Consider the following 72,089-nt stretch of genomic DNA (forward strand, 5'->3'; position numbering starts at 1 on the left):
TAGTTATTTTCGTCTTTGTCCTATTATTGATCATCAACAATACACAAAAAGGGCAGTGGTAGACACCAAATTTGTCTAAATTTTTAATTGGATATTGGTTTAAAATTCATCGGGTATATTAAGTTCTCGAGTCGAGACCTAATTTCAATGCAATCAAGCCTAAGGTCTAATTTTATTTTTTAGGGCCAAGCTTACTTTTTGATTTTTACTTTTATTGGATTTTTTTGTATATATTAAAATATATTAATATTAAGTATTAATTAATTAAACAAAAAAGGCAAAAAAAGGGGTTGGTGCCTGGATCCCGTGCATGACACCATTGGAACAACCTACCCTTGTGCCTCTGCAAAGCCTTATGGACCTATTGTAGTACCCATTCCCATGCCCTGACACCACCTACCTAGGCAAAAAGTCGTGACTAGAGCTCTATAAATAGAACTTCGTGGCAGCAAATTAGGGGAGATCGGGAGGAAGTCCAGAAACCTTGCCAAAAAAATAAAACACCAAACAAAAAACAAAAAAGAGAAAGGGAAACACCTTATAAAACAGTTATGCTATATTTAAAAAAAAAAACTTTTTGTCAAAAAAAAAAAAAATCAAAACGAACCAAACAAAAAGCCTTAGCTCCTAGAAATGGGGATGACAACACCAAACCAAAAAGACAAGCCAAAAAACTAAAAAAAAAAAAAAAGGTTTGGCCAAAACTTTAAAGATTGATCTAGGTCGTTTGAAAATCTTTTTGGTGAAAATGAGGCTAGATTTGGAAAAAATGAGGTAATATGAGTTTTTAGATAAGTTTTAGGTTTTTCCAATGATTGACATGATGGGTGGCAAAACAGGTGACAGTAAGTGCAGTTATCAGTGAGTAACTTCACCATTTGGCTTTGTTTAAGAGAAATAGAAAAAAAAAATTTTAATAAGGGTTTAAATGAATTAAAAAAAAGTTTTGATTTATGTAAAAAAAAAATTAAAATGACGTCGTTTTAGGTCTTAGGATCTACACGTGGACCCACAACCAAACCTGACCGACCTGACTCCTCATTTAGCCCTAATTGGTTTGACTGAACCGCCCCTAATCTACCCAATCAAATAAGTGTTGATAAGATCTTTAACTAATTTGGTTCAATTTTTTTAATTTGTTTATTTATCATTTTTTAATATTATTTTGGTTATTTTGAATTTTATCATGCTAAAATGTTTAAACTTTGTTAGAAAAAAATTTTGTTGTTTTTGTAATAATAACTAGCAAAAATGAAAACAAAAAAATAGATAAATAAAAATCAATAATGAAATACATAGTTAAAATTTTTGATAATTTTGCTAAAATTAAAATAAATCTTATGAAATAATAATAATAAATATAATAATGCTAACAACAATAAAAATGAAAATGATTTCTAAATTTAAAAATTTTTTAAATATTAAAAAAAGAAAAATACAAAAAATGATTAATAAAACAAAAAATAGTATAAAAATTAGCAAAAATGTAAGAAATGAATTTTTATCCGACGATAAGATTCAAAAGTATTTCAAGTAATGATACCTACTTAAATATCTAAGTAAGAAATTTTTTTTAAATACTATCAATGTATGTGAGTATTTATAAAAAAATTTTAATACCATGAAAATTTTTCTTTTTTGCTATAAAATGATAAAAAAAATTTATCTGATGATGGGATTGAAAAAGTATTCTGAATGGTGATGCTTTACAAAATCTTTAGATGATAAGATTTTTTAAAAAAATATTACCAGTGTATTGAAATATTTATAAAAAATCATTAATATGATAAAAATTTATTTTTTCCTCATTAAAAATAAAAAAAATAAAGTGATAAAATATAAAATTTCTAATAGCAAAATAAAATATGTGTATCAATATATTATTATTTGTATTACATGCACAATATAATTTTTTACGAAAAGTAAATCCGAGCCCCTAAAGATAAAATTTTAAGTATTTCAAAAAGTGATGCTTAAGAAATCTTTATGTGAGAAATAATTCTTCTAATGTTTCCAACATACTAAAATATTTTAAGAATTATTTCAATAAAAATATTCTAATTTATTTTTCTCAAATAAAATTGAACAACATGAAAGTAAAAAATAATCAGTAATAAACAATAATAAAAAAACTAAAACTTCAATAAATAGAAAAAATCAAGGAAATTATTTTTCAACACAAAAAATATAACTGTTTTTGTCAAAATCAATTGATAACATGTATTTTGTTGGTATCGTTTTAAATGGATAATATGTAGGTGCTAATTATTCTTCATGAATAATTGATTCTTGGACCTAAATTATTTCATAGACCTGAAAATTATCTTTTCAATAAATTTTATTAAAATGATATATTTTAATAGGTAATCAATCACACTTAATAAAAAAAGATTGATGACAATTTTATTTTCTTAATTTTGATTCCAAATTTATCAAATGACTCCAAAACCGTTACAATACACACTGCTAGAAAACTGCTTTATGAATGAGTAAATCTGAGATCCTTCCAATAGCTAAGAACATAATAGCACGCGCCATTTCTCTTGCTGATAAAAAATAGAGTCCAAATTACTCTACTTTCTCTAGGGCTTTAAAATGAATGGCTTTATCCAAAACAATATTATTATTTTCTATGTATTAGTTGGGTGCATTTCTCTTTTATCAAAAGTTGTGAACCTTTTTCTTTATGGTGGGGGGGCCTATTGACTATTAACTTTGGATGGGAAAGCAAAAGAAGAATGAATCTCTATTCTAAACTTTTTTTTCCATTTAATTTTGTCATACAAAATTATATCATCGTTGACTTTAATCTTCTAATGTTGGTGGCTTAACCCAACCTTAAAATTTTAATATAGCAAAGGATAATTATTGAAGACCCTTAGAGAAAAAGGGAGGACAATTATTGAATATTTTTTACTGTATTACTTTGTTTTAAGAAGGAGCAATCATCTGTTCATACTTGTAACTGGAGTTTTTATGAACTAATAATGGAAACCAAAAGGAATTTAGTTTTAAAATTTAAATATTTGAAGTAGAATTAGCTTAGTGAAAAGTCCAAGAATAGATGAAGCACACAGTAGAGAAAAAAATGGCTAAAATTTAGGGATGGTAACAGATCATATCAGAGCAAATTTTTACTTACCTCGAACCCGATCCGACTTTATATTCATAAAAATCGAACCCGATCTGACTTAATTTTTTTTTTTTCATATTTGAACATGACCTGATCCGATCCAAAATTGTATAAATCGTACCCGATATGATCCGATTCAAATTTAATAAAATATTATTTTTAAATATAAATATAAAATTAAATAAATATATATAATTAAATAATTATTTAAAAAATAAAATTATATATATATATTAGGTTGAGTCATATCAAGTTTACCTAAATTCTGATCCCAACCTAATCCTGATTTTTTTTAATATTATTTGATCCGAAACTCGATTTAAAAAAAAAAATCTAACCTTATAAGATTAAATTGAGTTAGAACCCATCGAAAACAGGTTGGGTTGCCAACCGTAGCAAAATCTAAAATTTTGATTTGATGTAATGTTTAAGTAAATCACTTTCATACATGAAAAAAAAAAAGATGAACTGTATTTGAATTACTTCATTAACTAAATAATAATTTGATGAAATGGAAAACAAATATATATATATATAATTGTCTCATTCAAAATGAAATTCCAATATTTTGCTCTTCAAACAGCAAAATTGGATTTAATTCTTAAAATAAAAACAAGTATATTTAATATTTGCATTGGTGATTGTTTGTCATAGGCTACAAGACTCTTTATTGCCATTTGGTTTTAAAAGCTCTTTTCTATATAACTTATTTCCCCATATATTTTTCAAGTAACGTGAGAAACCCACGCTTCTTTCTTTTTTTTTTTTAAATCAATAATACATGACCGACATTGAAGCTGACATGAATTTGTCCTCTTTTGTTTGTCAAACCAATCAATAGGAAATTAAAGGAAATTTGAAGGAAATTGACATGAAACATCTTCAGAGTTCAACTAGCGTTAAATTATAAGATTAAAAAAAAATTAAAACATTGACGGATATTGATGTTTAATTTTAAGAGGGTAGAAATAATAAATTTATAATAATAAATTGTTTTTATTACTACTTCATCTTTAGACGAAAATTGCAGTGCTGATTGCTCGTAAAATTCCAGCAATCAATTCATCAGACATGGCATACCCTTTATTGTATATGCCACTCTTCTAACTCTGATGATTTAATTTCAAGATAATAAAGTTGGGAAACCTATTGGCACAACAATACTAAGTATAGAAATGTAACTTTGATGATTTTCATTAGAAATGGACAACTGAGTATATTAAATATAAAGAACAGAGCAATTAATAGGCAACCTAATAGAGCTATTTCAACCAAATAAGTTTCTCTTTACTCATATGTTAATCCTTTTTTTTTTTTTGGAAATATGGTGGTCAATTTTTTTATTTTTATGCTAGTAAAATAAATTATAGTAAGCATATATATTATTTCTAATTTAGAACAATTATTTGAATGGAATGTTATTATTCAGTCACTTTTAAAAAAATCAAATTCAATAAATAAATGTTGTCCGCTTAAAAACTTTGATTGCAATCCATGAGATAATATTTTTACATGATACACATTTGTAATATTGATTTTTTTTCGTGAAATGTATTTATAATTCTAGACATTCAAGTGTTTTAGCTTCTCATTGATGATAAAATGGTTTAGAAAATACATTGAATTTGGTAAGTTTGGGTGGTTTTCCCCTATTTGAGAAGGAAAAATTATTCAAATATATGATTGCTAAATGTATATTAAGGTATAATTAAAAAATACTAATAAATTAAATAATTATCAAATAAATTCTTATCAACTATAATATTTTGATTTTAACTATTTATAATGCTACTTTTTTAAAATATAGAAACTTGGCAAAGAAAATGAAAATAAATTAATATACATATTTCTTGCATTTATTTTCTTCATATGTAGTTGCTGTCTTTTGATTCTATTATGATATTCTATTTGGTTTAATATTTTCATGGTTTTTAGTTCTTTTTCTTTTGTTGTTATTAATTGTTTTAATTCAATGCCTTTTAAGTTATAATGCTCAATTAAATTTTCCTTTACTTTTCAAATCCAATTGCCTTAACTTTCATGATGTTTAGCTTTGTAGATACATTAGTTTTCTACTCATGTCCTTTTTAATATAGGTTATGTTCACCTTTACTTGCTTGCTTTTTAATTTTCTTGTAATTTAACTTTTACACGTTATTTATGTTTCAAGTACTTTTATTTTCTATATTATCTAAATTTATGCAATTTACTTTTCTTACTTTTTACATTTATGTAATTTAAAATTTCATGTAATTTAATTATAGTGTTTATTTAAATTTTCAAACTATTTTATTTTTGTTAGATTTGAATATATCTATAGTGCTAAAAAAGAGAAAAACTTGCATCATATTTTGATCACAACCAATAATAACACATTGCCTATGAATATTTTCCTACAAGCAATAAATTATTTTTAATGCAAAAATCAACATAAAAATATCTGTTAAAAATAAATTAAACATCTAAAATAAAAATTGAGCACAAATGAGTGTAATAAAAGACCCATCCAAAAACAACAATAAAAATAAGTACAAAGTGCAAACACGAGAAGAAAAATATTATTAAAACAATGAATTTAAAGTATAATTAAGCTTGCAAAAAAAGACATTAGGGTAAATAAGCAAACCAACCAAAAATAAATGACAAAAGTTAACAAATCATGCAAAAAAGAACATGACATACAAGTAGCATATTTAAGATAGATAATAGACAACATCATAAGTGCAAAGTAATTAATATAAAACTACAACAAATTGAATGATCGTTAGAGCTTTCGACACAAAAAAGACACATAACAAATAAAAAATATAGAAAACTTAAATATTATAATAATAGATGATCATATTCTTCATTCCTCTAACAACAAAATTTACAGCAACCAAAAATAAAAAATGTAAAACACCGAACCAAGTGAAAAAAAAAATAACAACACTAAAAGCATGCATACCAAGTGAATCTAATACTTTCTTAAAAAATAAAAACTGAATTTGAAACAAGAAAACGGATGGAGAGCATAAAAAGTAAAATAAGAAAAATGTAAAATAAAAAAATAATCTAAATTACAAATAACACAGCAATACCATTACATCATTAACTACAAAGGTTGAAACAGTAAGTAGCTTGACCAAAATGACAAATTACCCAAATAAAAAGCAACCAAACAGAGACCATCCTTAGGCAGAGAACATGTAAGTATGCATGATATACAAACTCTATATTTCTTTGAATAAAAAAAATTAGATTAGCCATTGAAACCCACACTATTAGATGATCACCTTCCAACAACTATTACCTAAACAAAACATGTCACAGAAATTAAATCAATAAGACTTAAAACACTAAAAGCAAAAATCAATATTAAGAGATAATGGGCGATAATGTGAAGGGAAATGTAATTTGAAATATTAAAGACTGGCCTAAAATTAAAGAAAAATAGTTAGAAATTATGAGATAATAAGCAATGAGATGAACGGTAATATAAGTTGGATATAAAAAATCAATCAAAAATAAAAAAAAGCAAGGAATGGAGATGAACAATATGCAAAATTGGAGTTAAAACAACTCAAAAGATTATGGAAGAGGAGAAAAATGATAAGAAAAAAAAAAGAGGCACTAGTGGGAGGAAAAAAAACTGAGTGAAAAAAGTGAGTGAAAAAGAGGGAGAAAGCACCTTATATGAAGAGGAAGACAGAAAAAAAAAGAAAGCCACATAGGCTCTACATGGTATAATCACACCAAAGTCAAAGGCAAAAGTTAAGAATTGCTATATTTATGTAGTGGATGTTTAATAATTAACACGTGTCCTAATGTTGATAACTTAGAAAGCTCATTCAATTGAAGATAAAATTTCTATCAACTTAACAATTTGTTGCTGATCACAAAAAAAAAAAATAAAATTAAATGTCACTATCATTTTCATGATAATAAAAAAGTTACAATTTTTACAACAATATCTAGTGCAAGTTAGTGCACTAATGTACCATAATGCATCATATATTGGAGTTACTATAGTGATCATCACAAAATTTGATAAACAAGTAGCATAACTTCAATATTTAAGTATAAAATAGTATAAAATTTTAAAAAGTATTCGTGATGTGCTAATTATAGTTCGAATAATATTAAAATAGTTGCTGATTGATTTTTGGATTAATTTATACTTTATTAAAGTTAATATTTAAATGTTATGAGTTTAAAAGAATTTATATGCGTAATATCCTTTTTAATGAAGTATAAATAAAAAAAGTTAAAAATATATTAAAATTTTAAAAAATAATAAAATAATTGGACATAAAACTCATTTATTTTAAAATTAATATTTGATATATTAAATATAAATTTTTATTTCACAAAAGATCTTAAAAAACCCACACATATCTCATTTTATTATTTATTATTTATTTATTTTTTAATATATGCTAGCAAATATTATCAACTTCTTAACCTGCTCACAAAATTTAAAAACTCCAATATTAATGAATTTTATAATTTCTTTTTCTTTTAATTTTACAATACAACTTAACCAAGTGCTGAGCCGGATTTTCTGACTCCGGTTCTCGATGAAAGTTTAAGACCCATCCCACAGATTTCTTCTTGTTTAAAAAAAAAAACACCAATTTTTGTTCTTGCCCATAAATAAAAAACCAGAACAATTTAAACCCAGACAGCCACACTGCCGATGCCCTGATTGTTCCCCCAATTCCTATCCTAATCCTATGGCTACAGTTGATAAATACAACGTCGAGTCTGCTGAAATTCTCGCCAACAGTGCCTTGGTTCGCTGTTTCCTTTTGGATTTACGTCTTTCTTTTGCGTTTTTTTCTTTGTTTTTCACTTTTACTTAACTTTTTTTCTTTGTTTTTCTTTGTTCTAGCATTTGCCAATTTCACAGGCCACGCCAATTTATGAGCAACTCTTGTCAATCTTTCCCACCGCTGTAAATTTCTTCTTCTTATTCTTTTTTTTTAAAATTTTTAATTTTAATTTCAAATTTAGTTTAAAGATTATATTGTTTTTATATAGTTATGGTGTGAAAATTTCAGGCAAAATATTGGAGGCAATATGTGGAGGCACAGATGGCAGTAAACAACGATGATGCTACCAAGCAAATATTTAGTCGCTGTTTGTTGAACTGTCTTCAAGTTCCTCTTTGGTAAATTCTTTCACTCGATTGCTTTCATGGATTCTTGAAAATAACGAAAAATTTAGGGTTTGTTTGGTTTTTCTTCTTTTCTTTTTGCCACTTGTTGCTTTCCGCGTTGTTGAAAAAATTTACCAAATAACTCAAATGTAGACACAAATTGAAACGTAATTGCTCCATACCGAAGTAAAATCATATCATGCCATTTGTTGTTCATAAAAATTTAGATTGTTAATTTTTTTATTATTTTGGAATATTATTTTTTTCTTCGAATGCAGAATTTTTATTCTACCACCAGAACGAAAAAGCAGGTGGTAAAAATTAACAACCGAATGTGTGGATTGATCTAAGATAGGAAGTTTTGGTAGCAAATGTTTTGATCCCTTTTGTTCATACAGACAGTTCCTTAAACCCTAAAGATAGAGAGGAATAGCCTTATTAAAGGCTATTCCGAAATTTATCTTTTTATAGGGTTGATTGCGTGCTACAAAGTGGTTGAAAGGTTAAACTGCTTTTTTCCTACCTTATGTTTGTGAATCTTATTTTTAAATGGTATTAGGAAGACTATTTTACTTTTGGGAATATAAAAGAATTTTGGACCCTAAACATTGGAAAGAAAACTAATGGAAGATTAGTATTTGTTGCTCTTTTGCTTGGGATGTAATTGATGAGCATGATTATTCCATTTTTTGTTAGTTTGTCTTTGTGACATTATTATAAGCAAACAGTTACTTTCTTAGGCTGTGGCTTCCCTCTCTCTCTCTCTCTCTCTCTCATTGTTTTGACCTCAATGTGGAAATCTTGAATCACAATTAGCAAAATTAATGGATACTTCATTTTCATCTATGCCTTTCTGAATGGATGAGAGTTTACTTGTTTATATCTCAGAGGATGTCTCTATTTAATTCAAATAAAAACATAATTTTAATTAGTAATTTGTGGTGTGTTTTGATATTAATGTGCCTTTTTTGGTTTTTGGTGCTGTGGAGTTATTTGGATAGAAAGAATGTTAACTTTATTTGATAACTTACGTCATGGTGTTTCTATTGGTTTTATAGGCGCTGTTATATTCGATTCATCAGGAAGGTCAATGACAAGAAAGGTGTAGAGGGTCAGGAAGAGACTAGAAAGGCATTTGATTTTATGCTTAGCTATGTTGGTTTGTTTTCTCTTAAACCTTAAGACTTTTTAATCTTTCGCAATACTTATAGCTTATCTTCTTAGTTTAGAAATTTTAGTAGTAAAAATGGAGTGTGTATGTGTGTATATATATATATATATATATATATATGTTACATATAAAATGCATATCACAATGTTTGAATGGGCAAACTCAAGGATTATAGGATTGCTTTCAAGATATCTTTAGCCAATGACAGATCTTGACTTTTAGCTTTGAGGGGGTCAAAGTAATATATTACAATAATAAATTTTTTTTTAATTTTTTTCTGAAAATATATCAAATCTATTAATGACAGGAAAAAAGATTTTTTAGATGCAATATACAACAACCAAAAAGCCTTATATTCCATAACTCTAGGTTTGGCTGTATAAAAGGCCAAAAAGAAAATCATTTTAAGTCATAATTTTGAATTTTTTAAGCTACGCAACATATAATAACAAAACTTACAAGTATAAGTATGCTAACATATATATATATAAATATATAAACAAAATGAACGTATTAAGTAATTGATCTTATGATTTCTATTTATCACTAGTAACATTCTTTATAGAAATAAAATCATTTTATCTTTTGACAATATTAACATATTATGTTATCATATTTAATTAAAGTAAAAAAGATATTCATGAAAGGTTATATTTTTTAAATAATAAAAAATAAATTTTAGAACAATAGAGTAGATACTATGATGCATTAAGTTTAAACCTTGTAATTTTTTACATTGTATTTTTAAATTATGAAAAATGAAAAGGTACTTAAGCTATTGGTATTAAATATTTTGGCATCTAACAATTTTCAAAGAAAAGGAGCATGTATGATATACCAGGACAAAGGTTATGTTGAAAAAAAAAAACGATCCAAAAACTTGGGTATTTGTCACTTTGATTTTAGTTGTTATAATACTCGTATATCTTAAATCTACATGTTTGTGAAAATATAGTGATGGCAAACCTATACATTTTAAACTAAAATCATTTATGATGAGTAAACCAAGTTAAAGAGTTTTAATTTTAATAACATTTAGGTACAAATAATTTTTGTTACCATATATCCTATAGACAAGAGTCATCACAAATAAAGAATAATGAATTTGAACACAATAAATTTAGGTTCCAGGGGGCCAACTAATTTATTTATAAAAAAATTTCAAAAACATTGAGAAAATAATATATGTATAAAAAAATTTCAAAATTTTTTTGGAGCCTCCAATGAAGATTTTCCTTTTCTTTAGGTAATCTTAGCAAGACAGCTACATTGCATGGTAGGTTTTCACAGTTATTATTTCGTGATTGATTCATATAAATATGATTACTTGAATAAACTTAGTAGGAATTATATTTAATGATAGATAAAGGACTAAAAAAATTTTGTTTGTTTTAAGAGAGACTTTGACTTGAAAAGACTCTTCTAAAAGACTTAATGCTCCTCTCACTCCTTGTTAACATTTTTAAATAATTTTATACCATGTAAATTGATGTTGAAAAATATCCTTGGAATATTTAGTGCGGTTGATTATAATGAAACGGTGAAAGAAAGTTATTGCATCCATTTTAACTATATTTCAATAATCTATTTCAAAAAAGGAATGAATGATATTTCAATAATGTAGGATATAAATCATATATTATATAGCAGCGTATGTTTGATATCAATTATGTCTGATTGTAAATGAGTTGCATTTGATTCAATGACACGTTAATGATAACAATGATTAACAGTTTTTTAACATAAATTTAGATTGTTCTCATATTTGTTAACATTTTTATTTCTTTTATTGCTCCTTGCGTTGTGATAATCTTTAGTGTCTCATCCTTGTTCTTTGACATGGGGTCTCTCATCTATAATTCCTTTTTTTTAACACCTAAAAATAAGCAATAGGTGTTGTGCAGGCCATAGATTTTAAGTGATCCTTGAATTGCAATGGATCAAGTAGAAAAACACTTTTAGTCAACAAATATTTTTCGTATATCATTTTGAATAATAATGAAAAGCACTTCAGTCTACAAAGAAGAAGTGATTTTAGCATTCTGGGATATAATTGGGTTAAAATTTAGGAAGTGTATGGCAAAAGATTTGAGTTTTAACATTATTGAGTTGCTAAACTTGAATCTCTATGCATAGGAAAAAGAAAAAATAATAGGAAAGTATGAAGCACAAGGACAAAACAGAACTTGGAACTCTAAATTGGCACATTAAGGCTATATTTGGATTGAAGGAAGGTGAAGGAAATGAAGGAAAAGGGAAGGAAAGCGAGGGAAATAAGAAAACCTTTCCTTTGTTTGGTTTATCATTTACATTTTAATAAACGAAAGGAAAGGAAATTTGAGCATCGCGCCCTTTCCCTTAAAAGCTCCAATTTTTAATTACCCCAAAATTGGGGGAAAAGGGAAGGAAAGGAAAAGAGTAAAATTTGTTAAATATAAAATGACTTTTATGTCGTTATTATATCTATCATTTTTCAAGAATATTATTATAATATTCAAGTTTAAACATTGATGTTAGCGACTGATGCTACTTTTAAATTTTTTGCAACTAATTTCTCAACAATTTTTTTGTCAATAACTTCGAATTCTATATGTTTTTAATCTATGTTTACGTCTTAATTTTTTTTTCATTTTGTTGTTACTTTACAAATTCTAAATAATAAAAATAAAAAAAATGACAAAACATGTACAATGATAGGAAAATGCTAATTCTTAAATAAATTTATGGTTAGTTTTATCTTAATAATAAATATTTAAGTTTTTAATTTTCTCATTTCTAGATTAATTTTGAAAAAGATATTTTAGTATAAAAATAATTTTAAACATACATTTTTTATGAATTAATTATTAATAGCATTTTCTTTTATTGAAATTATTTTTATTCATTTTCAAAAATTTTTAAAATAGTTAATATCAAGATTATTTACATGATAGAAAAATATTTTATTTTAAAGGGTATAATTGGAGTAATATAATATAATATAATATCTCGTTTCCTTTTCTTTTCACAATTTAACTAAACAAAAGTTATGATCAATCATTTCCTTTCGTTTACTCATTTTAGTTATCCAAACAAGGGAATGAACTATCACTTCCTTTCCTTTAAAAGCCTTTTTTTTTTCCTTTCTTTTACTTTCCATTCCTTTCCTTTACTAAGTTCAATCCAAACATAGGCTAAAGGTATATACATATGTATGTACACCTACAAGGTCCTGAATCATGAAAGCAAAAGAATTTACTAATGTTATCTCTTTAAACTGATGAAAATACTATATAAAGACTTTGGAAACATGGACAAGGATGTAGAATATCACATGGGCATGGTGAAAGTGTGATTCCCAAAGAATTATGGTGAGGAAAGAGTCATAATTAATACACATGCATAATTTCTTGTTTATTATGGAAGTTTGAACCTTTTAAACTAAAATTTTGAACCATATATAAAAATCCTTGACAAAAGTGTTTGTTTCCATAAATGATTAAAAAAAATAATCTCCTTCTATTTTGTAAATGGTTGATAGTCTTCAAATTTGGACTTGAAAAATATCAAACCTTTCCAGCAAAAGCCCACTTGATGAGTTCTCGATTCTAGTAGTCCCATTTAAATTCATTTTTACTTTTATCCTCAGGAACATAGCAATGTGGTACCAACTGTTTCAGAGATTCTAACAACACCTCAACCACTTCACAACATCTTCCATCTCTTCCATTTATCTCCCTTTTCACTTGTAATTTGAGTCTGTTCTGCATGGATCAGAGCAACTTGAGGTTAAATCAAACAAGCATTGAGCTGGCATTTACAGTGATAATGACTCTTTCTTCTCTAGTATCTAACTTTCTTCTCTTGTATCTAACAGTTTGTGGTAAATGATAGCAATATTTTTGTCTCTTTATTTTCTGTATTCACCTTGTCTCTCTCTCTCTCTCTTAAATCCCATGTCTGAATTAATGAAATAATTTTCATTTTTTTGTTGTATTTGGTGGTATTCAAGTTTTTCTGATTGTGTTGGAAGCTGATCCATTTGTGTCAGATTCTTATCAATATCTGTTGTGGATAGAAATTGGATATGCGAAGGGTAGCGCTGGACTGCTTAATGGTTAAAAATGCCATTGACTAGTGTCTAGCTTGGCATTGTGGTAGGATTTGAAAAATGTGGTTAGAAAACTATGTTTGCTTAAACACTAGTTTGGATTTAAAATGGATCCATTTGACGATAAATTTGTAAGCCAAAACAAGCTTTTGGGAGTCAAACATGAGGGAAAACTTAACCTAAAACAAACAACCAAACTCAACAAATTTTGAATTATCTTGACCACTCCTGACTCAAGAAACTTTAAGGGTGTGTTTGATAAACCATTGAAAAATTTCAAACCATTGAAAATTAAAATTTTCCATGGTTTTTTTCAATGCTTTTGATAAATCTTTTATAGAAACCACTTAATGAAAAATTGTCAATGAAAAAGTGTTGAAAATGCTAAATAGCTTTTAGCTACTTAATGTATTAAGTCAATTTTGTTTAAGGAAAAAATGTTATTTAATTGCATTAATCTTATATTCTTTTCTTTTAACTATTTGTTCTTTCCTTTTTAACTTTTACCAACTGAAAATAACTATAAAAGCATACCTCTCTTTTATAAAAAAAATAAATAAAAAATCCACTAAATATTTAATTTTCAATAGCTTATCAAACAACGTTTATATAAAAAATTTCTGCACTCAAAAATTTCAGAACTAAAAATTCAATACTAAATTTTTCAGTAATTAATTTGTTCAGTTTATCAAACAACAAATATGTTAAAATTAATTCATCAGAATGGAAGATGGAGTAAGATTTAACTCTCAATTCAACTTATACCAATTAGATCAGCTCCCATGCAACTGGAATCATCATGCCAAAATCAAACCCTGGTGTCTAAAACTAGCTTCTAGATGGTGTACTTATGCCTGATGGCCAACAGTGAGAAAATAGTGTTGTCTCTCATAGAGACTTATGTTTAGATGTTTGCACTTTTTGCTGAAGTCCAAGTAGAATCTAAAGAGGCTGATTCTATGCAAGTTTTACCATCTGGCCCAACATATGGATAGTGTTTGGTCATCAAGTACATGTTCAATTTCTCATATTAAGTCAAGTGCTATACTAAAAATCCTGTGTTAATCTGAGCAATATATCAAATGATTAAAATCAGATTCTATAGTTATTTCTTGATTGTTTGAAATTTAATGGAAGGCAATTAAATTTCATGCATACTATTTGCTCCATATAGCTAAAACCTTTATGTTTAAACTATCAGAATGGATTAATCTAGTTAATCAAACATTTTAACATGCATTTCCACAAATATGTTTCTGGTAATAGGGATTCTGTTTTCTGATGCTTATGTTATCAGGGGCGGACATAGCATCTGGGCCTGTATGGATGGAGTATATTGCATTTTTAAAGTCACTGCCGGTTGGTGAAGTTCTTTGCCAGATTTTCCATTACCACAAATTGCTATTCACCTTTTTATGTCTGTGTATGTTATTATTTTCCCTAAAAAGAGATGGTTTTCCAGGCTGCAAGCACTCAGGAAGAGTCACAGCGAATGACTTCTGTGCGGAAAGCTTACCAGAAAGCTATTGTTACTCCGACCCATCACATTGAACAGCTATGGAAGGATTATGAGAATTTTGAAAATTCTGTTAGCCGCCAGCTGGTAAAGTTTTGCATGATGGTGAACTTTTTTGTATTTTGGTTGCATATTTGCTAGTTTGGTTCTGGTGCATGCATTCCATGTAAATTTATAGGAATGCTGTACTTATTATCTTATTGAGCAGGCCAAAGGACTTCTGTCTGAATATCAACCAAAATATAACAGTGCAAGGGCTGTATATAGGGAACGGAAGAAATACGTGGATGAAATTGATTGGAATATGCTTGCTGTACCTCCAACTGACTCTTGCAAGGTAATTTCCTGCGAGTTTTCTATCTTTTTTCGGTTTTCAATTTTTTATTGTCTCATTGAAGTTCATTTTTTTGTACATACACATATATTTGGCATGTTTATTTTAGGGTAGTCCTTAGTGTTATAGAACTGCTGTGAAGCAAGTGTTTCTGATGCCAACATCAAGAATTGCAAAAGATAGAGAAAGATGAGAGAATTATGGCTTGTAAAGCGATAACATATTGGATTAAGATTAAGAAAACCAGGATTTCTTGGAAATTTGCTGTTTAAGTTTAATTTTTATTGTTACTCTGTGTGATTTAGGTTAGAGTTTGCAAGAACTCTGGTAATAAGAAGTTTACTATTGAGTGGAAAGTTTAATCCAACATAAGTCTCTAAGTCTCTCTTATATGAAACATAAAAGGTGACAAATGAAAAAAAAAAATAGTAAATTCTAGAGTTCTTGAGTAGAAATTAAAGGTGGTTGCTGATCTATATTTATGTTTTTGAAGTACTGAAATTAAAGAAAGGACAGAAGAAAAATGATAATTCTAGGCTTAAGAGCTAAAGTTCCTTGAATACCTGGAGTTGATTGCTTCATGTAGTCTTTAGCTTAACTTATTACATAGTCTCTGAATTTGTAGACTCCAAGTCTGATAATGGACTCTATGTAAAGAATAAAATGATTTACTGTCAGACAAATCTTGCAACAAATTAAGTCCAGATAACATTAAACTTTTTAAAAGTAAGCCTTTAGCACTAGTGCTCTATTGTCCAGCTAATATTAAACAGACTTCTCAAATTGAACTAAAGCTCAGTAAAAATGAGATCTTTGACTTGCCACCAACTAAGATAAAATTAGTACTTCAGTTCAATTAGTAGAAAGTATGCAATTTCCGAAAAGTTTCTCATCAGTGGACAACTGTAAAATTAAGGCTTGAGCATTTTAGCTCGCCTTTGCACCTGTTTTTAATATTTTTGAAGGCAGTTGCTGGCATGAAAGCATACATATAACGACTGAAGCTGTTGTTCACATGGTTAGACACAAAAGTGCTAAAACAGGCATTTAAAAGTTCTAAATTATGATGCAAAAAGTGAAAGTTTGCAAGGTTACAAAATCTTCTTATATTGAATATCCTAGTAGTCTGTTTTCATTGAAAACATTAGGCTCTGTTTGGTTTGAGAAAATATCTTTTGTTTTTATTTTTTATTTTCATATTTTGGAAAATTGTTTTTGTTTTTTAGAAAATATTGTTGGTGAATGGAAGCAAAAGTTGTTTTATAAAAATGAAAAATAATAAAATATGTTTGATACAATATACATTTAAAAAAAGAATGATTAAAGAAATAAATAAAATATTCAATGATATTAGAATAATTAAACAAGCATAGTTAATATCAATGGCTTTTAATCATAAATATATAATATATTTATTAATTTATAGCTTCAAAAAGTGTTTAAATATAGGTCAACTTATTAACTTGCTAAACACAAACAAAAAGTGATGGATATCTCTTGTTTTCATAATTGAAAACAACCTTTTTGTTTTATTTTCACATTTGAACCAATTTTTATTTTTGTTTTCTAAAAACTTGTTTTCATTTTCAATAACCAATCATGTTTTCACTATTGTTTTTCTTTTTTCAAGAAAATGAAAACAGAAAATGCCTCTGTTTTCTAAAATCAAACAGTACCTTATATTCTTAGTTGTTGCATTTTCTAATATTTTGTTGTGATCTTATAGGAAGAAATGCAATGGATGGCATGGAAGAGGCTTTTAGCCTTTGAGAAGTAAGACATAGAGCATTCCTTCCACCCCCTTCACCCTTTATATGATTGAATTTCAGCTGTTGTAAAGATATATTGACTTGTGCATTACTGCTTTAGATATTTACCACTTTATGATTTATTAAATGAGATATGGGATGTTATTTTAATTCTTGTTTTTGGAGATTGACATTATTTAGTTCTAGTGAGCATAAATATCATTTAAACTGGAAATATGTTGAGCAATTACATGGACTGCCATCAATTTCATGTTTAGAAGGTGGAACACCTATAAGAAGAAAGCTAATATTTTGCTGACTGCTTCTATATTTGTATCATTGCTGTATTTATGAATTGTTATATTCTAGATGTTTGCAACATTAGTTTCCCATATCCTTTGATGTCTTTGTTATAAAATAAATATAGAGGGCAAATTTAGAATCAGATCATAAATATATAAATAACAGAAGGCTTATGGTTTTGTGGGATGAAAGTGCATCTGTTCCTACACTAGAATATTAATATATGCATTCTTAACCTCTTTAATTCAACTGTATTTCAGAGGAAATCCTCAAAGGATAGACAGTGCCTCCTCCAATAAGCGAATTATATTTACTTATGAACAGGTAGCTAAATATTTAATACTTCATTTAATGATTGATATACTTTCTTCTTTCTGCTATGACTTGGGTAGTACTCATTTGCATGTACTTGTGTCTAAACCATCTTTTTCTGGATAGCATCTTCTGCATTAATGTGTTTAAGCCTTATTTGGGAAATCTGTGGAGTTAAACTCTCACTTATCTCCTAGAATCCATTTACTGGTGCTTGTGGTACTTCATTTTTGCTAATTGGTTTTTGCTTTCAAGAAACCTTCTAGAAAGCGAAAGCAACTAGTAAAGAGCAAAATCATGTCCGGTCAAAAGCAAAAATGGCTAAAATATTATACCAATTTAAGTATGACTGTTTCATGTAGAACTAAAAATGCGCCTCACCTTAAGAGGTGTGAGGTGCTTTTCTTGAATAGCATTATGCCTTAGTGTCTAGGCACATGCCTTCACTACACTAGATGGTATCTTAAAAGAGTGGGTCATCAACCAACCAAGAGAGTGGTAATTGGGGGTATTTATATTCTTTATCATTTTCTTATGAAGTCTTCCTGATTTATTGTATGCTGAAAGCCGACAAAGCATTATTCTTGACAAATACATAAATATTTGTTGTCATTTCATGGTTTGCTCCGTTGAGATACTATTGCTGAAAAACTTCTTTTTAAAAGAAATTCTGACATTGTAATGACTAAGGGATGCCAATTTCATGTATGAATAGGTAGAGAGGTGGAAATATTCTCAAATGTTAATAATCTTTAATCTATATAGTAATAATAAGTTTCCTTTCTTAATTTTGTTAGCATTTTCTTTCAAAAAGAAAAAAAATGTTAACACTTATATCCACTAGGGGACCATTGAGTTTGGCTAGTTTGTTCGTAGTGATTATCCCTAGATGCATGGATTTATTAGTACTTTTTTGTCTATATTCTTTTTCTTGCTATATGTTTTGCTTTTCCTCATCCTTTGTGTTTATTAACATACCGTTGGTTGTTGTATTCTCATGTATCCAGTGTCTAATGTATTTATACCATTATCCTGATATATGGTATGACTATGCTTCATGGCATGCAAAAACTGGCTCCATGGATGCTGCAATCAAGGTATTTCAGCGAGCACTGAAGGCTCTTCCTGGTAATTGGTTCTTCTTTGCTCTTTAACTGGAAACTTGTTCAGAATATTCTGGTAACTTATTCTCATCTTGCGATTTTTCTCCTGTGTATCTAGCCTTGTCTGAAGTACTCCTCATGCCCCTTTCTTCTGTCACCTTTTGTAACTTTCCATCTACTTTCTGGTTACTCTATTATCAGATTCAGAAATGCTAAAGTATGCATATGCAGAGCTAGAAGAATCTCGTGGAGCAATCCAAGTATGAAAACTGTTAAATATTTCCACTTAAAGTTGTTGAACCATTGGCTCTTTGCCTTTGATTTGCTTCCCTATTGATGCAGTCTGCAAAGAAATTATATGAAAGCCTTTTGGGGGATGGTGCTGAAACTACAGCACTAGCACATATACAAGTAAGGAAGTTATAGGTTTATATATTGCTTTTATCAATATGCTAATGCTAGGAATAGTATTTTAGGTACAGTGCGAAGAGGTAAATAGACAGTGCTTAAATTGCCTCTTTGTGATTAAACATGCACATGGTCTTTTACATGGTTAAAACTAGGGGACTGATCCTTTTTGCTAGCAAACTTTTGAGGACTATGAACATGGGTTATGTCTCTAAACTAAGGTTAAATTTTTCCAAATTTTGTCTGAAGTGTCTGTAACCGACCAATAAGAAGTGAGTTCTGAAAATATGTTACTCGTCACTCTAAATTTTTCTTGTTTAATGACTGATTTCATATGTTTTCTTGCTGCAGTTTATCCGCTTTCTAAGAAGGAATGAAGGTGTTGAAGCAGCCCGCAAGTATTTCCTAGATGCTCGCAAATCACCTAGTTGCCCATACCATGTTTATGTTGCATATGCATTGATGGCCTTTTGTCTTGACAAGGACCCAAAGGTGCTATTTCTTTCATTTTCTCAAAAATATCTCTAACTTCACTTTTAATGTTACAGCCTATTCTAGTAAGAGCGAATGGGATAAAGGAACACTGTTACTTAAGATGATCATTATCCATTCATTTTTCCTGTACCTTATGTCTCTCATCTCCTTCCACAACCATAATTTGTGGTGGTTTAATGTTAGTAACAATGATTCAACACAGAATTGACTATTGCCAATTAAAAAATGCTTAATAATTTATTCATGAAAAATACCCTCGGAATAACTTTTCTTGTTACTATTCCTCATGCAGGTTGCTCACAATGTTTTTGAAGCCGGATTGAAACATTTTATGCATGAGCCTGTATACATCCTAGAGTATGTTTATTGTTCTGTTATTTATATTCGTACAATAGTGCTTGGATATTTATCTAGGAATTTGTTTCTCTGTGATGTTTTCTTGAAAATTTCTGTCGTTACTTAGTAATAAGCATCCTGTATGTTAGGTTTTAGACTTGATAGTAAAAGTTCAAGATTTCATGGAAGTAAATTTTAAGCTGAGTCAAGTATTAACTTCTTTCCTTTTGTCATGTTTACCCTTGTTGCTTCAACAGCAAACCATACAAGAATTTTACTTTCAATGTAGATCATTTCAAATTCATGTTTGTCTAATTACTGCTTAGTTTCTTTTCGTTGGGGTTGATTGGAGGGAACTTGACATGTTCATTTTTGTTTTTGTTTTTTTCTTTTTTTGAAAAACTTAGATAAGTATTTCTGTAGTTGGTCATTTAATCTTATGAAGATGTGGCAATACAATGTAAATCATCTAAGTCAGAAGAGTAAAATACATGAGCCTGTTGTTTAGAATTCTCAATTTAAGTTTTTAGTCCTACAGAGCAATTGAAACCAAGTTTTTGGTTTTCAAAGAGAAGATTGTTGAGAGGAACAAGAGATAAAAAGAGCATATGCGAGTTCCCCTGCATGTGGCTCAAATGGTGAAGGTGCAGTTCAATTATAAATTCTTTTCTCTAGTTTGCAGTTATGACTTTTAAAATTAAATATATTGGTTTTCTGAAAAAGAATGTTATGTCGTGCATCACCAATTTTTCTGCATTCCACTTTACATTAATGCAATTTGTAGGTGGTACTGATTAGTGTGCCTTGGTTTGAGGTGTTGTGAACATTTGTGCCCCAATTGTTCTTTGGATGTCATTAACACTTGTTCTTAAGTGTGCTAAATGCCTTATTTTTGGATAAGGAATTAATCTGCTATATGATTGTTTTCTTTGCAATTAATGTCGTACAATATGGATAAAGACAGTGTTATAATCTGATATATGCAGATATGCAGATTTTTTGTCATGTTTGAATGATGACAGAAACATCCGGGCATTATTTGAGCGAGCATTAAGCTCACTACCACAAGAAGAATCTATTGAGGTACTATATTTAACTTAATATTGTATGTAAAACTGATAACTTAAAATTTTCCTCCTAAATAGAAATTAAGGTGGAACCACACTGGAAAATGATTAAAATATTTACTTCTATTTTTCTTTTTCTTTTCTTTTAATAATTTGGAGCATACAAGTAGCAGGGACTGCAATTTTCTTCGATAAGTTGAATTAAGTTTGTATATAGTACTAGAAGGATTACAGAAGCATAAAGTTTGCTAAATAGTTTGCTTAAAGTTGAATTTGTAAGTCAATAGGTTGTCAAATACCACACTCAGTAATGATAGGTATATGGTTATCTGATTTAATCCCAGGATGACAACTTTTGATGTTGTTTTCTTCAGTGACACAATGAGGGATAAGGTTTATAAGGGATTTTCTAAGGTTTTAAGGACTAATATTGGGTTGTAATTCTCTATGGATGCTTTTTTGATGAAATGGGTTTACATTTGAGTGCATGAAAATTGAGAAGTAAGATGTCTAAATATGGCCAGCAGCTGAAGGAGGGTTGTAGTTGTTTATCAGGCTAATTGATTGCCAATTGTCGTGGGGTTGACTGTGGGCTAATTAGGCAAATCACAACAGAACAAGTTATGGTTTAATGTGCAGTGAGATTAATCCTAACTTTCCAAGAATGCTTACAATCATGGCCATCCTCTGCCCTTGTCATATAATCTAGGAACTAAAGTTTTACTGTGAAATGAAGGATTCATTGTTCTAAACTTGCAAGCTCAATCTGGATTATAAAAATATTTCATGCTTCAAGCTGCATGCTACAAAGCATTGGGATCGTTTAAATTGAAGTTTGGTATGCACTTTTACTACCAATGATATCTTGGTTGGGAGCATGATCCTTAATGTTGATACGGATGAAAACTCCATATCTACAGAGCATGCGAACCTAACTATTAAAAAAATAAAAAAGAAAATCAGAAAAAAGAGGGCAACATATCTTCACATCTATAAAGATGTTCAAAAGCTTTATAACTAGAACAGCTGGTTGCATACAGGATATATTCTTAAGGGTTAGTGATAGAATTCTGATGGTAACTTAGCTAGCTTGGATATAGAGACATGGTGAAGCTACTTTATAAATGATATTTATGATCCGATAGTAAGACTTCCATACACAACTATGATTGAGTTTTCTTATGCTTCCAAGAAGCAGAAAAAATTAGTGAAGGAAAATATAATACATAAAAATATGTACGTGCAATATTCTTGAAAGCAAAGTTCTCAAAATAAAATTGACCAAAATCTGCTTTTATCTATCAGTGTAAAGTGTTGGTGAATAGGAGGAAGTATCTTTGAAATCATAATAATCACAACATCTATTAAAGAGGTCCAATCTATTTGATTGATGAGAAACAGCATTGTACCTCTCTTTGGTTGAAGGATTACCTCCCTAACATTGTAAATATCTTTGCACCATTACTCATCAAAACCTTTGGTCCTCATTTGCTCTTGCATGTTATATTTAGTTTTTTTTCTGCTTTTTATCTTTAGAAACTAGAAACTATCAGCAAGATGCTCTCTTGTTTATTATCTACTGTTATTATGTGCTTTTAATGAGAGAGCATCTGCTTTCATTCAATTTGAGGGAAATACCTACACAGCCTTTATTTTAACATTTCCTTTGATATTAGGGTATAGGTTCTGTTAAGTGGTGTTGATTTTGGGGTTTTGTTGTCTCCATAAATTCTGGTTGGGCCTCTTCATTGCCTTCTTGTTCACTCAGTCATCAGTTTCTTTTATCTCCCCACGTTCAGTATGCGTGTACAATTAAAGATTCTATTCCTTCTATCCTTATAAGTACTTGCTTTGCTATCTTGGTTTCTATGCCACATAACTATCCTTAGTAGATTTTTTGAATAAAAGCTCCTTTAATTGCAAGTGAAACCAATAGTAATGGTTATTTTAATATATGTAAATATCTACAGCTAACACTTAGGACGAATGCAAGAATAGGTCATTGTTCTAATTTATTCCAAATTTTCTGTAAGTCACTGCAAATAGCCCTTGTTCAAAATATTAATCAAATTTGAGCCTGAACACGGAAATGGAAAGAGATATTAGCTTTCCCAATTGTGAGAGAAAGCATCCACATTGCACTGAAGGCCAGGAGTAATTTACTCCTCGATTTAACTGTTTCCCACTTTAAAGAGAAATGTAACAACTTACTGATGACATAACCAGCAGAAGGTGATATCATCCTGATTAGTTATCTTCTTATTCACATTGTTGACACCTTTAAAAGCTTGTGATACTAGAGCTGAGAAATAGCTGTTAGTTGGAAAGGCTATGTTTTCTTATTTTCAATAAGTTTATCTTTTGAAATGACTAGTTTGTATATTAAATGATGGATTTTGCTTATTGTTTGTTAAGAATGTATTAAATGTATGTGACACTGCCCTCTTTTGCAGGTCTGGAAACGGTTCACCCAATTTGAGAAAACATATGGTGATCTAACTAGCATGTTGAAGGTAGCAATTTTCTATTGGATCATACTTATTACTGTGGAAACTGAATGTATATTGAAAAACTGCTTATTTGAATTATACAAGAATCTTAGGTTTATATACAACTAACTAGGGGTTAAACTAGGAAACTAAATCTTCCTTAATTCTAGGGATACAAATACTTAATTCTAGAGATACAAATATAAATATACAGATTACAATATTACAACCAGCTGTAAATAAGTGTTTTCCCACACTCCCCCTCAAGCTGGTGAATAGGTGTTTTCCATTCCCAGCTTGGAAATAATTCCTTGAAATGTTGCACTACTGAGACCTTTAGTCAACACATCTGCAAGTTAACCCTTGGTTGATACATAAGGTGTACAAATCAACCCACTGTCTAGTTTCTCCTTTATGAAATGCCGGTCTACTTCAATGTGTTTTGTTCTGTCATGTTGTACAGGATTGTGTGCAATGCTTATTGCAGACTTGTTATCACAGTAGAGTCTCATTGGTCCATCCCACTTGATCTTCAAGTCTTCTAAGATAATCTTTAACCATAGTAGTTCACAAATTCCTTGAGCCATTGCTCTGAACTCTGCTTCAGCACTTGATCTTGCCACCACATTCTGTTTTTTACTCCTCCAAGTCACAAGATTACCACCTAAGAAAGTACAGTAGCCTGAGGTAGATCTTCTATCAGTTACTGAACCTGCATAATCAGCATCTGTATATGCTTCTAGAACTAACCCCGAATTTCTTTTGAATAAGATACCTCTCCTAGGATTGGCCTTCAAATAGTGCAATATACGGTAGACAGCCTGTAGGTGCACTTCTTTAGGACTATGCATAAATTGACTTACCGCACTCACAACATATGCTATATCAGGTCTAGTATGTGAGAGATAAATGAGTCTTCCAACTAATCTTTGGTACATCTCTCTATTTACAGCAGCATCTTCATTAGCTTCTCCAATTTTATGATTAGGATCTATAGGGGTATTTGCAGGTTTACATGCAAGCTTCCCAGTTTCCTTCAGAAGATCCATCACATATTTCTGTTGTGAGATAAAAATACCATGCCGTGAGTGAGCTACTTCAATTCCTAGGAAGTACTTCAATCTCCCTAGCTCTTTTATCTCAAATTCTCTAGCCAAACACTGTTTTAGAGATTCTCTCTTTTTCATTATCTCCAGTTACAGTTATATCATCAACATACACTAATAGAACTGTGACTCTCCCTGAATCAGAGTGCTTGATAAACAATGTGTGATCTCCTTGACTCTGTTTATATCCCATTGCTAGCATCACTTTGGCAAATCTCCTGAACCAAGCTCTAGGAGACTGTTTAAGGCCATATAAAGCCTTTTTTAGCCTGCATACTTTGTTTGCTTCTAGATGACCTCCAAATCCCGGTGGAACCTTCATATATATTTCTTCTTCCAAATCACCATGTAGAAAAGCATTCTTTACATCAAATTGTTGAAGCTGCCAATTGTAATTTGCAGTCAATGATAACAAAATCCTAACTGTATTCATCTTGGCAACTGGAGCAAAGGTTTCCTGATAATCCACTCCATAGGTTTGAGTGTAGCCCTTAGCCACTAACCTGGCTTTATACCTTTCAACAGTACCATCTGCCTTGTATTTTACAGTGAAAACCCATTTACACCCCACTGAATTTTTTCCTTTAGGCAACTCTACCAGTTCCCATGACTGATTTTTCTCTAAGGCCTCCATTTCTATTTTCATGGCTTGCCTCCATTTCTCATTGGATAATGCCTCGGATAATGTAGTTGGAACAGAAATAGTGTTTAGGCTCACAAGAAAATTTTTGTGGGATGGTGAGAATTTTTCAAATGACACAAAATTAGATATTGGGTATAGTGGATGTTTGGTACATTCTCTGGTTCCTTTCCTAATGGCAATAGGCAAATCATAATCACTAGTTATAGTTTTAGGAGATTCATGCTCATTTTGAGAAACAGAGTCAAAAACTGTAGTTACCTCATTTCCAGAGTTAGGATCAGGTTCTTGGACTGGCCCTGGTTCAGGATCTGGAACTTTCCTTCTTGAGTACACCTGTAATTCCTTCATAGAATCAAGAACAATATCATCCTTTGTCACATCTTCTGTATTTGGAATTGGTTCAGACTCAAATTCAGTGTTTGACTTGGGCTTAGTAGAAACAGGTTTCGACTCAGAAGAATTAATTGGTGTAAATGTTGAAGAAGGGGGCAAATCAAGCAAAAAGAAGTCTTTATCCTTATCTTCCATGAATGAAGTCTTCCCCTGAAGATAAGGTTGAGTAAAAAATGGTTTATTTTCTTCAAAAGTGACATCTGCAGACACATAGAATTTTTTGGTAAGAGGATGATAGCACTTATATCCTTTTTGAGTTGAAGAATACCCCACAAAAATACACTTAATCGCTCTTAGATCCAACTTTCCCTTGTTATGACTGTGAACATGAACAAATGATGTACAGCCAAATATCCTAGGTGTGAGATTGTTTGTGGTATTGAGGTTGGGATAAAATTGTGAGAGTAGTTCCATAGGAGTTTTAAATCCCAAAACTCTTGAAGGTAACCTATTTATAATGTGTGTGGCAGTGAGAACAGCTTCCCCCCAATAAGATTTAGGTACATTTGCTTGAAAAAGAAAGGCTCGGGTTGTGGCTAGTAAATGACTATTTTTCCTCTCTGCCACTCCATTCTGCTGTGGAGTATTAACACAAGATGACTCATGGATAATCCCTTTTTTTTGAAAATAGGTGGATAGACTCTGGTTGAAGTAGTCTCTTGCATTATCAGACCTAAATCTCTTGATTCTCACTCCAAATTGATTTTGGATCATGTTTTGGAAGCTTAAAAATACACTATTCACATCTGATTTGGATTTAAGTAAAAAAACCCAAGAGACCCTAGTACAATCATCTATGAATGAAACAAACCATCTCGCACCAGAAATATTAGGAATTGTAGAGGGACCCCAAATGTCATTATGAATCAAGTAAAAGGGAGTAGAACTTCTTTTGTTACTGATTGGAAAAGACACACGTCTATGTTTTGTAAATTCACAAATATCACAATGAAAATCTTCAACATTTAATCCTTTGAACAAAGAAGGAAACATGTTTCTCAAGGTTCCAAAAGAAGGATGTCCAAGACGAAAATGATAAAGCCAAATTTTGTCTTTATTGGAAGATTTTTCTGAAAGAAATGACAAAGGTAAACTATTTTTGATACTACTTGTGTTATTTGATGTCTCAAGATAGTATAGTCCATCCTTCTCCTTAGCAAGTCCAATCATTTTTCCCGAACTCTGGTCCTGAAATTCACAATAAGAGGGATAAAAAGTTACTTTGCAATTCATATCTCTGGTAAGTTTTTGTATAGATATCAGATTAATAGACAATCCAGGAACATGAAGAACATTTTTGAGAACAAACGAGGGATTAACTTGAACATCTCCTAATCCTGCCACTGTGGTAAGTGAACCATCAGCAACAACAATTTTCTTATTACTAGGACACAGGTTATATGTACTAAACTTTTGTGAGGAATGTGTCATGTGGTCTGTGGCTCCTGAGTCAATGACCCAAGAACTCGTAATAGGCTTAGCCGAGACATTTAATCCATGAGAACCGGAAGCTTTACCTGAACTAGAAACTTTACCCAAAGAACATACCATAGTAGGTTTTTCAAGGATTTGCAATAAGTTTCTCAGCTTTTCAATCTCTTCCCTGTTGAACTCTCCTTGTTTCTGAGACATCTGTAGTACTCTAGTGATTTTCCCAGTTAACATTTTCTCAAATTGGGTGGTAGTGATATCTTTCTTTGAAAAGGTTCGGCGATGAAGGCCTAAACAGGATTCGGCAATGAAGGCCTAAAAAAGTCAGCAATGAAGGCTGAAAATTTTGCTTCCCAAGAAGAGCCTAAAGCTCTGATACCATGTGGAAACTGAATGTATATTGAAAAACTGCTTATTTGAATTATACAAGAATCTTAGGTTTATATACAACTAACTAGGGGTTAAACTAGGAAACTAAATCTTCCTTAATTCTAGGGATACAAATACTTAATTCTAGAGATACAAATATAAATATACAGATTACAATATTACAATCAGCTGTAAATAAGTGTTTTCCCACAATTACTTTTTATTTTTCCAGCTTAATCTTGAAGCTGTTCCAGATTTCTTAGATCCTTGTTTCAATATGCATGGTAGAGTTCTGGATATTATTTTGAAGCTGCTCTAAATTTCGAGTTTGATTTGAAACTGTAACTATGAAGGGTCTTAAATTCTCAGGAAAACATGGAGAGCCACAGCATTTTATTCTGATCATACTTACATTCTTTGGAAAATACTTGGTAGATCAGTTTTATTGAACAATATCTTCAATATGTGATTTAAATATCAACCCTCAAATCTTCATCTTTGGAAATTGTGTTTCTTGACCCATAAGAGGAGCCATAACTATAGCTGACTTCATTTTAGGTTGAGCAAAGACGGAAAGAAGCTCTCTCTGGAACAAGTGAAGAGGCTGCTTCTGCATTGGAGAGTTCTCTACAAGAAGTTGTATCACGCTACAGTTTCAAGGATCTCTGGCCCTGTTCCTCCAAGGATCTTGACCATTTGTCGCGGCAAGAGGTTACTCCTATCAGAATAAACCATTTCTAATTTGAGATGGATTAATTTTATATTGCATCCCTCATTCATTCGTTTAATCTGTGTAAAGAATCATGTCTAGTTGTGACAATAAAAACATTACTGAAGTTCTCAGTGATGCTTTGACTTCATGCCCTTTTGATTTTTGCATGTTCAATTTTTGTATTTATGGTTAGTAGTATCTCATAAGTCATGACTGTGTAAATTGTTGGATGGAATGGCACTTCTCAAAACAAAGCCTTTCAATAAGAAAATGGAAAAAAATTGTGTTGCATGAGAGATAAAGAGTGATGGCATAATTCACTATATGTTGGAACAGGAATTATGTTTGGTGAGATACGTCACTAATACTGATTTCTGTTAATAGAAAGGATGGTTAAGCAGGACAAGTTATGACAAGTGAATGCAGGAGGGTGTAATTAGGACATTCAGTAAACAGTGGCTTAGGGCTAATATCTGTTGTTACTTGTGTGCAAGGTGGAAAAATTTTGTGAGTATTAAGCCTTCCTAAGAGTTAGGATATAGGATTAATACTAGTAAGAAAACTTTGTATGTTGGACGTTTGATGTTGCCTTGATTTGTGATTAGTAACTTTGCTCTTTAGGTGGGAATTTGATGATAACCTGATTTTGGTTTAGCTTGGAGTTTGTAAGCAGCATTTTGGCATCTAAATTCAGAAAGGGACAAAGATAAAAAAACACATATCTGTCAGGTGTCACACCTGGATTCATATTGCACTTATTTGTTAGGCCTGGATCACACAGGTTTAAAATTTACTAGCTGCTGGATGTTGTCATTTACTTGCCCATGTAATTCAAGGAGAGCTGATGCATGATTATACGTTCTTGAGTTCAAAATGGTGAACTGGCAAACATTACTTGCAGTCACTCTTGAACCACAGATAAAGGCCCAGTACTAGTAAAACACTCAAATACAACTTCAACACTTCTCCTGCTCTTATCCCTGCAACTGAAAAATATTAAACATTGCTAGCGCATAAAAGGGGAGAGAATGACATAAAGGAGCACTTTGAGAGCTGTCTGACCATGTCCTATTTCTTAGTGTTTATGTACAAAAGATAATATTACCGTATTACACCTTGTAACACTCCATTTCAAGCTGGTGCATATACTGCATAGCTTCTAGCTTGTTACAAATATAAGTCACGCTTGAACATCCTAAAGGTTTAATTAACAAGCTTGCTAACTGATCTACATATCTCACTGGTCTTGCGTGAGTTTCAATTTAGAAAGTTCTCTCTCTAATGTTGCAAAACATAGATTAGAAGCAACAGATATGGCTGCTTGGTAGTCACGTAGGAGATTTATAGGCTATGCATGTCTGAATCCAAGCTCCTCTTGCAAGTGTTCTAGCCAAACCAATTCACAAATGGATGAGCTATAGCTATGTAGTCTTATTTAGCAATCAGTCTTGCAACAAAAGTCTGCTTCTTAATCCTCCAAGATGCTAATAGTTAGAGGGGGAGAGAGAGAGACGCATCAAAATTTTGAGGATGGCAGCAGAGTGTTAAAAACTGATATGAGTGTTTAGATTGTTGTGATGGATTGTAGATGTAGATTATAATAAAAGTAAATGCTTAAACAAAAAATGAGAGACCTATGCTAATGACTGATGGGAAATTTGGAAGTTCATTGATGTAATGAAGTTACAAAATGAACTTCCAAATTTCCATGTCAAAATAACTGTGTACCATTTCAAACTTGATAATGGTACATAAATTTGGAAGTTCATAGATCCCTTTTCATATTGTAAGTGACATTATTTTTTATTTTAGTCATAACCTGTGTTTGATAGGGTTGTGTAATGGCATTGTAAAGGTAGATCCATAATTAGGCTCTTTCTAAACTTTTCAGTGAACCAAATGCATTCCTGCCTTTCAACATCTCTAGTCAAATGCAAATATGCTGATATTTCTTGCCCCAGATTATTGAAGTCTGTCTCCATAACATCTACCTGCTTGATGTTTGAAGCTTGACCAACATTTATGGTTCTTGCATAAAACCATAAACTTGGCACCCATGTCTTAGCAATAGATATGACAAAAAATTTAAGATTTCTTTGTGTAATTTCTGACAACTGTATTTATGATGGTGCTTGTAAACGTAAGAACTTGTAGAAGCAAACTACTAAAAAAAGATAGGAACAGGCAATGCTGGTGACCTTCTTCGTTCTGTGTCTTAATGTTTAAATTATTGACATTATATTTGCTAATTTTGAAACTCCATTGATATTCTCTTCAGTGGCTTGCTAAAAACATTGGTAAGAAAGTGGAGAAGTCAGCTCTCTCTAATGGATCTGCAACTATTGGTAAAACTTTTCTATTTGTTCTTGTTCCAGGTTAATATTTTTTTAGCTACTACCCATTTGTCTGAATCTGGTTTTCATTTGTACAGATAAGAGTCCATCAGTACCAACAAGCAATTCAACTTCTTCTCTTAAAGTCCATCATCCAGATACATCTCAAATGGTGATTTATGATCCAAAGCAACATCCTGGTATTGATTCTTGAATCATTATTTTCAGTAACAAGCTTTTATTTCGGTAAAAAATATAGGCCTCAATAATCACGTGATTGTTTTCAATGATGTTCTATTTTCCTGAGCAACTTTAGGGGACCATGGATGGATGGAGGATCTCAAGTGTTGTCATTGTGTTTAATTATAATTATGACTTATTCATATGCAATGGTATTTAGTGGGACTGGACTAGAAACTCTTAAGAATTCCTTTGCTGAGAATTATGTACTCATCTATGCATGAATTTAGGCCTATATTTCAGTAAAAAATATACCTCGTTGCCTCAATAATCATGTGATTGTTTTCAATGGGTTTCTATTTTCCTTTGCAACTTTAAGGTATCATGGATGGATGGAGGATCTGTCCTTGTTGTCTTTGTTTTAATTATAGTCTTGACTTATCCATATACATTGGTTTATAGTGGGATTGGAATATAAACTTATAAGAGTCCTTTCCAGAGAATTATGTAGTCATCTAAGCATGAATATTCATTGTTTGATGTGATTAACAAAATTTACCTATGGACCTCAACAATCTTGTGATTCCTTCCAGTGGGATTCTATTTCCTTCTCAACTTTAGATTATTTTTGTAAGTGACATGCAAACGAAATAAACCAAAACAATTGTTATCAATGTAAGTGACATGGAAAATGATGGCAATTGAAATCATTAGTAGGTTTTGTTTGTCCAGTTGACTTGCTCCATGATGAGGTTATACAAGGCATATTTATAGGCTAAAGAGGCATCGATATTGCAAGTAATAAGGTGATGACAACTCACTCACCCTGTGATAAAGAGGGTTAAGGACTGCCATGGGGTGACAAACTATTAAGTTTGACATTGTCACTGATGGTGTAGGATAGTGCCATGTGCCAATAAGGACTTACCGAATTACTTGTGGCTGTATTCATGTCCTAGTTAACCAAGCAAAAACTTTTCTAGACCTCAGTTTTTTTTTTTTTTTTAAAATCTAAGATCCTGTGACCAATTCTGGGATTTATCCCATCAGATGATCAATCTTTGGTCTACTCTGGTGATTTGAAGCATTATGAGACATGCATGCATATGACTAATTAATAAATTAAACCAAAATCATTCATTGATAGATGGCAAAGCGGTTTTACTCAGTGTCGTAGTTCTCAAATTTGGAATGTTATACCTAGGAATAGGCCTATTAATTTTTCTATAAATACTAATGTCCCTGGAAATGGCAAAGAAACTGAGTATTGAAGAGAAAAGAAATATAAAATATATTGGAATGCTAAATGATAAGGAACAAAATTCAGTACGCTGAAGGGCCTGGTCTTCTGGTCTGGAGTCATTGGAAAATATATATAGAAAAGGTTTTTTTCTCAGTAATTGTTAAAAGATGTAATAGTCAAGTTTGCCACCAGGTATTGGTACTGTTTTGATTATCCTAAAACTGTAAATAATACAATAATAACTGAGCCCTGATTCAGGAATTGTTAGAAGATGTATTAATCTAGTTTGGCTTCAGTCATTACAATCCTTTTGATTGTCCTCAAATTCTAAATGTAATAATAAAGCCTTGATAGATCTTTCCTTAAGTTGAAATTTGGCCAACTAAATCAGCAGACGGAAAAGAACGAAATCTTTTACTACTATTATTCTTTTTGAAGTCTTGACCCCTAAACAGCATATTAGCTTTGTGCCCTTTTCTATTGTTGAAAACTGTTTTACATTTACTGCAATAGAAATGAAGCTGGTTGATCATGTGATGCATACTCCTAGGTGTAAGTCTTAAGGAATTCTAATCATTAAGATTTTGTGGTGTTTCCATTTCCATTCCCTTTTTTATATCATTGCCTTTTAAAACATTGAATTCTATGCTTGTTGAATCATAGTGAAATAGTAAATACTTAACAGACTGAACTTGTTTGAACATAGGAGCTGCAGTTCCTCCAAACACAACAGCTCCTGCAATTCTTGCTGCTTCCAACCTGTCAAATCCCATGGTTATGGTATCAGGTGCTGCTTCCAACCCCTTGTCAAATTCCACAGTTGCCATGGCGGACGGTGGATCTGCCAATGCATTTCATGAAGTACTGAAAGGAACACCACCTGCTTTGCTAGCATTTTTGACAAGCTTGCCTGCTCTTGAGGGTAACCTTTTAAACTCCTACTGCAGTTTTGCATCCTGTAATATCAAATGCTAATTGATATAAACTTATAATCTGTATTCAAATTTGAACTCATAATCTGAATGCAACATATTTACAATGAAATAGAGCAATGCATCTACTTGAATTTGTCAGATTGATTGAGTGGTTTTCACATTGCTACTGTCTATTGATGTCTTTCCTTCAAATAGAATGACATCTTTTAGAAACTGGTTTCTTGTTTTCTTCTTTAGTCATTGTCAAATGAGACATCAGGATCGGTAGAAAGCAACAGAAACTGTAGATTACAACTTGAATTGAAATTAAAACTAGAAAAACCAGGGTTTAAATTTAGGAAAGATGTGATATCTTAATATTATCAACCTATGATCTAAATGGTAAAACTAGGGTTTAAATTCAGGAAAGATGTGATAACTGAATAATATCAACCTATGATCTAAATGGTATTTCTAGGACCTACCTCATGCCACGCTTCAAAGTATATGATGCGTTGGTGGCTATGATGTGCTAAATTTGAGTATGGAGCAAGAGAATGGCATGCAATCAATGCTTGTGCTTTTCCTTTTTAAATGTATGCCAAAAGGAACCAAATTGCATTTGAAAATAAGAAGGAAAACAAACAGGGTACAAATTCACAACCAATGAATCAAACCTTCTCGTAGGAATTAGTTGTTTATATTTTTAAAATTGAATATCAACCAAAAAAACCACAAAAAAGAAAAAGAAAAGATGATGTAGATGGCAAATTATTTTGCTAGAAGATAGATTTTGGACCAGATCTTTAGTTGGTTTCATAAATCATTAAACCGCAAAATTCCTGGCAATTAATACACACCTATGCAAATTGCATTAATATTTTGAAATCATTGGATGTGGTAATGAAATTGTGATTGGAAGGCTTATGGAGGCACCGGATAGGATAGGTGGCAAAGTGGGTTTAGAATGGGAAACAGAAGGAGAGGAGACAGGGCTCCTATTTTGCATTTCAGGAATTTGAACTTGTGTCTTATTATTATTTTTTATCACTATCACCAGTATTCTGCTAACTCAGGATCACAAGTTTCTTTCATTTATTTGAAACACATCATTTTTTAACCTTCAAGTCCTTGCTAAATTGGTCTCCTAAGAAAATTTTTTGTTTTGCCCTCATTGGTCTTTTCTAGTTGCCCTCAGAAATTGACTAGCATTTAACTTTGGAATAATGGTTCATTGTTAATTTTATCCATTTTAATATATTACTTTTATTTTTAATACATTGTGTCTTAAGGCTCATGCCTCGGGGAAAAAGCTACAATAGAATAATAAAAAAGAACCTCTTTGAGAAAGAAAATATAGGAAGAATACTGAATTCAAATGAAATGATAATCTAATGTATAAAAATATCTATTTTGATAAGCATAAAATATACAAATTTCAGGCACCACATAAAGAATTGAATAAAAATTAAATAGAAGTTACAAAACTTTTTAAAAAATTGAAAAGGATGATTGGAAATTGAAGATGACGATAAAAATAAAGTTTCATGCACAGTGGATTTTGTATGCAAACTATAGCAACTGAATTTTTTGTTGTTGTAGTTTCTTCTACAAGTATAAGAAGAGACTGCTCAAATGGCTGTTTGATTAATTGAAAAGGTAAATCCTTAATTTATGGTGTAAAAAATCAACTAGTAACATTGACAGAGTCGAAGAAAATCAAATTAGTAACTAGGTGGGTCTGGCACTAAATGCATTATAGAAATTTTTGTGTGAGAAAGAGTTTATGTATACACACACACACAAAGAGTTCAAAATCCAAGGGGGAGGGAAGCCTTCCTTGTCTCCAAGGCTTTGTCCCTATTTGTGCCTTAAGTTATTTTGAATGCTTCGCTGTACATTTTAGTCCTTTAGGCATGGTGCATAAGAACCACTCACGTAGAACCATAGAAACTAATATAGAGTGATGACATCCCTGCAGTCCCATTTCTCTATATTTGATGCTCTTGCATCAGTTCATATTCACACGCATGATCCTGTAAAAGACATAACTTTAGTCTTCTAGGACACATTTGCATGATTCTAATCACCGGTAGGTGGTAGCAAGAGCATGTAAATACTCCGTAATTCTAATTGGTTGTCCCATCAAAGTGCAGTTGTTTCTCTCCTTGTTTTGTCTTTTTATGGTATTTTTTCTTTTTCTTTTGATTAATGATTTCAGGTCCAACCCCAAATGTAGACATTGTGTTGTCCATTTGTTTGCAAAATGACTTACCAACCGACCAGGCTAAAAAATCAACTACCATCCCATCTCAAAGGACTACAGGTCCTGCTCCTACCACAAGTGATCTTTCTGGTTCAAGCAAGTCCCATCCCATCCCTAGTAGCTCATCTTTCAGACCGCGGGACAGGCAACTTGGAAAAAGAAAGGATCTAGACAGTAAGTTTTATTCCTTATTTGTTGGCATGAATTTTTCTTATCCATATCTTATGTTTTGAGGATAACGGCATATTTTCTTATTTCTGCTTGAGATGAGGGATCAGCCATGGTGGGTTGAAATCAATTTAACTAGGATATGCTCTCACACTTATATGTGCAATTTTTTGTTAGTCTAATGTTGGGCACAGGAACATACCTCATCTTAGTGTTGGTAATGAAGACTTGTGCATAATCAGTGTGTTACTTTTGTGAAACCTCATTTACATGTGGCAAAGCATTTTATCGCTGATTTATGGTTTATGTAGCTCTACAATTATTTCCGAGAGTTTAAACTGTCGAGTTCACGTTGACATGTAACACGCCATTATTGAAAAAAGTAGTTTATTTTCACAAGTTCATCAAAGAGATGATAGTAGGCATTTAAGTATAATCCACAACCACAACCACTTTGGAAATGACCTAAAATTTGAAAAAGTAGCTTATCTCCGCTCAGGGTGAGATTTGGCTTACCTTTGTTTTTTTATTTTACCAGGGCAAGAGGAGGATGAAACGACAACAGTTCAAAGCCAACCACTGCCTAGAGATGTTTTCAGGATACGACAGATTCAGAAAGCCCGAGGAGGATCTGCGTCACAGACTGGATCAGTATCTTATGGAAGTGCTCTTTCTGGGGATCTCTCCGGCAGTACTTGTTAACCCATTCTCAGCTCCTTTGGGAAATGTTTGGATAGCTCAGTAAATGCATTTTCTCCCTACAATTTTCATTTTCTTATTAATCCTATCTCTCTCAGTATAGAATAGGTTAAATTTTGCAGATCATCATGTTATTGCATGAAAATTCGATTTTAGTTTTTATATTATAATTTATCAAAATTGACTTTATTTTTTGAAATTTTAAAGAATTAATTTTCCTTCACTATATGTGTTGACGTATATGGTGATTTGCTGATATGACATTAACATTATAAACGTAGTAGTATCAGAAATTCTTTTAGAGCAGTTGAAGATGTGAAATTTTTTGTTGGCCAGTAGGGATATTTTACTTTATCTTCTCTGTGAAAGTCCTTTGTCACCAGTCCCTCTCTGTCTAGAATTCATTCACCTGTTAAATTCAAAAATTTACAAAGCAAAATTAACATTTAAAAAAAAAATTGCCCCATTCAAAAGTCATTGCCACCATTAAACTTTCATCTTGGAAATATATAGGAACCAAGAACAGCCAAGTGAGGATTTGTCTGTGGTTCATCATTCTGCGCAAACGGCTTCACGTTCATCTGCACATTGAAGTTTGAAATGGTTGGATAAGGGGAAGGTAACCATCAATGTATTAAACTATGAATAAGAATGAATCACTTTGTTAAATTCAAGATTTTAATTTCATATCTGTAATCAGTGTATCCTTTGAATGTATTTTCATAGAAGGATTGAATCCTAAACCTTATGCTTAATCCACCGATCATAGAGATGAAATTCTAAAGCTAATATATACAATGGCGCATAAGATTAAGATATGATAAGATAATATTATAATTAATATTAGATTAAATAATATTATACTATATTTTATTTTATATATGTAAAAATTATGATGATATAATTTATTTATTAGTCAAAATTATTTTTATTTAAAGTTTATACAATTTAAATTATTGATGTAATATTTAATGGTACAATAGGATAAATAAGTTTAATTTCATAGATTAAAAATAATTTTCTTTTACTTTGGAAGGATTAAATTATCTTATGTTAAGAGAATAATTAATCTTTTTTTTTTTTAAATATAAACCAAATATAGTATAAAATAAGTATTATTTTATCTTATTCATTATCCTGTATAACAAACATAACATAAGTACATAATACATAAAATAACAATTATATGTAAATTTTACTGTCAATATATGTATATTTACAGAGACCATAAAAAATTTGAAAAATAGGAAAATTTTAAGAATCATGAAGTCAATAGACCACATTTTCGAAGTTTTTAAACGCTAAGGACACCATGCGCTTTACAATCAATACTAATAAAAATCAAGTTATTCTTTCGATATTTTTAAGTAAATCCATTTACAACACTAAATCGATAAAAGTTCAGTTTGGGGGGATTTTGTATCTTTAAAATTCTAACCGTTGCTAAAGATCTCATATTTTCAAAATTTTCTCATAAACTGATATTTTCTGGTTGCAGAACGTTGGGGAACAATTGAAAAACTTAAATTGGGTACAACTTTCAAAAAAAAAAAATGTTGTATTGGTTTGAATTAACACTATTACTCACTGAGGAAAGTAATGTATAATACACAAATGAATTACCTCTTCTTTTGATTTTAAGCAAAATGAATATTTACTAACAATGTAAAAAAGATCTCAAAAAATAATACATTACTGGAATATCACCTGTGCTACGTCGCAAGAACAACAACTTTTCTAGTTTATTGTGAGGGTCTAATTGATTAACAGGTAGAGAAGTATTAATCAATCAAAACCAAATTAATTAAGTGGTACTTTTATATATTGTTATTGATGCTATTACTATAAAAAGAAATAACAAAATGCTCGGCATATCTAAAAAAGAGTTGTGAAAGAATAAGTGATCGTGGGCCTATAATAAATTTAAATTAAGTTGATATATGAATGAGCTAAGCCTAAAAGGAAATATCAAAAAAAAAAAAAAATCATAAATGGATGAAAATAAAAAATTATTGAAACATAAATATAGTAATCATAATACTACCAATAATTTGAATATATACACAAAAGACCTAACGTGAGTCGGAGAAAGGTGAATTGTAAAAAATCCTTTTGAAAGATGAAGGTCTCATATTTTTCCTCATGTAGACAACGTTATCTCAGTTTTCATTTTTCTTTCTTCAATGTAAGCCTTTATATTTTGATCTTGAAAAGTAGTTAAATAATTTTTATATTATTAAATTCATTGTTGTGAACTTACTACAAATCACTAAACTTAGAGTACTTGTTGCCACTATCAATGAATTCTTGAAATTCAGTTGAATCCTATCAAAGAATAAAGTGAAAAAAAATCAACCTTCATAGCATTTTATTGTTGTTGGACCAAACGTCCTACTACATCTATTATCATTTAAAGAGAAAATGTATCACTTCATTAAAAAAAATATGAATCTTTACTTATTTAAGATTCATCTTTAGAAAATATGAATACATTATAATTGAAAACAATGATATCCTTTGTCATTAAAAAAATCAAGTAGTTTATTCTTTTAGGATCAAAATAACTAATGGTTGATTTCAACCTCTCGATTATAGTATTATTTCTTTTGGTTTTATATGACAAGCCCCACTTTAATCTTTTTTTCCATTGTATATTAATTTGGCAGCAAACAACTATTTTAGTGGTTTATTAATGGCATGTTTTGATTTGTGATTTTTTAAAAATAGTTAAAAATTATGATTTCTTGTCATTAAGAAAAAAATAACATTGTTTGTTTATTCTATTCTTTATTTATAGCATCTGGATACTGCCACACACGAGCCAACATTTTCTCGTGTTGATGAAAAGAGTAATGACATAAGTGATTAATGTCTTGAAAGCAATTTATCCCACAGATAGGCACGGAGTTTGAAAAGAGGAAGCATCATATATATACTACAACATGTATGCTGGTTATATCGGTTTTAGTGTCCAAAAAAGTTGGGTGAATAAAAGTAAAGTTGATGGTAAAACAATTTTATCTCGGAAGTTTTGTTGTTTCAAGAAAAAAGTTGAATGTAAAGCAAGTTGAAAGAAGCCTTGGAATGAATTAAGAGTTGGTTGTAATGCTCAAATGATCATTGGACATCAAGAAAATGGAAAAATCGTGTCACATTTTTTTAAGGACAACATAATCATGAAATAGTGACCCTTTAAAGCAAACACAAACTACCATCGCAAAGGAAGGCATTCGTTGCCCATGCAGTCGAGCTGAACTTGCAAAACGTTCAGGGATTCGACAAAAGTGAATACTTGATTATATAAGTGAGCAAGTTGGCGGCAAGAGTATCTTGGTTTCACACTCAAGGATATTGGTAATTATTTGCAATCAAAGAGAATGAGGGAGATGAGAGACGGAGAGGCCTGTACTCTTATTCATTATCTTGAGACAAAAAAATCAGAAAACCCATCATTTTTTTATAAATTGCTATATGATGTTGAGGATTAGATAACTAATATTTTCTGGGTTGATTGAAAGATGGTGGTAGATTATGCATTATTTGGTGATTTTTTTGGTTTGACACTATTTACAGAATCAACAATGCCAATCGTCCATGTGCACCAGTAATTAAAGTTAATCATCATAAGAAAACTATTATTTTTGGTATAGCATTGCTATATGATAAAATTGCATCTTCTTTTGAATAGTTATTTACAACTTTTCTTGAGGTGATGGGTGGGAAATAGCCAATAACAATATTCACAGATCAAGATGCAATTATGGCAAAAGCAATAGGTAAAGTTTTCCCAGAAACATATTATCTTATATATTTGTGGCATTTGTTCCAAAATGCTCACAAACATCATGGTCATCTTTTTAAAAGGTTAAGTAATTTTGGCTTTGAATTCAAGCACTGCATGTATGATTTTGAATATGAAGAAGATTTTATTCATGCTTGAGACTCATTGCTTGAGAATTAAATATTTCCTGAGAACAAATGGTGTGAGGAAACCTTTAAAGAAAGGAAGAAATGGGCAATGGCTTATGGTAGGCAGACTTTTTTTGCAGGTATTAGAAGCACTCAATTATGTGAAAGTTTTAACAGTCACGTGAAATGTTTTTTTGAGGCTTCAACTCGATATGTTGAAATTTTTTTCCAAGTTTGAAAAGTTGTTGGATGATGTAAGATTCAACGAGTTGGAATCTAGTTACGAGATAAGTCAACTAAAGCTTGCTTTGAAGATGAATGTGCCAATCTTGAGAAATGCTAGAGATATTCATACGTCCAACATCTTTGTTTTGATTAAACAGGAATATGAGAAATCTGTAGGGATTGCAGTTAAACCATGCACTGACAATTCACCCTTGTATGAATACAAGGATGTGCATGAATGGACTTACACAAGAACAGAAGGTTATCTTTAATTTAAAACAAAAGTCAACTTCCTATTGTTGTATGTCTTTTGAGGTTTATGGATATTTTTGTAGTCATGCACTAAAAGTGTTAGATACTTGGAATATAAGGGTAGTCCCTCTTCATTATATATTAAATAGATGGACAAAATGTGCACGTGAAGATTGTGTGTTAGAATACTGTGGAAGGATTATGAAAGAAAATCCTAGACATAATGTTTCAAATCGTTGCAAGGATTTAAGTCGAAATGCAGTTAAACTTGCAAGTAGTGCTGCTGAATCAGATAACGCAGCTATTTTTCTCGCTAGAAAAATTGTCGAATTAAGCCTTGAAGTGGAAAAATTTTTCAGTAAAGCTGAAAAAATTGTAAATTATGCATCTTCTAAATCTATAGCCATGGATACTTTTCAAAGCTTGGGCAATAATGATAATTTTACTAGTGATCATAACAAAAATTCTTCAGATGGTGTCATTACTATATGTAAAACAAAATGTATCAAGAAAAGTCTTACTATAGCTTTTGCCAAAGATGGACATAAAAAAAGTTTCATTAGAAAAGGAAGGAAACCTAGTAGAAAGCTAAAACCTGGCATAAAAGGTGCTTCATTTACCATTCCTTGCTCCTAATGAAGTGAAAATATTTTAAGTGTTTCTCTTATGGTAGATTTAGAGATCACACTTATTTTAATTATTTACTTTACATTTTATGTACTTTTATAATTTTCTAATCTATATATTTAATGCACATCTTCTTTGTAGAATAGGATCTCTATAAATTGCAAGCAAATTCCATACTCCCAAGCATATCTAATCAGTAGCCTTTGATCCATGCCGAATGAATTTTCTTAACCATACTCAATTGTTACAATAGGTTAAATTTTTTGCTCAAAAAAATGTGATTGTCTAATTTTCTTTGTTTTATTTATAGGTTTCTTTCAATTTTATTACAGGCATCTTTGCCTTCTAATCAATTTTAAGGTTGTCTACTTGATAGTTGTATAAACTTAATTTAAGTAATTGAGATTAATTTTCCAGAATAATTTTGTGTATAATTCTTTTGTGAGTTTTATTGTAAGGGTCTTTATATTTGAACTCATTTTGAAAGACTGATTCGAGTGATATCAATTTGAACATGGTGGTCAAGTACTTACTCTAAATTTTTAGTTTGCTTATGGTTTTAACTGTCAACTGCAAATACAGGTCGGCTAACACTTTAAAATGTCAAATATGGGATTTCATTTTTTTGAACTTTCAGCAGCAAGAGCCAATTGCCCAACATATGCAGATGCTAGACATGGAAGTTGTCATGGCTACACCAAGCAATTTTGCTTCAATAGGAGTACAAGTAGGCCATGAAACTGATGAAGCTAAGTGAAGACCAAGGTGAATGAGTTTTTAGAGATTCTTTTCAATTGTTTTAAACTTTTTTTTTGGCTATTTACATTGATTTTGTGATGACCTCTGATTTGTAACTATGTGTTTTCCAAGCATCATGTTTATTACTTAGTATAATTAACTTTTTTTTGGATTTTAGTAAAAAAGGTTCTACTTTCTCTGTATGCTTTCTTGTTCGTTAATAACATGATAAGAGTTATTGAATAATTCAATATCTTAATAACACATTGTTAACAATTTTATAAAAACTCAATTGTATGAATTTAGTTGTTAGCTAAACTTAAAAACGCCTTTAAGCAAGCCTCAATGATGCTACCATGAGAAAATTTATGTTGGTTAATCTTGATCCTTTGTTAATTTTACGTATTTTATATGGTTTCAAAACAGAAGACAAGTCTCAACTCTAAGCATATTAGCAAACATAGTGTGCTGGAAATTCACTTAAGCATTTTATCAAATATAGAGTAAGCAGTGTCTTTAGTACATGGAAATAGATATTTAAAAGGCTAGGAAAAGACTCGCTGCAACACTTACACAATAGTTACAAGCATTTTTCACACAACACTCACAGCACAAGTACAATATTACACATGCTACCCGCATATCTAACTGCTACTTGTCTTTAATTCTCGACAGTGACTCATTTATAAGTTGCAGCTGGCAACATGTTGATTTTAGTTCTCGATTTTACTTTCTCTTACATGTTCATGATAACCAATATTTGCAAAATTGTTCATAGTACCATGATGTTTTATCTTGAAGTTCACCAGAAGTCATCTTGCGACCATGAAAATTTTGTAAATATCATCACAATTGAGAATATTGCGTTTGTGACAAGACACTGGCCTAATTGTCAAACATTCATTATCTCAAGATAATCCATTGCATGTGGTTCTGTTACATAGAGGTCCTTGTGCATATATTCTTTTCGCCGGCTGACTCTGGTGAGGTACCAAGTGCAAAAAGAAATGAACATGTGTTTTTTCAGCAAAGTGAAAAGTGGATTGCATTTCCAATGTTTACCAAGAGCATTTAGATTAGCACCATGATCTTGTTTATTTCTGGTCAGCCACACTGTAATATCTGCTTGAGCAATATGACTCAGGCTTCAGGTTAGTTGTTCTTTTTGTTAATTTTCAATATCAGCAATGTATGGATATAAGAATCTGAAATTTTATCTCCATCTGTTTTTTGTTGTAACAGAAGATCATGCAATGTGTTTATATATACAATTAACTAATCATAATTTAAATGCAGAGCATACATTTATAAATAGAATCTTACATAATTTTTTGTCGTGATTGAATAACTGCAGAGTTATAATGCTTAATTGCTGATGAAATGTTCACGTTACTTATACACTTTGTTGGTTTTATTTTGATATGAACTGTATCCCAATGTTAAGGAACCAGTTGATAATTTGGCTCAAGATAAATTGACATATCATGCTTGAAAAGCCTGCACAAAAAGGTAGGCTTTTAACGATGTTTTTTTTTTTTTTTTTTTTTTTTTTTTTAATGTGGTGAAATATTGACTTGAGATGAGTCTGCATTCATGGAAATGGATGTAACTATATAACTAAATTTAGGCGTTGTTTGTATCATTTAGGAAGTTGAAGCACTCAAGTATGCTGATATTTGGAAATAGTTTTGCATATGAAGATGAATGATATAAAAACATAAATTTCTGCAACAATATTTCACCCAAAGCTCAAACATTGGATTTGGGGTAATGCAGTGCCCCCTGCAATCATCCCAAATCTCGAGCTTGGCCAGGTTTGCACTTGAAACGTTCCTTGAAGAATGAAAGCTAGATATGACAATTTGTGTATTCATGTCTTATAAAATATTAAAATTTATATATTAGTGTCATGTTTTACATGAAAACTTCATATAATAATTCTTATTGACATAAAATCATGAAATACGTTTTTTTAATTTTATTGAATTCATATATAGTTATTATTAAAATTTCAAATTGTGTGACATTTTTTTTTATATTATATTTGTATCGTGTTTTAGATTGTCAAATCTAATTAAAATAAGTGTATAATAATCAGTTTTGGATCAATGTTCTCAATTTATTTATAAATAGGCATTTCAACTTAATCAAATAAAAGGCATGAGAATTTGAAATTTTCCACGATAAGTTGCCATGAGGAATGGGATCTTCGGCATGATCAAGTTCCAGGTCATGGATCAACAAGTAAATTGCATCATTAGTTTGTGATCTTTTTGTACATTTTCTTCGGAACTTTGAATTTTGTTTTTTCATTCACAACCTTTTAAATTTGTTTCAAATTTATCAATTCATCAATGTGTTTCTAAAATTTGGACAAAATTTGCCACGCATGTGCTTAACAAAACATGTATCAAATTTTGTTCATATTTCATTCAAATTTTATTAACGAAACACCAAATGCCAAATTTCATTCATATTTCATCCAAATTTTATCTATCGATGGATGTTCTTCATTAAAATTTTATCTTCATTAAAATTTTATCTAAAAATTGACGGAGTACTTCAAACAAATTCAGAAGATCATAAACCAAAAATCGAGTTTTTTAAAATAACAAATGAGAATGAAACATTATGAAAATATCAAAAACTAATGATTAAATTTACTCTTCAATCAATTTTTTTTATACATAAGAGGTCAAAGTCTAAGAAAAAATGAAGAAGAGAAATTTGCAAGTGTTGAAATTGAACACAAACCTTGCTGTAAACAAGTGGGTGAATCATTTTGGGGCCATGTTCCTATTTATTATCAAATAAGTGAAATTTATGAACCTTATAATTAGGCAAAAGCAATAAACATAGCAATGCACAAGAAAACAAAAAAACAATAGTGAACTATCTCCTATATGGCTTGAAATCATAAATTTGAAACTCAGAACCAAAGGTTATAGACTCCTCATCAAGTTTCTTCTTCAATCTCCTCCATGTCCTCAACATATTAGACTGTATCAAACCTTTGTACAGTGTCTCAAAAGTTACTTTTTGAGGAAGTAAACCCTTCTCTATCATCTCCACAAAGAGCTGGCATGCCTCTCTCCATTTCTGTTTATCACATAAACCATTGATCAACAATGTATATGAATCCAAATCAGGTCCTGCTGTACTCCCTTTGAGATCATTCCAAATTTCTTGGACAATATCGATTCTATCCAACATCATGAACATCCCCAGTAAGATGTTGTATGTATGCAAACTCAACCCACATGATTTATCCTCCTTCATCTTCCTATACAAATTCAAGGCACCATTGATGTCCTTCCTCCCTCTGTACTCCTTGAAGAAACAATTATAAGTTGCAGCTGAAGGACTAACCCTATTACTCACCATCTCACCAAGCAGCTTCTCAGCCTCCTCCAGCCTCCCGCAGGAGCAAAGACACTTGATAGCTGAAGTATAAGTAGCCACACTGGGGCAAATACCTTTCTCCTTCATATACTTCAACTTATCAAGTGTTAACTCAGGCTTATGCGCCCTGCTATAAACATGTAAAACGATTGAAAAGCTGGTTACATCAGGCTCAATCCCTCGTTGGCGCATTTCGTTGAACAATTTCTCGGCATTCCTTATTGTTCTGTCAAACCTCTCATCAGGATGTAAACTTGCTCTTCTACAAATCCCGTTTAGCATCACATTATAAGTGACAACATTGGGTTCCATTCCTCTTTCGATCATCTCCGTTAAAAACCTCTCTGCCTTATCGATTCTGCCAATCTTGCACCACCCACTTATTAGGATTGTATACATTTTTGAATCAACCCGAAACCCAGATTTCCTTTTGTTAAAAATCTCAACAGCCACCTTCACGTAGCCGTATTTACAGAGTGTGTCGAGCAAGAAACAGAAGCAAAACGAACCATTTTGACTAAAGCTGTCAGCGTCATTGTCAGCAGCAACGAAACATCCCATATCATCGTAGGCGCGAATGGCTTGACGGGTTAGGCCTGCAGCGATTAAGCGACGGATCAAAATCATGAAAGTAGAGGAATCGGGAGAAATGTTTAATTGATCCATTTCGAGAATGAGCTGCCAAACGACGTCGAATTGGCGAACTTTGCCGAGTATGTCGATGATGAGGTTGTAGGAGGCGGTGGAGAGGAGGGAAGAGGGAGAAGGAGGGAGGGATTTAGAATAGAGGAAGAAGGAGAGGGCAATTTTGGAAGAGTGTTGGAGACGGAGAAGAGTCTGGTGGAGAAGGAAAGGAGTGAGGGAGATGCCATGGAAGAGTTGGATGGAGGATTCCATGCAGTGGAAAGGGTTGTGCTGGGTGAGGAGGATTTGGGTAAGGTTCTCAGCTTCATTTGAGGGTTCGAGTTTGGGGAGGTTGAGGGAAGGAGATGAGAGGAAACGGAGGGAGGAGAAATGGAGGAGCAACCGTTGGGAATTGGAGGTGGTTGTTAGACTTTGAGTGCATGGTCGAGATAATCTAAACGCCATTTTCGATCCTACCTCACTTCTCAGGCAAACTCCGTCTCTAGTTTTGAAGTTTGGTTTCTGGGGAAAAGAACAAAATAAAAATGGGGAGGGTTTGTTCCAATCCAATTTGACTTGGTTAGCCGCTTATGTAGGAGCAAACTTGGCATGCGGAAAATCTTAAATAAATTTTTTTTAAGTGAAATTTATAAAAAAATTTTTAAGTGAAATTTATAAAATTTTTTATTAAAAATGATTAAATAAAAATAAAATTGATATATTAAAATATCTCTGTTATATAGATTAAATGTATAAAATTAATAAATTTTGATATATATTTTTAGATAAATATTTTTAACAAAAATATTGATAAAATTTTTATTATTAAATACATATTGATCAAATTTAAATTATAAATAATTTTTTAATATTTTTTTACATATTATTGATTTTTACTTTAAACTCTATCAATCTATCAATTTAGATTTTTTTATTAAATTATTTTTTAAAAAATTCACAAACTTCATTTAACTTCATATAAATTTTGCCTTTTAACATATTTAAAGGTACAGTGAGACATCACGTGAGTAAACATGAAAATATTATAGTATAGCCACAATGTTTTTTTGAGGTAAATCAATCAATTTCAATCATCAATGGTGAATGCTACTTCTTTTACTTGTTAATTATTGGTTCGATTTTGATCGCCATGACTTCATCCAATTTTCTTCTCTCCTGTATCAAATCCAACCCATTTTCTACATTTCTTCACTTATATTTTTGTTCAAAACATTTCATTCTCTCCAAATCCAACAATCTCCTTGAATTCTTCATTCATCCATATTATTAAACTTACTAATTTTAACTTCCTGTTAACCGCATTTGGTTTAGCTACATATTACGCCTTTGTTTCTTCTTTTTTTCCTTCTGCTTGTTGCTATTTTCTTCGATTTGCTTTCGATTGTCTATTTTTCTTTGGATTATTTTCTTTATTGATCAATTATTTTCATTTTGCATTAATGTATATATCCGATTTTTTGCTTTGATTATTTCTCTTTTTGTTTTTGCCATTTTTAAATTTTCTTCGATTTCATTTCATTTGTGTTTCTGATTTGCCTGTGTGATTTGTTTCCTTGTTTTTGCTCCCTTTTATATTTCATTTTCATATATTCTCATTAGCATGTTTCATTTGTTATTTTTTCTATTAGGTCTTTCTAATTTATGTTTTTATTCAATTTTTTTGGGTTTTTATGGGTTGAGATCTTTTTTTCGCTTTATTGTCTTTGTTTTTACGAGATTGATTGTGATATATAATACTTTTTGTTAGTCTAAGGTTTGTCAAAGTTGGTGTATTCCATACTTTTTTGTTGGCATACTATCCTTTTTATTGTTCTTTCATAAATTAATCATTTTTTAATTGTTATACTATGGTTAAATGGTTATTGTATCTGATGTTAGGTATCTCATTACTTTCTTAGGTTAGTTTTCTCTTTTTTATTTTTTTTTGTTGGTTTTGCTTGGTTCTTCTAGCTTTTTTTTTTTTTTAAACTTTATTGTTTCATTGTTTGATTTCTTTGATTAGTTTTGTTCTTTATTATGTTTCATTCATTTTTTTGTTGTTATAACGGTTTCGTTTATCTGGTGTTTCCTTTTAGGGTTTTGTTGTCTCATTATTTCACTAAGATGTATTTTTTTATTTTGTTTTATTCTGTATTTTAGTTTCAAACTTTGTTATTCTTTATTTCCTTTGAATTTCACTTTTCTTTTTTTGTGTGATTAAGTAGTTATGGGTCTTCCTATTTATTGTTTGCTTCAGTTATGTTGATGGGTTGCATAATGTAATTGCTCTGTCGAAATTAGCATTGAATGTTTGGTTTGAATATTTATTTTTCCTTATTTATTTGTTATTACTTTTTTTCACCCATGGAAGATTGGCCTTTCTTTTCATTATTCTTATTATTTGAGGTCGTTGTATTGTTTATTTTTAAATATGTTCTTATATTATTGTTCATGTTTGTCATGCTTTTTGGTTTACGTCTTTTTTTTTTATCTTTTTTAAATATTTTTAGGTTTGGGTTATTTTTTTCTTGAAGAAAAAAACGGTATTTTTAGGATTTTTTATAATTATGTTAAATTTATGTTCTTTTGTATATACATCTTATTGTTTGAGATTTTGTTTATGTTTGTTGTTAGTCGTTCTTACTTGGGTTATGATTGTTTTGTGAATTTAGATGATTGTGTTCTTATTATTATAAGATTGTTTCTTCTTTTTTTTTTTTTTGTAGATTTGATCGTTTTAGATATCATTGAATTGCAAAAATATTATTGCAGAGGCATTGGATATTATTCTCATCTATTTTTACTTTACGTTTTTTTTTTTGTAAAACGTATTTAAAAGTCGTTTTGGTAGATGTATTGAACTTTTTTGTTTTCGTTGTTTATTATTTCTTATGATTTCTCACATCCATTGTATATTTTTGATCGTATATTTGAGGATGTTAGCAATTTATTCTTATCAATGGTTTACATTTTCTGTATTGTTTTCCTTTTTAGATTTCACATGGTATGATTATGAGAGTATGCTCACATGAAGGATTTTATGATTTTTGCATTATTTAAATTAGTTTGTGCATTACTTCAAATGAAAAATCCTAAATGATGTATTTATCAAGATATTATTTATGAAATATTGTACTTTAGTTGATGTGGATTATTTTGTGCTTTAAGTCATGCCTTTTTTTTTTTTTTTGGTTCCATTTTGCTTTTTGCTATTTTGCTTACCTATAGTCATACTGGTGTTATTTTTTGGAGATTTATGTTTATAAAATTGTTATGTAATCTTTTTTTTTTCATTTTTTTATGGAAATTAGAGATTTAAATTGCAGTCATACTCACGTTTTCGATTACATTATGTTTATCACAGTTACAAACATAATGGAGATCATCGTAGTCATTACGATCATCATTTTTTTTTTAATTTACACAACTTGATACAAAATGTAATAATTATAATTATAATTATAAAAATTCTTATTTTATAATTTTTAAAGTGGTTTATGATCTTTTATTTACTTAGAAAAAGTTATTCATAATTTTTTTGAGATTATATAAAGTATTTATATTTGATTTAATAACAAATCTTTACTTAAGAAAAATTTATATTTAATATTAATTTCAGACAAACCAAATATATATTAATAAAGTAAAACATATCAAATGTCAAGTATTCATATATAATAATTTTACAAACTTAAAAAACATAATTATAATAGATTATAAAATGCATGATTTGTTAAGTAATTTATTTTTTAGCATATTAATTGATTTAATATTTTTATCATAAATTACTTTTAATTTATTCTACAATAAACAACATTTTCAATTACTATTTAATTACACAAAAAATAATAAGAACAATCTAATACTAAAAAAATTAACAACACAAAAAAAAATCATTACTAAAATTCAAATATAAAATCATAAATTAATAAATTTTCCTCTAAATAAAAAATCCCTATTAGCCAAAAATTTTTAAAAATCCTTAAAAAAATAAAAAGCTAAATCCACAAGCCCCTTATACATGCATCTTCACCATTAACTATTCTCTTTTTATTTCCCCTAATTTTCCCCCAATCTCTAACCCATTCACGATTTCCCTTTCATTTTTTTCTCCAAGCTACCTTTCATCCCAAATCCCATAAACCCAAATCTCGATTTCTACATTCCTACACACCCATAATTGCAATTCCCACCCACATTCCCTTTATTTGTCTTTTGTCACTCATCTCTCAGGAGTTTCAATTTCAAGCACAGACTTTCACTAGCAGAACCCAATTTCATTTAACCAAAAATCATAACAAGCTTTCAAAATTTTCAACAAAAAAAGCAATTTAAATGTTGAATTGCTTGTGCATGATATTTTGTAAGGATGAAATTATGGATTAAGTCTTTGCCAACCTAGGGTTCTTTTCTATTTGAAGGTTTTAGCTCGAATGATTTTTTTTTTTTTTGCTTTTTGCATAGAATGTTTGAACGAAAAATGGAGTAACAGTTGATAGCGGACCAATATTACTACTATTCATCAATTTGCCATATTTCATGATCATTACCTATCACTACTATCATAATTCAAATTCACATCTACTTTTTAATTAATAGTGGTGGCGGACGATGGCGTTATCGTGAAATAACAGCCACTACACCATTACTCCACTGCTATTTGAATCTCTAATGGCGATTGTTGTCTTGATGAATGTGAATTGATAAAAAGATTATCATTATAAATATATTTTATTGTTCAATTATCCATGTTGTTTGTTTTTTTTTATTATTTTAAATTTTATAAGAACTCAGCATCGTTAAAATCTTAGAATTTATGATGCATGTAACTATATTTTAGGTATTACTACAGTTCATTTTTACATTGCATTCCACTCTTAGATTATGCAATCATATGTTGATCCAGATGTTTTGTTATGAATTGATGTTGTCTGTTGATTTGTTTAATTTATTTAAATATTATTTTTCTTTCTTACATTTACGTTTTTTATTTTTTTTTATTATAACTATGCTGCTGTAGATGATGTTTTCTCATTTTGTATTTATGAATCGTCAATTTTTTATGTTAAGTTAAGAATAAAATTTTATTATAAATATATTATAAAATTATTTATTTATTTTTTATAGGTCGCATTCGAAGCTTATTTGGTCTATTGTCCTTTTTTATCGTATTTTATGCATTGCTAGGTTTGCCTTTTGACCTTTTTATTTTAATCGTGTTGTTTGTCTTTTAATTATGTACCCAATTTGGTTTTACGTCTTTAACTATACTTACATTCTTTATCTTGAGATTAACTTCTTTTCATTGTTGTTTAACTATTCAATTTGTAAATGGTGTTGTAAAGGCTAATGGGTCTAAACTAGGTTATAAGGGTTGGGGTCTTGCACTTTGGAATATTGGTTATGAAGGTGGCATAGAGTGCATTGAGTATTTTTGAATCAAGGAAGATGTTTTTAATGGTTTGGCAGACTTTTTGCTTAGTTAAAGCCCAGCAATGTTGGAAAAACAAAAGATGTAAACCATCAAGACCAAGGGCTTTATGTGGTTCGAAGGTCCATAAAGCTTTTTGGATTTTCAAAAAAGTGTATGAAATATTGAGGGTGTTTTTGTCATTTGTAAAGACTAAAATTGGTATTTGTTATGTAGGTATTTTTGGAAAAAAATTTATGGGATGTATAAAAAAAAAATTTATGGTGCATTTAGTTTTCTTCTTTATCAAAACTTTCCTTTGACAATTTACAAAAATCTCTCTTCCAAATTTCACAATTACCAAAGTAACACACCTAACAAATATTTTCTTGTCATGTCCAAAAAAGAAGAATAATATCAAAAGTTTCCTACATTTACAAATATAAATTCGATTTTTGCTTCAATCGACTGATTTCTCTTTCCCTCTGATTACTCAACTCATTTTATATGATTTTTTATTTGTAATTCTCTAATCTTTTTTACAACAGCTCGTCCGAGTTACCATGGATCGAAGTTAAATAAAGCTTGAATTTCAAATTGCATGTTCATTTTTTTTCAATGGTTTCTAGTCATAGATCTTTCACTTTTATATTTTTATTAGTTTAGGGTTTTTAAATGATTTGGCATGTTAATGACGTTGTTATGTTAAGGGTTCAAGATAGTTTTTAGATTAAAGAAATGAGAAATTTTGGAAATGCAAGATTTTTAAGAGGTTTTTATTGCTTTTTAGAGGTGAAAATTGGGTTAAAATTATGATATTTAATTTTTTTGTTTTATTAAGGAATTTGTTTAGTTAGACATGCTAATAAGTTATACTAAGTACTAGAAAATTTTTGAAAAACATAGGTGTTTTGCAAGTGCATTTATTGATTTTGAACTTAAATTTTTTATTAGAAATAAGAATTTAGTTAAAAAAATGCTAAATAAGTTAAACTTAGTAGTGGGGCTAGTTTGTGTATTTAATGTAAGTTATGCCCAAAAAGTGATTAGGTATGATTTTGATTTCTTTGTTTTAAATGGTTGTTCTTGTTAGGAATAGTAATTTAAATCACATAATAGATTTGTTTGAAATTAATTAGATATTACTTAATGGATAAGAAAATTTACTGAAGAAAATCTAAAAAGAAAAAGATTTTTTATTGACAAGTTAATATTGTTATAAACAGGTAGAGTCTTTATAAAATTAGGTATAAAAAAATATATAAGAGAGTTGTAGGATTTCATAAAATAAACACCCCCATAAGATTAGAAAAGATTAAGAGTATTTTTATAGATGTATATATTTAAATAAACTAGACATAAGATGATTGGGTTGAACCACATTAATTACTGTCTCTTGATTGTTTGGTTTTGTTTCCACTATGTTGAATGCTTGATTGGATTAAGATTTTTTAGCCTAACAAGTGATATTAAAGTATAGGTTCAAGACATGGGAAAAGACAAACCCAAAGGAGCTCGACTCAATAGAAAATTTTAAGTTCATGTTTTGAAAACCAATTTGCGTGAAGAAAACTTGCAGAAAAAAAATTTCAAAAGAAAAAAGATTCTTGATAGGTCAGTTAGTATGCTTATAAAAAAGTTAAGTATAAGAAAAAGATATAAGAAAGCTGTATGATTTTATGGGATAGATATCCCATAAAACTAGAAGAGATTGAGAGGATCTTTATAGATGTGTATGTTTGAATGGACTAGAAGAAAATAAGATGATTTACATGGGTATGGTGTATAGTACATATATGCATGTGTTTGTTTGAGTTGAAAATATTTTATAGAACTAGAAGAGAATGAGTTGATGAATTTATAATTCTCTACAATTAGTTAATTTTTTTTTAATCTATGAATGTAGATCGATTGAGTTGAACCACATTAAATTATTATTTTTTGTGTAGTTGACTGATTATTTGATTTTATTTTCATGGCTTGATTGTTTAATTAGATTAGAGCTTTTTAGTATAACAATTGATATAAAAATTCTCATGATCCTAACGGTTCCTAAGAATTGTTCTGTTATGTTTGTTATATAGTATGCTGAGAAGAATTCTATTTTGGAAGTTGAATTCAAATGAAGGCCTACTACTATCCAACTTGATATTATAGTCATTTTTCTCCCCTCTTTTTTAATGACTTTTTTTGGTTATGATAAAGGTGGATTCATATTTAAGTTTTACCAACTTGGCTACATACATAATGGAGTTTTGTAAGTTGAATTTGTTTGCAAACAACTTTAATGTAAAATAAAGAATATAAAACCTAACATATTTTTTGGTGAATTATTTATATGTGATTTATATGGTGATAGTTGTATTGCATATTCAATTTCTTTTATTTATTCTAAACATTTTTTGAACTAATGTAAAACCAATTAAAGATTTCACCTAGTTGTATATTAGATATTGAAATATCAAATTTGACATTATTGTGATGATAAATTGTGATTATTTTTTTTGAACTTAATTTCTACTCAAAATTAACAAAATCTCTTATCGATTTAATGTAATAAAAGATCAATTCAACAATATTTATTAGAATTGAGTCAATACAAAGTAAAGGAGTTCTAAATACATCTCATGTTTTACTCTTCACACTTATTTTGTTTTTCAAAATTTTTAACAAGTACAATTAATTAAATACCCTTGTTATAAGTTTTAGAGATTAGTCAAAATTCATGAAAATTTATAGAAAAAGAAATTTTGTTAAAATTTTTTTATGAATTAATATAATAAAAAAGTTAATATTTGAAAAAAAAATCATAAATTTTAAAATTAATAAAAAAGTTACTTTTATTATTTTGATCTTAAAAAAAAAAAACTCAAATCTTATGAGACCATAATTAAATTAAAGATAAAATAATAAATGTAATTTTTTTATAAATTTAAAATTTATCTTTTTTTAATAATTTTTTTTTTGTATTTATTGTTAAAATTTTATAATGGTTCTAACTAAAGTAAACTCTTCATAAAAATATTTACATTTACTCATCACGATAGGTAAGGATGTTAATAGGAAGGTATAAGTAAAGCATTCTCATCTTCATCTTTGGATTTTCATATTATATCTATTTCTGTATCCATACCAAACAGATATTTTAAATTTATCACTTTTCTTATCCTGCATATATTTAATAGATATAAGTAATTCTTATAGCCATAATTTTTAAAAAAATTTAAAACTAAAATTTTTTTAGCCTTTTTTATTTTGTATATTTAAGTAATTTTTTATAATTATATATTTTTAAATAAAAATATACTAATTTTAATTAATCTAAAATAATAATTTATATTATTTAATAAAAAATCTATATAGTAAATATTAATAAATATATATAAAATACAAAATATAAGACAAGTACTATATTACTTATCCACATCCCTATGCCCAATAAAAATTTAAAATCATATCTATCCTTATACTCATAATATAATATTCACCTTATTAGGTATGAATAAGATTTGACAATTCTAATGATGAGTTTTTCAAATTAACATATTAAATTTTAATAAAATTATATAACATTCAATATTATTACTTGTACATAAAAAATTTCAACTTTTTATGTTGATTAAAACTTATAATTATTTTATCACTCTTCATAATATCAAAAGATAAGATATTTAATTAAAATATCAAAAAATTTATTTTTTTAAAAATCAAAATAATAAAAATAAAATTTTTTATTAACTTTAAATATATGATTTTTTTAATAATAATTTTTTTATTATACTAATTCATAAAAACTTTTTATAAAATTTCCTTTATTTTGGGAAATGTAACTTTTCAAAAATATATTTTTACTAATTAAATAATTCCACTTATAAAAAATTTTAGAAAAAAAAAGACGGAAATGTGAATAAAAGCCTACTGCAGAGCTAAGACGGCATGTTGACGTTGTACAACTTCAGTCATATATAAAGTACAAAATATTTGGGAGAAATACAAATTGAGGTGATGGACCGAAAACTAAAGCATAAACTTTCAATACTCTCAGCTTTCATCAACTTGAACTAGATTTTGTTTAATTTAACTTTTATCCATTCAATTTATTAAATAATTTCATGAAAAAAAAATTATAACAAATATACACGTGACAAGCCACACAAACATTAATTTATAAACTTTCATGTCTTAATTTCTGTTTTATTAAAATTTTATTTTTAAATGTATAAAAAATTATGAAATATTTTATTTCCGTTAACTTGAATAAAAAAATATCAAAATTACAGGCACAGTAATAAAATTTAATGAAATCAAAGTCCAATGCTAAAATTCAAAACTCACCTGTTATTAATGATCAATTCAGCCTTTATCCCTACATTCTTTTAAAAAAATAAGTCAATAAAATATTTAAATTAAAAAGATTCAATAAAAAAAAATCAATTCAATCATAAATGAGTAAAATATTTCATTCCACTTTATCATGGTGAACATTGTCATTAAATAGCCAACTATCATGCCCAAAGAGAATGCAAAAATAAAAAAATACTAGAATTAGCACCCACTAGGACTTGCCTTCTTTGATTGAAAGTGCATGAGGGATATGCCTTCATCCTCAATGAAGGCATAATGGGCAACCTCACCATTTCCAAACATAATCAAAAGCCTCAAGACAGTGTTGCATCAGACCGTAGTAATAAGAATGATATTGTCCTCTACGCTACTGACAGCAAGGAATCCACCAACCATCCTAACAGCAAGAGTTCTATGTTGTAGAGGGACATGCTTACTTACGCTGGTTATAAACACTGCCAAAATTGTAAAATGTCTGCGCTGATACTCACTTACCATCTTTTTCTCTTCGTTCCAGCCCCTGGACCACGCCCACCTTTCTTTTCAGTCGATCCCTTCCCACCTTTTCCTCTACCAGCTTGTGCCTTCTTAGCACTTGAATTCCCTGTCCCTTTCAACTCCATTTGTACTTCAATTCCTGGGGAAAATAAAGCAAAATGTTAAACACAATTAACTGTTAAGATTGGAACAAAAGGATGAGATAACATCAGCAATCTTTGGAATTCAGACTCTGAAGTTCAGCCTGCAACTTCTCACCGTTGTTGGTGTCTTCTGGTGTGCCAAAACAAAAGGCAAGGCATAAACATAATTATTTAATGAACAGTACATATTCAGATATTTGTTCGTAAACGTGACAACTAGAAAACTGTGTATGTTTCCCTGTTTTTGTCTTTTAGGAGACAACTACCCAAGTCCTTAAGAGACTTGTTACAGCGTACTGATTTTATGTTTACACATCACAGATGTCTTCAAAAGAATCTCCAACCTATTAGAGCTTAGGACTTCAAAAATAAACGTCTTAACTCTCAAGTTTATCAATACAGAACGGGGAGTGTATATATCTCAAAAAATCATCTTTATTTCTCAATGTAGATAACCAAAGAATTTCTCAAAAAATCATCTTTCATCTTACTGCAAAGTTAAGTCTTCACAATATCCATAGTTGAATATGCAGTTGAAACTAAAAGAGTCAATATAAAACGAATCAATCTATCAATAAGTATATATACTATAACTTTGTACTTTCAACTAATCTTTTACAAAGTTCAAAATGTGTTAATATTTTTCTCATATTAAAATGTTGACACACTTTAACTTCATAATGTCTTAACTCATATGAAAAGCGTTCTTTTTTGTAGTGAGTAAAATTTTTTGGATAAAATTTGTTAAAAAGGCTGACAATTTTTTCAATATCAAATAATTTGACTTTTTCAGGATCTAAAGATATAGTAAGAGTAAGCAACTCAATAACATGGTCATTGAATATCCGGTTCAATTCTTACAACTAAGTATCTATTGTAGCAAAAAATATATCTATTTGATAATGATAATCTATTGTAACATCTTATTTCTAGTTACGACCATGACCTACCATATACGAAGCATTCATATATAGAGTATCTAGCTTACAAGTCTAACAATATGACGTCACATTATTCAATAATTCATCCCATCCACTTTCTTTGAACTTTTGAATCAATTATTTGGTTATTAACCCAAAATTTGTGGCATTCAATATGTTTTGATAACATATTGCTAAGATTGACAAAGATTATCAATAATCTTAATAATTTCCTTCATCAAATGTAAAATAGAAACAAATTCAAAAAATTTCAACCTATTATACGCAGCATGAACATCTCCTTATTGAGAATACTTAAGTATAGTATTTTTTATATTTTCAAGAATAGTGCATGTTGCACAAAACATCTTCATTAAATTGGTAATTAAATTCAAATGAGAACTCCAACAAGTATCACTTAGACATTGTAAAGTTCCTAATTAATTCGTACTAGTTCCAGCTTCTAACTCAACAATATAAATTAAATGAGCAATTTCAGCTACTTAAGCTTCTTATAATTCATCATGATGTTTATAAGAAGCACAAACCACATTAATAATGTCAACCAAATCTTTAAAAATTTGATGCACTTCAACCACTTCTCTAAATGCTACAACCAATATTAATTGAAGTCAATGAGCAACATAATGAACATAATAAGCATATGGACACTTTCAAAATCAAAGTTTACAAGCCATTTAATTCCTCACATATATTACTCACTCCATCATATCCTTCGTCTTCGAAGATTTTCTATGTCAAAATTATTATGAAAAAGTACATTCAAAATCTCATTTTGCAAAGTCAATGCTGAAGTATCTTTAACATGAACTAGATAAAAAAAAGTTCTTTTACAAACCCTTCTTTATCAACAAATTTTGCCAATTGCTCTTTTTTTTTCATCTACAATAATGAAAAAGTTTTTTTATCACCAATTTCTTCACATATTGCATTACTAACTCTTCTAGCATAAATGTACAAAATTTTTTTTTGTGCTATAGAAGAAGTATATATGGCATTTTGTGGAGCATTTTTTATAACATCTTTAACCATTTTATCATAAGATGTCAACAGTTTTACCAATTCAAGAAAGTTTTCATGAATTTTTTATTCTAAACTTTCATCATAACCTCTAAAGGCATAATTGTGAAATGTCAACCATCGAACATCTATACTAGTTTTCAAACATTGATTATTAATTGCAATTTATTGTGTTGCTTGCCTATTAAGTGATAGTTCAATATGTTAAGCTTGATTCATTAAATCTACATAAGCTCTTTGTGCATTGTTACATAATGAATTTAAATATTTTCCCATATGAGTCAAAAACGCATAATTACGTCCTTCTTGTATCTTTTTTCAATTTCTAAAACCATTATGAGTAAATGCAGTTGATCCAAAGCATCTAATTGGCTTGTTATTAAAGAGAAAACAAGGCAAACAAAATGTTGCATCCTTAGAAGGTAAATATTCTAGCCAATAAAATTGTTTGAACTATGATGCTTGAAAGCAACAATGATACCTTTTTGAACTAAAAGTATGATATTTAAAAAAATTAAACTAATATGGTCTAGCATTGATGTAAGCTTTCCGAATTTCATCACATAGATTAACCAGATACTCATATATTTATTTACACAATCCTAGATCATGTTCTAAATTAAACAAATCAATTGTCTCGACTTCATATACCTTTAACTTTACAAATTTTAGAAGTACGAGTTTACAATTTGCAGTGATGCTGGTGGTGGTGGTGCTTCATTTTATGAGGTAAAATTAAAAAGTGTAGCATTGGCTTTTAAAGTACAAGATGTTTTCTCTAACTCTATATTTTAATTATTTTTCTTAAGGAAAAAAGACTTTATTGTTCTTAACTTCATAACTACAATAATATTTCTGAAAATTTGAATAAAATTACTAATTACTATATAAGTATAATAAAATAAAATTTTATATCTATTTATAAAAAAATAATGTAATAAATCAATACAAACAAATAAAAACTTAAATATCATAGTAAATTAAAATAACATAATAAATCAATGTAAATAAAAAAAAACATATTAAATTAAAAAAATAATAAAATAATGCAAACTTATAAAAAATAAAGTGCATATTAAATTAAAACAATTTAACAAATCAATTACACAAATAAAAAAAATAAAAAAGTATATTTTACTATTGTTGTAAAATAATACAAAAGAATAAAAAAATGATTTAATTGTCTGTTTGTCTTTTTAAAAATCAAGAGAGTATTTTAACCGTTCAATACCAATCAAGATAAAAAATTTTACTTTTACTAAAGTAAAGAGATGGCTAGATTGGCAATCGGATAGAAAACTTATTTTAATAAATGTTATAAAAGAGATGCTAGTTAGATATGTTAATAAGGCATATAGACATAATAATAAAATAATTGACTTGGATTTCAATTAGACTTAAACAATAAAATGGGCTTTAATTTGACTTGATTTTTTAGAATAGGCTAAATAATTAATGAAGTAATAAAAATAATAAAATAATGTAAAAAAAATTAAGTTTACATATTTCATACACTGACTGAAAGGGGCTAATTTTATATTAAGTCAAGGCATAGTTTTTAATAATATTTTATTATCTAAATTTTTAAGAAGGTTATGGCCCATGCCTACCCTTTTTAGGTTTGTCTAGATAAGTTTAAGATGCAATGTCCTTTATGATCTTTCAAAACCTTTTCTATTCTTACTTTCTTTAGGTTTTCTAAGGAGGAACCAGTGTTAAGTTTGTGCCATCCATGTGCTGGTGGCCTCCACTACACTTTGATCACCATTGATAAAAGGATTTTTTTGCTTGTTTAGTTAGCACATAAAACTCAGTTGCTCACTCAATTGCATAATTAACCACTCTTTCATGAAATAGTCTTTTTTTAAAAAAAATATTAAGGAGTTTTTAAATATCTAGATTTTCCAAAGTTAAAAAATAAAGATTATTTTTCGTGGGACTTTATGGGTTGTAGATTAGCTTTTGGGATTAGCATTGGCTTTAAGCTATTCTCCCAATTAGAGATACTATTCAGTTGTTGCTTTTATAAGGGATTTATTTGCTTTTACCAAACTCTCACCACTAGGCATTTAGTAAATAAATTTGGTAATGTTTCTTCTTGAACTTGGCATACATACATCCTGTATGTTCACACCCCTTTTGTTGAGAAAAGTTTTTAGTGGTAGAATCTAATGAGCACATTAAAGAATTGTAACTTTGGTGAGATTTTTTGTTTTCAAACCTAGTTTCATATTTCATTTTCATTTTGAGAGATATAAAAATTAGCATTTGAAGTAAGCTTATAAGAACCACTTAAGGTAAACTCTCATAACTTTTAGTGATTCTAACAAATTAAATCACTTATTTTATCAAGCAAGCTAAATGAAACACTGTGAATACATTGAATAATGTCATCAGGAAAGTTGAAAGAAATTAAGGGTTGTCCTAAAGTTTCTAACCATTGTTTAACCTGTTTAACATTTGAAAAACATCATCTTATTCAAGGGGGCTTGTAATCATAGATCGAATGCTACCTTGTCTAGTTCAGGTATCATACAAAAAATTTATTTTTGCTCCATACTAAATAATCCACCTACTCCCCTTTTCTATAAGATATTGATAATTTCTCATAGCTCTTTAAACAATTAAAATATCAACATTTTTACAAGCAACATTCATTATATGAAATGTTTTTGACTAAGTATCTTCACCCATAAATCATTCTAGTTATACATTATTCTCCAATTGAGTTTAGTTAAGAGTGTTTGGTTTCAGGGTTTATTCATTTTTAATCTTAGACCCTATTTCTTCTTTGATTTAGTTACCTTTCCAATTTATTATGTCGATTTTCCTTGAGTTATCTCTTCCTCCCTACAAAAAGTTTTGATTCGTCTTATCTAACTCAAGGCAAATGGTAACTGAAAGAAATCTACATTACATATAATATGTAAGAATAGTTGCCATTTGTGGATTGAATTAGCACTATTCAACTCGATGGTGAGAGGAGTTTTTATTTTTAACCTACAACACCTAATTTTGTTTGAAAAAATTAAAATGAGTTTCGAATTTATTTCAAAATTTGGACGTACGCAATTTGCATTCATTTCAATATTTTAATTATGTATTAGCTCAATTAAACTAAAATAGATCAATTTTTCATAGTTTTAGGTCTAATTCGATTCAAAGCTGATGTTAAGAATCTAAGGCTCAATAATGAAGTCTAAATGCTAAGGCTCATTAGAAATTGATTGGTTTTATTTTTAATTTATTTTTTCCTTAATAAAACTTAAGAAAAAGTAAAAAAAAAAAAAATTAGAGATAGTAGAATGTAAAGAACTGAAGTCCAAGTTCCAACTGTTAGCCACCCTTACATTCTATTGCCAGCCATCTAATAAGTTGAAAATAAAGAATATAATTCTTGAAATTAAAAGATTTGGTCTTTGTTTGAATTCTATAAATTGCAGTTAAGAGACATGAATAATGGAGAAATTCACAATAGGAGATAACGGATAAGAAAAAAAACACAGTAGCATATTAATTATATACAACATTTCTTATGTCAGAAATGCAATTTTTGACTTGAAAATATACAAACATGGTGTCTAATAAAAGACTATGTTTATAAATTTAAAAACGTAATCTTTAATATAAAGATGGTATTTTCTCCTTAAAAAACGTCATATTTGAAATGAAAAAAAATTCATAAAAAGCACATTTACAATCTTAAAAACGCAACCTTTGACTTGAAAATATAAGAAACCTAATGTTTAATCAAAGAGTACGTTTAGAAATATACAAACATAGTCTTTGATATAAAGACGACGATTTTTCCTTGAAAAATTTGTTTTTAAAATGGAAAAAAAATTATTGAAAACTATGTTTATAATCCTAGAAACACAGCCTTTGTGCTTTGTCTATAAACTTTATAGAACCATTCAAAAACCTAAAATCAATTTTAAAGGTAGTAAAGGATAAACCTTAAATGCCAAAACAATTTAGAACCTGATTTTGGGTGAAACAGAAATGAAAACTTTGACTAAAGCTTTATGATATTGTCTGAAAAGAGAAAGTATGATATTGTCTGAAAAGAGAAAGTAGTCTTTATTATTTAAAAAAGTGATTTTTGTTATTTAACAAATACAACATTTCTTATGTTCGAAATAAAGTCTTTGTATTTTTAAAGACTATGTATTGACATAAGAAACGTAGTCTTTGTTGTTTAAAAAAATGTTTTTTAATAATTTATCAAATATTACGTTTTTTATGTTAGAAACATGGTCATTGTATTCTTAAAGACTATGTTTTTGACATAAGAAATGTGGTATTTATTATTTAAAAAAGTGCTTTATTATTTAACAAAAACTATGTTTTTTTTATTTTAAAACATAATTTTTGTTTTATTCAAAAACTATGATTTTGACATGAAAACATGGTCTTTGTTTTGAAAACTATGTTTCTAAATAAAAAACATAGTTAAAAGTTTCTTAAATATGTTTATTTTTAAGGGTAAATAAAACTGAAAAAATTTGTTATTATGGTCAAATGTGAGACAAAATTAACTTTTCTCTCAAAGTCTTAAAAATAACCCATATGAAAAAGTGGGTTTCTAATTTTGAGACATTTGGGTACTATTGGGGATATAAAATTACTCACAGAAATTAAATACCCATAAACCAAATGTGATAATCACATTCTCATAAGCAAGATTTTGAGGAAAAATCTCATACTGTCCAAAACCAAATGACCTATAAAATATTTGTTTCAATCAATTATAAGTCATTTAGCAATAAAAATTAGATTCCAAACCTAACCATGAATGAAAAAAAACAGTCCAAGGTAGTTTAAGTTTACTCAAATTCTAATTTTTAAATAAAAGATAAAAAGTTGAATTTATAAATTTAATTTGATATTTGGGTGAAATTGGGTACATGTAGTTATAGATCTTAATGTGAATACATTATTAATTATATTTAATTATATATTTATTTTTATGTAATATAATCATAAATATAAAATATATTGGATCAGAGCTTTAAATGTTATGTTTAGAGCTTGATCCATTTAGAAATTTTTCTAAAAAAATAAAAACTAATATAGTCATGTATACATTTATAATTATTATGTTAGTAATGTATATATTAAAATTTATATATATATAATATATGTTAAATGCATATTAAATGGGTATCAAAATTTTTTATATTTTTTAAATCAGCAATAATTTTTTATATTAGTAATGTATATATTATATATATAAATTTTAACATATTAATTATATATTGTTCTTATAATTTTTATAATAAGATTAAAAACCAGCTTTTCATTAAAAAAATTTAGAAGGACAAAATTTGTATTTAAGGGGCGTTTGGTTCAAGAAAATTCATAAATTTCTTTTCGAAATCTTAATGGTAAGTATTTGATTCTCATATTTAGTTCAGAATAATCCGATTATGGGAAAAATGACAAATTTTTAATAGTACCAAAAGTTTTGGAATTAAAAATTTACTTTTTTCTTTTGATATTTTAAAATTTCAGAGGAAAAAATTACATTATTTTTAAATTTAACGATTATGAAATAGTTGTTATTTTTTTTAAAAGTATGTGTGGAAGTGATTGTAATTTAGTTGTATATTTTTTTGTTAAAATTTTTTTTTATTATAGCTAATGGCATTTGACATTAAGAAATGCTTTAAATTATCATCAAATATGATTTTTTTTAAATGTCTCAAACAATCATTACCTCAATTATTTAAGGTGTTTTTTTAATTAAAACGCTTTAATTGATAATTTAAAATAAATCTAAATTATTTAAATTCAAAATTATTCAACTTTAAAAATTTAAATTAACTTGATTTAAGATTAAAATTTAGTAATTTAGACATGAAATAACTTAAATATATAATAAATCCAAATTCTTTCAATCCAAAATCACTCAATCTAAAATGATCCGACTCAAATTCACTAGTTGAATTGCTACCTCTATTAACAATCTTGCGCTAATCACAAATTATTTCTATAATTCCTTTGGTTAAAACATAGGGAAAAGGGCGGGAACTTGTGATTTGTCGCAACTCACAAGAGGTAGATGCCCAATGGGAAAAGGGAGTTGGCCGAAATAGAGATGCAGGGAGACCTGGTCAAACAAAACATCATTGGCTTTTTAATTAAAAAAATAACTAAATAAGAGAGGGATTGATCCAAGGGCTAAGCAAGTAGGGTGGAGTAAATATAGAGTAAGGTGAGCCATAGATACGAGAGGTGCAACCGCACTACACCCTTTTCATTTACTATTATTTAAGGCGTTCCTCTTATTTAAGAAATTTTTTTGAAAAATATTTTAAATAATTCTTTTAAAAAAATGAAAGAAACTATTTAATATATTTTTTAATCAAAAACACTTTAAATAAATTATTTAAAGTATTTTTTATTAAAAAATATTTTAAATAATCTTTTTTAAAATGAATTATATATGTTAAAGAGATTATGATAATTATTAAATATTTAATATATGTAAATTTTCTTAAAGTAAATAAATAAATCTAAATAAGAAACATCTTGAAAATGGAATAAAATCTTATATATCACACTTTTGTGATGATTATACTTTTTTTAAGAATAAAAAATTTTACGAATCAAATATCCCTTAATTGTTAATAGCAATTAATATCTAACAATATGATCATATAAATATACAAGAATATATTATAATGATAAGAAATAACATTTATAATGATAATAAATTATGTGATTATCTTAATAATATGAATTATGATATGTGATTATTTTAAATTATAAAAGTTAAAATAAAAAATTATACATTTGAAATTAAAAATAATACTTATTCTAAATAATATATATAACAACAAAATTATATAATTTATTCTATATTATATGATACGATATTATTAAAACATAACTTATAAATTATTGTTATTTTTTAAATATTCAGAAGCTGGTAAGATAGAATGCTTTAGATTAGATATGATGTTTGATGATATGTATCTATTATCTATTTGTGTATCTTAGTATTATTCGTACATGTTAGTGTTATTTATATTTTTTCATGTATGTCAGTGTTATCAGTGCTGTTTATGCTAGTTATGTTATGACATGTGTAATATATATAATAAATATGTCGTATTTATATTTGAAATTAAATATATTTTATAATTTATATCATGTTTATATTCTAATAATTTGTATCATTATACATATTAAACATGATATAAAATATGATAGGAAAACATAAATTAATACCTCTATAAATAAATGAATTATGATGAAACAATTATAATCAAATTTTATATTTTGACATTGACTTATACATGCTTTTTTTTTTTTAAATTTTAAAAACCTTTATGTTAGATATCTGTTTTTCTTTTCTTTCTTTTACATTTTGAGATAATTATAATTTTTTTATTTTTATCTAAATAAACACATTTTTTATTTTAGTTATAGATTGATGTGTATAAAACTAGTACCATTAGTAAAATAGCTGATTGAGTTTAGTGTTATTCAATTAAATGATATCAATAAATTTTGTTATAAAACTCAATTGATAAATCGTTATAAAACTCAAATTATATTGTATTAAATATATAAAAATAGATATAAAATTTAAAATTAATTTTGTTTTGAAAATGCTTAAATATTTATTTTAATTCTTTGCTATTTATTTAATTAAAAAAATTATATGTATAAAAATTTTTAAATATATAAATTTTAAATATTAATTTTAATAACATATCAAATTATTCAAAGAACGATCGATTGAAAATATTCAAACACAAGCAACGACTTTTTTTTTTTTTTTTTTTTTTTTCACTAACACACCAGTCAGTCGATAAAACTTAAAATCTAGGTTAAATAATAAAATCAAATAATAAAATCAAAACAAAAAATTACTTCTTCTTCAAAATTACTCATTTACCCCTGAATGTTGTCTAGTTATCTTTCAAAATTTTTTTCTCTTTACTGCACAACGTTGGTGTGTTTGTTTGGACGACTACAATTAATTTTTCACAATGATTATAATGAATCTAAATAAAACCGGGAAATTTTCACTGTTCTTTTAGGAGATTTCCCTCTCTAATAATCCCTTTATTTCTTTAAATAATTAAAATATTGGTTAGTACTTAGTATTTTCTTTCCGGTAACTCGTCGGATTTTGCTTCTCTTCTTTACTCGAAATCAAAGAAAACAAAAATCCTTTCTTCAGTAGCTTTTTTTTTTTTTTTGTATTTCTTGTTCGAGAGTTGATTTCTTCTTTAGGTGTTTGTCTCAGTGGGGGCTTTATCCAGAGCAACAACAGGAGAAGATGAATGCCCCAATTATTGGTAAGACATCTTCTCTCTCTCTTTTTTTTTTCCATTAAATTTTCTAGTTTTTTAGGTTTTCTGCTGATTAATGTAAAAAAATGGGTTTTTTGTTGGAAGATCCACTCCAGGGAGATTTTCCGGAGGTGATAGAAGAGTATTTGGAGCATGGGGTTATGAAATGCATTGCCTTTAATCGCCGTGGTACCCTTCTCGCTGGTACCTCTCTCACTCTCTTTAACTATCTCAAAAAAAAAAAAAATTGCAGCCATGAATGATGAGTGTCTTTGACTTTGAAGAGCTGGTTTTTGTTCTTATTTTCAAAATGGGAGAGTTTTTCCTAGAGAATTGAGCTACTTTGAATTGCAAAATGGGTTTTTTTTTTATTATTATTGAACAAATTTGAAGAGAAGAAGAAGAAGAAGAAGAAAAAGCAAAACCCAATAGATATTTATCAATAGCTTCACGCAGTTTGAGGAAGAAAAAGAAGAAAATCCCATAAAATGCCATATCTTTTCCTCTTGTGTGATTTGGTTTAAACAGTATTTACTTTTTTTCACTACTTTTTCTGGGTTTTCTTTTAATTTGTTTGCTGTTTTCTATACTTAAGTTGAAGAAAATCTCGCAGTGTTTGAAATTATTTCCCAACTGATAGATGGTTCTGGTTTTTGAATTCTATACCAGCTGGATGCTCTGATGGAAGTTGTGTTATCTGGGATTTTGAGACCAGGGGCATTGCTAAGGAGCTTAGAGATAGAGATTGTGTTGCTGCTATAACAAGTGTCTGCTGGTCAAAGTATGGTCATAGAATTCTTGTGTCTGCTGCTGATAAGTCATTAACACTTTGGGATGTTCTCAGTGGCGAGAAGGTTACACGTATTGTTCTGCAACAAACCCCTCTACAAGCTCGTCTACATCCTGGTTCTTCAATGCCATCTGTCTGCTTAGCTTGCCCCTTATCATCTGCCCCAATGATTGTTGACTTAAACACTGGAAGTACAACTGCACTCCCAGTCACTGTTCCTGATATGGGAAATGGTGTTGCTCCTCCTTCTCGCTACAAGTTCCCTGATGGAACCCCTTTCACGCTGACCGCCGCATGCTTTAATAAGAATGGGGATCTGGTATATGTGGGAAACTCCAAAGGTGAAATACTTATAATAGATCACAAAAATGTTAAAGTACTTGCTATGATTCCCATTTCTGGTGGTGCTGTGATCAAGAACATTGTTTTCAGCAGAAATGGGCAGTATCTCCTTGCAAGTTCAAATGATCGAATTATCAGGATTTATGAAAATCTTCTGCCTTTGAAAGATGGACTTGGAGCTTTTGATGACCTTAGCAAGACTATTGAAGAGGAAGATACTGTTGAGAAGATGAAGGCTGTTGGGTCCAAATCTTTAGTTCTTTTTCGAGAGTTTCAAGATTTAATCACTAAGATGCATTGGAAAGCACCTTGTTTCAGTGGTGATGGTGAGTGGGTAATAGCTGCTTCTGCTAGCAAAGGAGAGCACAAGATCTACATATGGGATAGGGCTGGTCATCTTGTAAAAATACTTGAAGGTCCGAAGGAAGCAGTGTTTGATTTAGCGTGGCATCCTGTCCACCCTATTATTGTCTCTGTTTCCCTGACTGGCTTGGTTTATATTTGGGCTAAAGACTACACTGAAAACTGGAGTGCATTTGCTCCTGACTTCAAAGAGCTTGAAGAAAATGAGGAGTATGTAGAACGAGAAGATGAATTTGATCTCGTGCCCGAAACTGAAAAGGTGACAGAAAACAGAACATGTGCCTGAATCTTTTGATTAACCTTTTGTTTCTAAAATATCCTTATGGTTGTAGGTGAAAGAGTCAGATGCCAATGAAGATGATGAAGTTGATATTGTGACAGTGGAAAAGGATCCATTCAGTGATTCAGATATGTCACAAGAAGAATTATGCTTCTTGCCAGCCATTCCTTGTCCTGATGTTTCTGAGCAGCACGACAAGTGTGTGGGAAGTTCTTCAAAGTTGATCGATAGTAATCATTCTGGATCTCCTCTTTCGGAAGAGAATGGACGGAATGGACAAGCAGCCAACAATGCCTCAAGTCCACTTGAAGGTAAACTCGTGCATCTCAAATACATTCTAAATGTTTCATGGTTCTTTCAGTCCAGTTTAAGAGGAATAATATGCTAGCAACATAAATCAGTGAAGTTCGTTGGTCCTTAATTTGTAAAATAGGTTGCAATAAATGAGTTTAAAACCCATGAGCTGTAGCCCAATCTCTCGGGTACTCGTAAAGGTAGCAGTGGTGATGCCAATGTTGTGGAAAATGAGAATTACAAACTTTTGGTTTTGATATGTAATTCTTATGTGTGGATTATGCTTAACGCCATTATCTCCTACTACATCTAAATCTGTATAATGTAAAAAAGTGGTCTAATAAGCCACTTAGCCATTTGTGCTGAATTTTAAGTTATTTGGATGGATAGAGGGTTCTGGTAGAGTTTTTAGATTCAAATTTTGTTGTTATTCTCTTATGCAAGAAATTTTTTTTTTGTTTTACTTCTATTTTATCATTTATATTTGAAATGTATTGAACTTTTAAAAAAAAACTGTCATCTATTACAATTTCATAATTCTTCATATATTATTTCTTAATTTCACTAACCTTTTCTTGATTCTTCGTTTTGGTAATTAGTTAAAAATGACAAAATATTAAATTAATTTTTAATAACAATTAGTTATGCTATCTAGGAAAATATTATACAAGTGAGCATTAATACTGTTATTAACTGGAAAAATTTCTAGTTTTACACATGCATATTCCCAGTAAATGTGGACTCTACACAATTATTTTTTTTTCTTATTTCATTTAAATTTTGTAATGGTGTTGTTATGTTTTAAACGAAAATAGAGGCAATTGTGATGCAAGTAATAAGAAATGGTATGAGCGTTAAGGAAGTAGATGAAAATGTTGTTTTTGATAGAAATGAGTGGTGCAAGAAGATTCAAAATTACAACCTAACATGATTCTTTTTTTTGACCTTTTATACAGCTGATCCCAAAGTTATGGGATATAAGCCCTAGTTTATTGTTGTTGTTGTTGTACATAGAAGCAACTGTCTACTAAAATGTTCTTATTGTTTTCTGGTGTAATATCACTAATAAGCAATTTCATGTGTCGGTAAAAGTCTATTGTGATAAATGTAAATGTTAGCAATTACAAAGGGGAATTCAAATATTTACCTTTGTTATTGAGTCAGGTCAGGATGCTGGTATTTTATCTTAACTTAGATTTACTTGGTGTGTTCTCCCCTTAACAATCTGAAGATGATTATTGTCAAATGCAACCAATTTTAACCAAAGCTTCATTGGATTGGTGGGTTGGCATGGTTCTGACAGAATGTTTGGCCTGATAAAATTTCAAGCTGCTGCAATTTAGTGTAGAAAACACCATGATATTATAGAAACAGTGAGTGAACAAAATGGATCTTTTTGAAGATAAGAAAGAAAAGTAGAATGGAATCTTAAGGAAATTGATGCATTATGAGTCAGTTCCTTTTGAACTAGACATTATTTTGACTGAATCTTTCCACATTATGCAATACCTTTAAACAAAGAGATGGGGTTTTGGTGAGCATCTCTGGCAAGTAGGTCAAGTTAACTTATGTGGCTCTGCAAATGAAATGACTTGCTGGATGGCTAAGATTGTTTTTGTATGCAATATGTAGGAGGAGTCAAAATTGATTTCAGTTGTCTCATTTAGGAGATTTTGGCAATATGTTTTATGATTAAACAGCGATAAAGCAATTTTTTTAGTTTTTATTTCTTAGTTTCAAGCACTGTTTTATCTTCTGATGTTATTAAAATTATGAGAATGTTATTGCAAATGATAACATAAATTGAAAATCTATTTCTCTAGATTTTCATAAAAAAGCTCAAGATAATTTATAAGCAAATCTTTGCAGTTTGGGGAAAAAAATGCTTAATCCACTGTCTTTACTTTGAGTTGGATCTAGATGGCATTGACTGGAAATTTAAATATCCATATAAACTTTTAGCATCTTAGTCTTATGTCAGATTGTTGATGTTCTATGTTGGCTTCCCAAATGGACGATGACTTATGTGTTTAAATTGTTCATTCTTTCAGAGGACACAGGAGGAACACGATTGAAAAGAAAGCGGAAACCTTCAAAGAAGGGGTTGGAGTTACAGGAAGAGAAGGTCAGGAAGCCCTTGAAACCCTTGAAATCTTCTAGTAAGTTATCAAAAACAAAAAATAAATCTGTTGTTGATCAGGATTATGGCAATGATGTATATGCGGGTGATGGCTCTGATGATTGCTAATAGATCAGAATTGTCATATATTTGTTTGAACTGGTGAAGGAAAAAGGAAAAAGGAAAAAGTGAGAGAGAATGAGAAAACCTGCAGCTGAACAGCTTAGAGCTATTTATCAAATTTCTTTTGGAGGGATTGGCAAATGAGATTATTATCTATAGATGCATATCTAACCTACTTAAATGACTAAATTCTCCACAGAGCATCGATAATTCTTGTTTTAGGCAATATCAGACATTGTCACGGTAAAGGGTCAATTGTATATCTAAAGACCAACATATATGGTGGTGGCTATTTGTCTTGTCACTTGTTTAGTATATATAACTTTTAACAAACAGTCTGGATTTTTAGTAATTTTAAATAGGTCGTATTCACTTCATCCTAGACTTTGCAATTCGTGTATTCATGTTGTGTAAAACACTGGTAATTCATGTATTTATGTTGTGTTTTTCATGAAAATTGCATCTCATAATTTGTGTCAATATGAAAAATACGAAATACAATTTTTAGTTTTTGTTAAAATTTTAAATTGTCACCTTTATTTATTTATTTTTTTGTATCGTATTTTAAAATGTTTGGTCTACAACATCCAAAGATTACTGTGGCATATTGATATTTTGAGGGATTTTGAATAAATATCTTTCTCCAAAAAGTCTTACAGGATACTGATTTTGGAAAAAGGTGATCAAAATGTTGGGAACTCACAACTTTACAGCCCAAATTTTAATTAAAAATTTCATGTGGAAATCTCTTGGAATAATGATGTGTGTTTAAATATCATGTAGATATTGGAATATGCCTACCATTTCCTTGTTCTCAAATGGTCTTTCTATTCTTAGATATTCTTTCACTGCTTTATGTCTACATCATAATGGTGTGTTGTAATTTTGGTAATTCATATTTTCATGTCGTGTCTGTTTCATGTTTGCAAAACTTGTGTTAAATTTGTGTTGATATGTTAAACGCAAAATATATTTTTGACTTTTTTCAAAGTCATATACAATTTCTATTAAAATTTTAAACTGTATTGTTTTTGTGTGTGTTTTTATATAATTATTGTATTGTATTTAAAATTAGCAGGTGAGGTGCATAACTCTTACTGGTCTTGAAATTAAATTACTTTTGTTGAATACTTGTATCTTTGCATTACCAAATAGGAAGACCCAAGGCCTGCTCTTTGGCCTTAGAGAGTAGATGAGATAGGTGAGGCATTGATTTTGCATCCTTTTGTACTAA

At 29.4% G+C, this 72,089-nt stretch overlaps 3 protein-coding genes across 10 annotated transcripts; 2 read left to right on the forward strand and 1 right to left on the reverse strand.

Annotated features, from left to right (window-relative positions):
- The first annotated feature begins 7,661 nt into the window (after positions 1-7,661).
- On the forward strand, positions 7,662-36,889 carry CSTF77 (Tetratricopeptide repeat (TPR)-like superfamily protein). 6 transcript variants are annotated; one of them, XM_022891146.2, is made up of 23 exons: positions 7,679-7,908; positions 8,007-8,069; positions 8,176-8,285; positions 9,332-9,432; positions 14,832-14,893; positions 14,997-15,137; positions 15,259-15,387; positions 17,111-17,157; positions 17,696-17,759; positions 18,755-18,875; positions 19,052-19,110; positions 19,193-19,261; positions 19,610-19,750; positions 20,046-20,110; positions 21,076-21,172; positions 23,610-23,669; positions 28,146-28,298; positions 30,578-30,644; positions 30,731-30,832; positions 32,762-32,977; positions 35,191-35,409; positions 35,942-36,144; positions 36,616-36,889. In XM_022891146.2, the coding sequence occupies exons 1-22, from the start codon at positions 7,849-7,851 to the stop codon at positions 36,103-36,105; spliced, it is 2,310 nt and encodes a 769-aa protein (XP_022746881.1). In that variant the 5' UTR covers positions 7,679-7,848; the 3' UTR covers positions 36,106-36,144; positions 36,616-36,889. The 6 variants fall into 6 exon arrangements, with proteins under 6 accessions (XP_089597328.1, XP_022746881.1, XP_089597329.1 ...); XM_089741202.1 differs by lacking the exon at positions 36,616-36,889 and having other exon boundaries at positions 7,662-7,908; positions 35,942-36,325; XM_089741203.1 differs by lacking the exon at positions 36,616-36,889 and having other exon boundaries at positions 32,771-32,977; positions 35,942-36,325.
- Positions 36,890-44,621: 7,732 nt separating this feature from the next.
- Positions 44,622-46,454, reverse strand: LOC111296293 (pentatricopeptide repeat-containing protein At2g13420, mitochondrial-like). Its single transcript, XM_022890508.2, has one exon. It carries the CDS (start codon positions 46,342-46,344, stop codon positions 44,746-44,748), a length of 1,599 nt encoding a protein of 532 aa, XP_022746243.2. The 5' UTR covers positions 46,345-46,454; the 3' UTR covers positions 44,622-44,745.
- Positions 46,455-66,188: 19,734 nt separating this feature from the next.
- LOC111297044 (protein RBL-like) lies at positions 66,189-71,312 on the forward strand. 3 transcript variants are annotated; one of them, XM_022891627.2, is made up of 6 exons: positions 66,189-66,550; positions 66,650-66,748; positions 67,214-68,298; positions 68,372-68,630; positions 70,665-70,738; positions 70,814-71,312. In XM_022891627.2, exons 1-6 carry the CDS (start codon positions 66,532-66,534, stop codon positions 70,859-70,861), a joined length of 1,584 nt encoding a protein of 527 aa, XP_022747362.2. In that variant the 5' UTR covers positions 66,189-66,531; the 3' UTR covers positions 70,862-71,312. The 3 variants fall into 3 exon arrangements, with proteins under 3 accessions (XP_022747362.2, XP_089597331.1, XP_022747361.2); XM_089741205.1 differs by having other exon boundaries at positions 66,191-66,550; positions 66,650-66,733; positions 70,665-71,312; XM_022891626.2 differs by having other exon boundaries at positions 66,193-66,550; positions 70,665-71,312.
- Positions 71,313-72,089: the final 777 nt, after the last annotated feature.

Source organism: Durio zibethinus, chromosome 12, assembly GCF_047325235.1.
Source record: "Durio zibethinus cultivar Kanyao isolate XHJ-2024 chromosome 12, ASM4732523v1, whole genome shotgun sequence".
Taxonomy (NCBI): domain Eukaryota; kingdom Viridiplantae; phylum Streptophyta; class Magnoliopsida; order Malvales; family Malvaceae; genus Durio; species Durio zibethinus.

What these genes read in the sequence shown, in the direction of transcription:
- LOC111297044 (XM_022891626.2), top strand. An exon ending in CCGTGGTACCCTTCTCGCTG is followed by an intron (nt 66,749 to 67,213) that starts GTACCTCTCTCA and finishes ATTCTATACCAG; the next exon opens with CTGGATGCTCTGATGGAAGT. An exon ending in TCGTGCCCGAAACTGAAAAG is followed by an intron (nt 68,299 to 68,371) that starts GTGACAGAAAAC and finishes TTATGGTTGTAG; the next exon opens with GTGAAAGAGTCAGATGCCAA.
- LOC111296293 (XM_022890508.2), bottom strand. Translation starts at nt 46,344, where the DNA reads ATGGCGTTTAGATTATCTCGACCATGCACTCAAAGTCTAACAACCACC.
- CSTF77 (XM_089741202.1), top strand. Translation starts at nt 7,849, where the DNA reads ATGGCTACAGTTGATAAATACAACGTCGAGTCTGCTGAAATTCTCGCC. An exon ending in TGTCTTCAAGTTCCTCTTTG is followed by an intron (nt 8,286 to 9,331) that starts GTAAATTCTTTC and finishes TTGGTTTTATAG; the next exon opens with GCGCTGTTATATTCGATTCA. An exon ending in GTCTTGACAAGGACCCAAAG is followed by an intron (nt 19,751 to 20,045) that starts GTGCTATTTCTT and finishes TTCCTCATGCAG; the next exon opens with GTTGCTCACAATGTTTTTGA.